This window comes from Panthera uncia, assembly GCF_023721935.1.
Source record: "Panthera uncia isolate 11264 chromosome C1 unlocalized genomic scaffold, Puncia_PCG_1.0 HiC_scaffold_3, whole genome shotgun sequence".
Taxonomy (NCBI): Eukaryota; Metazoa; Chordata; class Mammalia; order Carnivora; family Felidae; genus Panthera; species Panthera uncia.
Window position 1 is genome coordinate 76,452,841 of NW_026057584.1, and position 72,089 is coordinate 76,524,929.

General features: G+C 37.6%; 1 protein-coding gene across 1 annotated transcript; it reads left to right on the forward strand.

Annotated features, from left to right (window-relative positions):
• Window positions 1-30,792: 30,792 nt before the first annotated feature.
• Window positions 30,793-32,069, forward strand: RPRM (reprimo, TP53 dependent G2 arrest mediator homolog). The gene has a single exon (XM_049614463.1). It carries the CDS (start codon window positions 31,028-31,030, stop codon window positions 31,355-31,357), a length of 330 nt encoding a protein of 109 aa, XP_049470420.1. The 5' UTR covers window positions 30,793-31,027; the 3' UTR covers window positions 31,358-32,069.
• The last annotated feature ends 40,020 nt before the right edge of the window (window positions 32,070-72,089 follow it).

Sequence of the window (72,089 nt, forward strand, 5' to 3'; positions counted from 1 at the left end):
AGCATGATATTCTATATGGAAAACCCAAAAGAATTGATTCATGAATTCAGCAAAGTTGTAGGATATAAAAATCAATGCACAGAAATCGGGTGCATTCCTATACACCAACAATGAAGCGACAGAAAGAGAAATCAAGGGATCATTCCCTTTTACAGTTGCACCAAAAACCATAAAATACCTAGGAATAAATCTAACCAAAGAGGTGAAAAAGTCTATACACTGAAAACTATAGAAAGCTTATGAAAGAAATTGAAGAAGACACACAGAAATGGAAAAAGATTCCATGCTCCTGGATAGGAAGAACAAATATTGTTAAAATGTCAGTACTACCCAAAGCAATCTACATATTCAATTCAATCCCTATCAAAGTAACCCCAGCATTCTTCACAGAGCTAGAACAAACAATCCTAAAATTTTTATGGAACCAGAAAAGACCCCGAATAGCCAAAGCAATCTTGAAAAAGAAACCCAAAGCTGGAGGCATCAAAATTTCAGACTTCAAGCTGTATTACAAAGCTGTAATCATCAAGACAATATGGTACTGGCACAAGAACAGACACTCAGATCAATGGAACAGAATAGAGAACCCAGAAACGGACCCACAAACATATGGCCAACTAATCTTTGACAAAGCAGGAAAGAACATCCAATGGAATAAAGACAGTCTTCAGCAAGTGGTGCTGGGAAAACTGGACAGCAACATGCAGAAGAATGAACCTGGACCACTTTCTTACACGATACACAAAAATAAACTCAAAATGGATGAAAGACCTCAATGTAAGACAGGAAGCCATCAAAATCCTCGAGGAGAAAGCAGGAAAAAAACTCTTTGTTCTTGGCCGCAGCAACTTCTTATTCAACACGTCTACAGAGGCAAGGGAAACAAAAGCAAAAATGAACTACTGGGACCTCCTCAAAATAAAAAGCTTCTGCACAGTGAAAGAAACAATCAGCAAAACTAAAAGGCAACCGACAGAATGGGAGAAGATATTTGCAAATGACATATCAGATAAAGGGTTGGTGTCCAAAATCTATAAAGAACTTATCAAACTCAACACCCAAAAAACAAATAATCCAGTGAAGAAATGGGCAAAAGACATGAAGAGATGCTTCTCCAAAGAAGACATCCAGATGGCCAACCGACACTGAAAAGATGCTCTACATCACTCATCATCAGGGAAATACAAATCAAAACCACAATGAGACACCACCTTACACCTGTCAGAATGGCTAACATTAACAACTCAGGCAGCAACAGATGTTGGTGAGGATGCGGAGAAACAGGATTTCTTTTGCATTCTTGGTGGAAATGCAAACTGGTACAGCCTCTCTAGAAAACAGTATGGAGGTTCCTCAAAAAACTAAAAATAGAACTACCCTACGACCCAGCAATTGCACTACTAGACATTTATCCAAGGGATACAGGTGTGCTGTTTCGAAGGGAGACATGCACCCCCATGTTTATAGCAGCACTATCAACAATAGACAAAGTATAGAAAGAGCCCAAATGTCCATCGATGGATTAATGGACAAAGAAGAAGTGGTGTATATATATATATATATATATATATATATATATATATGTGTGTGTGTGTGTATATATATACACACACATGTGTATATATATATATATACGTATATATACGTATGTATGTGTGTGTATATATATATATATATATACACACACACACACACACAATGGAGCATTACTCAGCAATCAAAAAGAATGAAATCTTGCCATTTGCAACTACGTGGATGGAACTGGAGGGTATTATGCTAAGTGAAATTAGTCAGAGAAAGACAAAAATCATATGACTTCACTCATATGAGGACTTTAAGAAACAAAACAGATGAACATAAGGGAAGGGAAACAAAAATAATATAAAAATAGGGAGGGGGACAAAACAGAAGAGACTCATAAATATGGAGAACAAACTGAGGGTTGTGGGAGGGGAAAGGGCTAAATGGGTAAGGGACACTAAGGAATCTACTCCTGAAATCATTGTTGCACTATATGCTAACTCATTTGGATGTAAGTTTAAAAAAATAAAAATAAATAAATAAAAATTTAAAAAATTACTTTGATAAAACAAAAATAAATAAAAAGTAATAATAAATGTTAAATAAATATATTCTCTGGTGCATGAAGGTTTGGGTAATTTACAAAGTATATTGTGAAAACAAAACATATGATGGCTGCACTCTAGCAAAAAGGAGAGTGTTCATAAGGAAGAAACAGATCCAAACAGTAAAAGAGTAACTGAATCAGGTATTTTGTTGTCTGGGTAAATGACCAATGGAAAAATAAATAAATCCAAAACTTAGGTACTAACATGACAAAGAAAGAGGGTAAGAAATAGAGAGGATGGGAGGAAACATGGGGAAGTAATAGATACATTCATGGTCTTGATTGTGGTGATAAGATCATGGGCGTATCATCATTAAACTCCTGGAGTTGTGTACATTAAACAGTACAACTTTTTACATGTCAACCATACCTTAATGAAGTGTTTTGTTTTTTTAAGAGGAGGGTAAGAGCAAGTGACCTAAGGGACATGAAAATTTGCTCAGATTATTTTCTTTTTCACTAGACAGATATTGATAAATTTAGACATTAACAAAGATAAAGTTTTGATCTGAGTAACTTAGGGATAACCACAGATGATACATTTGAAAGTGTGCTCCCAAACAGAAGAATTTGATTTGTTCAAGATAATGAGGAAGGCAAAAAAATAGAAAAGAGGAATTATGGAAAATAAAATTCCCTGAATAGGAAGACAAAATTAAGTTCTAGGAGGGAAGCAATTTCAATAAATATCTATAAAAGTAAATAAGATTCAGAAACTCTCAAATTGGAAGAAGGACCAGGAAGATGTTGTCTGTGAGAAATATATTTAACCCAAAAGAATTCAGAGACTAAAAACAAAACGGAAATGTATTTATTCAATTATTTATCTTGATCACTATGAACTGAATGGATATTTTATCCTATAGATTGAAATTCAATACCATGTCTGGGGCTCTGGATTCTATTTTGGATTTTCTCAGAAGATTATAGAATTTTTTTTTAGGTTCGCAAATAACATATGTTGAGAATTATTAATTAATATTACAGAGGCTGCTGCTGAAGAAACCTAATATAAATCATATGGAGACCAAATGTTCAAACAACACTGAAGTCAACTCAGCTGGGCAGAAACCAGTTTTACTCATTCTCTGCCAGGCATCTGTTTTTCTCTACCCAAAGGCAAATTAAAAATGAGTAATAGTCGTAATAATAATAATAATCTTTGCTCCTCAAAGGCAAATTAAAAATGAGTAATCATCATCAATCATCACAGCTAACATTTGACTACATGTTCTTAATACATACCAGGTGTTATCTTAAGTCTTTTTAACATGTATTAACTCATTTACTGTGCACAGTAACCCTATGAGACAGATGCTGTTATTCTCCCAATTTTATAGATGAGGAAGTCAAAACACTAAGGCATTAATACCACAGAGTTAGTAAGTAAAGGAACCGTGATTGGAATATAAACAATTAGGCTCTGGAGCTTATGCTGTTAACCATCATTACATAGTGCTGCTGTCAATAAATTTACAAATATTGCTTTTATTCTCATCTGGTGTAAAAAGTCCATAGCCCTCTCAAGTAACGGCTGGTTTTTTTCTTCCACAGATTTTGTTCATTATGCCTGAAAGTTGTGTAGGTGCTTTTCACCTCCCCACCTCCACACTGTGTCCCCCAAAACTACTGCCTTTTCTTCCCTAAAAACCCGCTTTGGAAGCTCCAACCATCAGTTTCCACCGCATGCTGCTTTGCTTTGAAGGAGTCAACTGCAAACTGCAGGGTCCTCCTCCTTTCCTTAATGACTCAGCCCCTGGATCACTGTCATTGTCTCCAATACTCACGCGTCCAAGTGGTTTCAGGATCCTTACAGATAATCTGTATGATTCCCTGGACTTTCAGTTCAATTCCTCCACCCCTCAAACACGGTCCCCACCAGATCTCACCCTCTCATATAGTAGGTCACCTAGTGATTACAAATAACTGCATCTTCTCTTATTTTTCCATGAATGAACACTACTTTATTTATTTTTAATTTAAAAATTTGGAAAAAAAAGTACTTTATTATATCAAGCAATTGATTTTGCATCTCCTTCAAAATTTCACATTCAAGCAATAACACAACCTCTGTTTCCAGCACTCTAATTATAGTACCCAGACTCCAATTACTCTTCACCACTGAGACCTGATTTATTTTATCTGACCACCTATTCCTGCACCCTCCATCTCCTTCCTGTCTTAGCTTCCCTGTTACCACTGTGACATTACATAGTTCAAATTTATGAACACATATAGTCACTCAGAAAACTTATGCTCCTACTCAGTTTTGTCGTATGCATTTGATACAAACCCAACCTTGGTAAAAATCAACTCTCTTATTCATTTCATTTACTCTGAACTTCTACTCACACAGCTGAAAGTAGCTAGTGAAAAATATACAACCGTGCTAACTGGCTTATATTTAATTTCATGACCACTGATTTCATGTGGTCCCAGTGCATTCATTTTCCTTCTCTCCTAAAATTACGATATTCTCTTGCCTCAGACATCAAACACATTCTCCTCTGACTTTCTATTTCATTGAAACAAAAGAAATACAAACGTCCCTCCTCTACACTCAAGGACATTCTTTTAGAAATTCCTCCTTTTGCCCTGCCTCATCAATTTCTTCCTTTCTGCTAGATTATCCCCAAGAGCATGCGAACACACTTTAATAGCTCTGATGAAAAGAGAAAGGGGTGGAGGGTGGGGAGGAAGGGAGATGGGGGGAGATGGGGAGACAGGGAGAGTTTTTTATCCTTACCTCTGGAATGAGTCTGCTCTTGTCTAATAGCACCCTCCATGTTGCCTGAAACTACAGTGGTCAATTCTTTCTTCTCTCCAGTATTTGACTCCTCACCCTCCCCTGCTTGAAACATTTTCTTCGGTTGAAATCTGTAACAAGCTTTCTTGTTTGCATCTTGCCTCACTGACCACACTGTTTCTGCTTCCTTTGCTGATACACTCCACTCCCTACAGCTTCTACACCAGTGCTTTTCAATTCTGGATGATATAAGAATCACCTGTTGCCATTTGCAGCAAGGTGGATGCACCTGTAGGGTATTATTCTAAGGGAAATAAGTCAGAAAAAGACCATATAAAAGACCTTATGAAATACCATATGATTTCACTTATATGTGCAATCTAAAAAAACAAACAAAAAACAAGCAAAGCAGAAACAGATCCATAAATACAGAGAAAAAATTGTTGGTCACCAGAAGGGAGGGGCTTGGAGATGGGCAAAATGGGTGAAGGGACGTGGGATGAATACATCACAGGGATAAAAGGTACAGCATGGGGAAGATAGTCAATGGTATTGTAATAGTGTTGTACAGTGACAAATGGGGCTACACTTGTGGTGAGCAGGGCATAACATGTAAACATGTTGAATCACTATGTTGTATACCTGAAACACTGTGTCAAACAAACTTCAATAAAAAAAAAGAATCATCTAGTGAGCTTTAAAAATGCATTCATGCCTAGGTCTCAGCTATACTAATTAAATCAGACTCTCTGGAGGCAAGGTGAAAGGTTTAGGTAATTTTGTTAAACGTCCCCAGGTGATTCTAATGTGCAGCCAGGATGAAAAGTACTGCTGTAAACACAGGAGGGCCCCAGGGCTTGTCTCAGACCTTGAATCTTTTCCATCTGCACTTCTGTAGGTGATCCTATCCGATCTCTCAGTTTCAGATACTCCAACACCTGGTGTCTTCTTAATGTATAGCTTTAGCGTAAACCTTTTTCCTGAACTCTGGAATTTCGTTTGTAACTTCCTGTTGTCACCTACTTTGGGATGGATAACATAGTTTCCAAAGCTAACGTGCTCTCTGCTTTCATCCCCAACTCAGTAACTACCAATTCTATCCTGCCAGCTACATGGACCCACACAGAGTAAATGTTATCTTGGAGTCATCATATATGACTCTCTCTCTTTTGTATCTCATCTTCAAACCGTCAGCCAATTCTGTTTCAAAACAAATCCAGAAGCTGATTGCTTATCTCACCACTTTCAATGTTAGGATCTGATTTGAGCCCTTATCTTTTTTCTCTGCATTATTACTATGGTTCCTAACTGGTCTTCTTGCTGCTACCCTTCACCAAGACAGCAGAGTGTTCCTTTTACAGCATTATTTAGATCATGTCACACCAGTGCTTAGAATTGTCCGATAGCAACAATCTCTTGAACTCCTGGTATGACACAACTCCGTGCTACTATGTCGACCTCATCTCCTTCCATTCTCTCTCTGTTTCTATTCTAGCACATCAGGTATTGTACTGTTCTTGGAGCATGCCAGATACACTCTTGCTTTTGTACTTGGCATTCCATCTGCCTGGATGGAAACTTCTTCTCTCAAGTATCTCCCATGACTCACTCAAATATCATCTCATCACCCAGGTCTTCCCTTGACCAACCTATGTAAAATAATACTTCCTCAACCTGCATTCAGTATTACCCATCTTTGCTTTATATATGTTTGTTTTTAGTCTCCCCAAATAAAGCACAAACTCCTTGAGGACAAGATCTTTAAGTATGGTTCTTGGCATGTTGTAGGTACTCCATAATCACTTGCTGAATAGAAGTCAAGCTGGGGAGCTAAGGCTTCTGGCCATAGCGTGTGTGGTGCTATTATAAATAATAGAACATCAAAGGACCAGATAAGATTTTTGGAAACAATATATACCTCAGAAACCTTTCCCCTGGCCCCTTTCATTAGGATTATCCCTTTGATTTGGATGGGGAAATGAAATTGGGACAAGATTAAAAAAGATATTGCAATACTGTGGCTTCAAATAAATCATTGTGAAATGTGCATTCTCTGAGTCACCTTTGGGCTGGAACATTTTCTGCTTTAAATGCTCTGTCTCTTTTCTAAATTCCCTGAGACCCTAAAGGGCCACAGCTCCTAAGGATAAATCCTAGCATGGTTACAAAAACATTCATCAGATAAGTAAAGTCAAACAACATAGCGCAAGGTGAAAATGAGATCAAGATATATTTGATAGCAAAATAAGTGTCACTAAAGTCCAAATTCAATTCTGTACCTGAACTAAACATTTTAATTTACGATCAGAACGCTATCCCCTCTACCCGTCTCCTCCCCCCACCCTAATGAAATGGAGCTGGGCTTCTTGAAAACTTTATATAATCTACAGAGCAAAAAAAAAAAAAAAAGAGAGAGAGAGAGAGAGAGAGAGAGAGAGAAAGGCCTTTTGCTGGTCTATTCTGAGAATCTCTTAGGGGCTAAAGCTTTGCATGTTGTAATCCAATCCAAGAGAGGAAGAAAATAGTTGTAACTAATTAATCAAAGTTAGCCAATCCCTTGGCTAAACAAAGATCTCTCTCTCTCTCTCTCTCTCTCTCTCTCTCTCACACACATACACACACACACACACACACACACGCACAGAGTTAAATATTGCTTGATGAAATCTGATACCTCTTATTTACGTGTTAGCAATTAAATGACCTTCCATAACAATGCTTTTAACAAATTCCATCTACTCAATTTATTTGCAAAATGTCTTTAAATAGTTTATCCTGGCTTTTTCTGTACTGCCTGTACATTAATCTAACTATTTACAACAGTTTCAAACTCTTAAATATAAGCAAAGGTTATCACTACCTTTATTTTACAACTTTAGGGCAAAATCTTTAAAGACTATAAAAAGAAGAAAAATTCTTTTGAGAGTCACGTAGATATGTGACTATAGCATACTGTCTCCTACACACACTAGATGTCACTGCATGACCTGAAATATTGGCTGTAATTTGATCTGTTTCTTTGCAATCCTTATAGGCAAGATTAACAAAGGTACAAAATAATCTCAAGGTATGGTTCCCAAAAAGCAGGCCCCTTTGCTTGTATTTGGTCAATTGCATCCATAAAAATAAAATATTTTTCACAGGCAGAATTGCTCTGCCAGCAATTCTATGCATTAAAGTACATACAAAACATTGTAAGTTTTCTTTTCATCATCAATTCCCCCCTCCCCAAATCCTAATATCAAATAGAAATGTTTGCAATTGATGAGTAAATAATGGTCTCTCTTTTAAAAGATGCTGGGAGAGACTTGAAAATAAAAATTCCCTAACGGGCTTAATGTGTTTCAAATTCAGGATAGGTATAAAGTGCCCTCCATGTGTCAAACATCAGTAGGCACCAGGAGATCTACACATGAAGGGGATATAAACAAAGACTGTGGGAATATAGAGGAAGAGGCTCATAAAGGGTTTAGGTAATGGACATCAGCCCCAAAAGAAACATAGCTGATCTTCATCTGAAAAAACTCATGTATAAATACACACATTTGAGGTGCTTTATTACTTGTTCTTCTTTAGCCTAGAGTGACATTTATCAATTATATTCAGTGCTCTCTGAGATGTGAATAGGTGTTCAGCAGAAAAGAATTCCATGGTCGAATGAATTTGAAAAACGTTTGGCTATTTAAAAAATCAACAGGCTTGTTGTTAATTGCAGAATTCCTCAGTTTCTAATATTTGAATGTGGATTGTAAGTCCCTAAAAGGGGAATGCAGTACCTTTCCTGTCTTATTTAACAAGTGATACCATCTTAAGGAATACCAGTATCTCACTGAGCAGAGTTCTACTGAAAAGTAGTAGGAAATATGGCAGTGGATGGTAAGAATGTGAAGATTTAATATTTATGGCTTCTAATATTATATAGATTCAAGAAAAAAAAAAACATGCTCTTAATTTTACATAATTATTGGAAATTGATAGATCTGAAAAGACTATCTAAAAAAGCTAAGATCGTTTTTTGGTTTTGATTTTTCCTTTTTGTAATTAATTCAATATGAGAACAAACAAGTGTTTTATGCAGTACAATTCAAAACTCACATCAATTATTTAGCTGAAACAAACCAGAAGAAACATGGAAGAAATTTCATATGCACAGTAAATTTCAAGCTACGCTCCCAGATTTCCTGTCAGTTAAATATTGATTCCCCTCTGTCACTAGGGTGTCCTTCAAAAAGCATTCTCTTAGCCGAAACCATGGTTTATGTGAACTTGTTGAGCTAAAGAAAATGGGACAATGCTGTGAAGAATATATTGCAATAGAGGCTGTTAATGAAGCTTGGGGAGAGTCAAACTCTAAAATCTCGTTTGAACACTGGCAGATGATCAGTGCTGGGTATCTTCCATTTGCCCCTTTCACCTCTACTCCAAGCCCTTCTCCACCCTGCTTTCTTCTGCTGCAGACTGGGTAGTACATCAATAGGGCTGCCATAACCTCTGATTTCCAGTCATTTGAGTCAATGGGAACTTTATCTGGCAAAAGACCAAGAGAAAAAGCAAAGTGAGGTCAGGATATTTGTTTTCCTGGCACTTTCCCTGCAATGTTACTTCACACTAACTTTTCCCTCAGTGAAAGTTCATTGCTTCTCTCAAGTCAGCCTTGATGTTTCTCTGATATTTCCTTTTGGAAACATTTTGATTTTATTTTTTTACATTTAGTTCAATAATCTATTTCTTGTTAGTTTTTTGGTATATTATAAAGTAAGGTTCAATATTTGTTTTCCTTGATACATTTACCCAGTTGCCCAGCAACTTCTTGAAAACTTTTCTTTTTCCACTGTGTTGTTCTGGAGCATTCGTTGAAAATCAATTAGCTATATATATATATAGGTCTATTTCTAGACTCTCTATTCTGTTCTACTGTTCTTTATGTCTATCCTTTTGCCAATTTCACATATAATATAGTGTATTTCTACTAAATTTGTTCTCCTTTTAAATTGTTTTGAGTATTCTAGGTTGTTTTGATTTCTACATAATGTTTAGAAGCAGCTGATCAATTTATATTTTATAAGTGTGAGAAATTCTTGTTGGAATTGTGTTGAAACATGTGTGTGTGTGTGTGTGTGTGTGTGTGTGTGTGTATAAAGTTAGATAAAGTGCCATTTTAATAATACTGAGAATTCAAATGCATGAATGTGGCATATCTATCTGTTCATTTACTTAGGCCTTTTTAAAGTCTCTCAGTGATATTCATTGCTTTTAAGTAAAGGGATCTTGTTTATCTTTTGTTAAATTATCCCTACATATGGATTGCTGCTAGTACACAAAAATTTGTTTGCTTGCTTTTTATATTAACCCTGGATCCTCTGAAAATGCACTCACTGGTTCTAGTGCTTGTTTTTCAAATTCTCTAGTCCCGTAAAACTGAATAATTCATCAGCCAAGAAATAGTTTTAGTCTTTCTTTGTGAACTTTATAACTTTTATTATTTTTCTTGTTCTATTGCAATAGCCAAAAATGCTAGTACAGTATTGAAGTCATGAGCATACATGTTTGTCTTGTTCCTAATCATAGGGAAAATGTTCACAAGAGTGTTGACTAAGTTTTTTTGTAGATGTTGTGTGTTAGTTAGAGAAAATACCAATTTAATTTGAGTTTCTGAGAGTTTTTATTAGAAATTGGTGATTTAACACATTATATCAAATACTTTTAATGCATCCCTCAAAATAATATGTTGGTCTCACTTAGTGTATTATCCTGGTGAACCACATTGACATTTTTTAATGCTAAAACAAAGTTTTCGTTCCTGAGATAAATTTTACTTGATCCTTTTCATATATTGTTGACTTTGATTTACTAACATTTTATTAAAGATTTTTTCCATCTGTGTTTATAAGGAATATTAGTCTGCAATGGTTTTATTTTTGTAATGCCTTGTCACGTTTCAGCATTTGGATTATGCTGGCTTCATAAAATGAGTTAGGAAACATTCCCTCTTTACTATCCTTCTATTTGCTGAAAGATTTTGTTTAGGATTGGTTTTATTTCCTCCTTAAATTGTGATAAAATTCACCAGTGAAATCATCTGAAATTTTCCGGGCAAGGTCTTTTGATTTCAAAAATTCACTTTTTGTAGACATAGGCCTAGGAAGATTTTGTGTTTCACATTGTATAAATTTTGGACAAGTTATATTTGTCAAAGAATTTGTCCATTTAAGTTATAGAAATTTTGGAATAAAACTTATTGACAATATTTTATATTTTTCTTTTAATATTTGTAGGATTTTTTATTTCTAATATTGGCGATTTTTTTCCCCTCTCTGTCACTAAAGTAGTAATTATTTTTGCTTGGGGTTTAATTTTGTTGATATCTTCAAAGACCAGATTCTGCATTAAATATTCCTTCTGCTTTCCATTTCATTGATTTCTGCTCTTAGCTTTATTATCTCCTGACTTCTACTTATTTGGGGCCTATTTTCTCTTATTTTTCTAACTTCTGGTAGAACTGTAGATCATTCATTTGGAGCCCTTCTTTTCTAATAACATTTAATGATTAAAGTGTCCCCCTAAACAGTGCTTTGCTACAATCCCACATATTTTGCTATATGGTTTTCTCATTATCATTCAGTTTGAAATTTTCATTTTCTTTGTGTTTTTCCATTTACTCCTGATTATTTAAAAGTTGGTTGTCAAATTTCCAAATATGTGGAGTTTCCCTAGATGTTTCATTATAACTGAATACTAAGCTATTTTACAGTCAGAAAATGTGTTTTATAATAATTGAGTACTTTCTAAATTTAATGAGACTAGTTTTGGATCCAAACATATGGTCTATCTTAATGAATGTATCACATGCCCTAAAAAATTATATTCTATACTTATTTATGGGTAGAATTCTATAAATATAAATTGGGTTAAGATGGCTGCAGCTTAATTTTTTTAAGTTTATTTATTTATTTATTTATTTATTTATTTATTTTGAGGGAAAGAGAGCATTAGCAGGGGAGAGCAGAGAGAGAGAAACCCAGACTCCATGCTGTCAGCATGACTCGAACTCACAAACTGAGTAATCATGACCTGAGCCAAAACCCAGACTCAGAGTCTTCATTGAGTCACCCAGGCACTTCAACTGTAGCTTAATTTTTGAGTATTCTAGCTCTGCCACTTGCTCCGCATGTACATGAACATTGTTCTCTTTGTTTCTTTGTTGTTCTGCTCAATTTGTTTTCTATTCCATTCTGGGAAGGGAGATTTGGCTGATTCATCTGCGTTCATGGTCTCAGGCTCTCCTGCCAGTTCCTTTAGTTTTATCTGTGGACCATTTGGACTTACCCATAATTGGATTGTGCAAACCAATCCATAAAGTTTGGGTTTATCTTCTCCAGTTGCTAGACTGAGTTTTTGGATAGGTACCAGCTAGTTGTTTTGATCTTCTCATGTCCTTCAGTCATCCTGTTGCTTTCTTTTACTACTTCCTGCACATGCTAATGCTACATTGGTCTCTAGCTATCAGCGGTTTGTCCTGTATTTTAGGGTTAATGTGGATATTTTGTCACCTTGTTTCATTGTAGATGCTGCCTTTGGGTTAGATTTTCATATTTTAATTGCTTTCTGTTTTCATAGGGGAATTTGATAAAATACATAAACTATTCCACCACCAGCATCATCCTCCCAGAGTTCTTTAAACTCTTAATATTTTTACTTATGTTTTCTCCTTTATATGTAGTATACCATTTGAGTCACTTTTTATGATTAATTTTTAAATTAGAATTGGAACTTAATTTTTCTCCAACCTGTTTTCCTAGCTCCATATATTATAAAACTTATCTTTTGATTTGAAATTCTTAATAATATAGAAATAAACATAGTATAGTTTGGATTTGTTTCTGAGTTCTCTGACATGCTTGTCTGGCTTTTTCTTTCATTAGTACTGCACTGTTTTAGTTCTTACAGGGAAAGTCGGTGCTCATTAGGATCCCCTTCAAAACTATTTCAGATATGTTCACAAGAATTAAAGCAAATCAAATCCCTTTGGGATTTTGACTCATATAACACTGTACCTTACAAATGAATTTAAATAGAATTAAGATGTTTACATATTAATTACCTCATCCAGGAATGTGATATATTATTTGTTTATTCAAAACTTCCTTTATGTTTTCTAGCAAAGTTTTAAAATTTGCCTTTATAAAGATCCACATTTCTTATGTTTATTTTATGCATGCTTCATGTTTCATTGCTATTGTGAAGTGACTTATTTCTAACATATAATCTATTATTGCTGGGTTAAAGAAAAATTATTATTGCATATTGACCATTCAGCTTTTTTCATTTAAACTCCCAACTAGATAGATTATGATCATATATTATATGACAAATTAATATATAGTATATTAATATATTGTTATATTTTTATATTAATAAATACAACATATAATATTCATAATATATGTTAATATATGTTAAGATGTATTAATATATATTACAATATATATATATCGTTGGTGTATTGTTGGTATTGTCATTCTAAAGTTGGAGTATCAGGGTGAAGACACATCTTCAAAATGCAAAATGTATAAGGAGGCTCTCCACCTTTATTTATGATCTAGCACAATTTATGTAACATGAGATCATTGTTTCTTCAAAGTGTGATTTAGTTCATGAGTAGGATGATTTGGGACCAGTATTTCTCTTGAATAATATTTTGAATTATTTTTGTAATATAGTACCTGATTTCTAACTTGCCAGGCTTTCTTATTCTTGAGTCAATTTTGATGATTTACATTTATCTAACAAATCAACTACCCTTTAAAATGTATTTGCATAGAATTACACACAATATTTTCTTGTAATTTTGAAAACTACTCTAGATCATAGTTTTCTATGGCTGCTATAATAAATTGTAACAAACATGGTGGCTTAAAACAATACAAATTTATTATCTTATAGTTTTAAAGTCCAAAATAGGCCTCACTAGGCTAAAACCAGGGTATTGACAAGATTGTTCTCCTTTCTAGAAGCTTTAATGGAGAATCCATTTCCTTGCCCTTTTCAGCTTCTAGAGGCCATCCACATTCCTTGGCTCCTCCTCTTCCTCCATTTTCAAAGCCAGGAACAGTGATTAGGGTTCTTCTCCTATCACTCTGACCTCTTCTGCCTCCCTCTTCCCCATTTAAAGACACTTGTGATTATATTTTTCTACCCAGATAAGTCAGGATAATCTCCCTTTCCTAAATTCAACTGGTTAGCAAGTTTAGTTCTTATTTGTAACCTGCCCCTTTGCCATGTAAGTTAACATAGTCACGGGTTCCAGGGATCAGGACACAAACATATTTTTGAGGAACATTATTCTGCTTTCCCCACTGATCATAAAATTATTCTTTTAAGTTAATTTTTACAGTAATTACATTGCATTGTGGTAAAAAAAAAAGGGGGGGGGCTAACGACTTTTTTAATGGTAATGTCAAATGCTATTTATTCCGTTTCTGTTTCTTTTATTATGAGAAATCAATTTATATTTTAGTCTAGATATCTTGACTTATTTATGGAATGGAATTTATTTTGATATATGACATGTAATACAAATCTTAATGAATTTAATTTAATCCAAACAATTTTCCCAGAACCATTTATTCTATAACTCACTCTTTCTCCTATTGATTTGTACTAGTTCTTCTATCTTCTCAAATTCCTAAGCATGCCAGGGTATTTTCTAGGTCATGTGTTCTCTTTTGAATACAAATTGGCCGGTCTTACACCACACATAAAAATCACCTCCAACTAGATTGGATACTTAAATGTAAAGCCTGAATTGATTAAACTTTTAGAAAAAAACAGAGTCAGTGAGCTCCCTGCCATGGGATCAGAGCAATGATTTTTTTGCAGTTGATACCAAAAGCAAAGGCAGCAAAACCAAAAACAAGTGTAACTGCATTAAATTAAAAGTCTTTTGCACAACAAAGGAACTAATCAACAAATGAAAAGACAACTTATGGAATGGGAGAAAACATTTGTAAACAATATATCTGATTAAGGTTTAATACCTAAAATATACAAAGAACTCCTATAACTTAACAGCAAATAAAGAAATGGGCAAAGGACCTGAATAGAGAATTTTCAAAGAAGATATACAAATGACTGACAGGTATTTGACAATGTACTCCATATCACTAATCACCAGGGAAATGCAAATCAAAACCACAATGAGATATCACCTCATACCTGTTAGGATGGTTATTATCAAAAAGTCAAAAGATAACAAGTGTTGGAAGGATCTGGAGAAAAGGGAATCATTGTACACTGTTGGTAGGAATATAAATTGGTGTAGCCATTATGGAAAACAGTGTGGAATTTCCTGAAAAAATTAAAAATAGAACTACCATATGATCTAGTGACCTCACTTTAGGATATGTGTATCCAAAGGAAGTAAATTCACTGCCTGGAAGAAATATCTGCATTCTTATGTTTATTGAAGCATCAAGCACATCATTAAGGACATCATTAGTTAATAGGACATTGAGCTGGTTGGTGACTATGGAAGTGAAAGTAGGTCACGTAGTAGCCTAAAAAAAAAAAAAATTATTTACGAAGCATCACAAAATCTCCACCTGAAGCAGAGTATTATAGCTCTGGGGTGCTGAGAGACAAGTAGTGCCTAAAAGAACATCCTAGCAAGAAGGACTCAGAGTCTCTGCTTAGTATGATTGAGTGTGACGTGCTGAATGCAGAAACACTGCACAAAGAAGAGTGGTCATCCCAGAAAAAGAACTCAAGTTCACTGGGTGGAAATGTCTCCTGTGGTCATTTCAGTCAGGTTCACTGTGGGGACAATGGCCTCTATCACAGAAGTGTCCAGCATAACTGAAGAAATGAAAACCAAAATGTGTGTGTTTATGTTCTAGATCCTGTCTTGAGTGAATTACAAAACGAAGTTCAAGAAATGAGGAGCAATCTCTGTCAGTGGGCCCCAGGCATCTGTGATATGATTTATTCAATAGCTAAGACACAGGATTCTATACTCTTTAAGGAGTTTTCATTTAACTTAATAACCTTTAGCGCTGCTGTAGAGATTCTTTCTAAAACACAAATCTGGCTGTTTCAGTCTGTTGCTTAATCCTCTTTCATTTCTCCCCATGACTTTCAAGTGGAAATCTAAATTCCGTAAGACAATATAAGCAACTTTTCATGGTCTGGCCTCTATAAACTCTATAATTATTCTCCATCTTGTAGTCAGTACTCTAAAAATACAAGAAGTACTTGCAGATGAAGAAAATAAAATATACCTTTTCTCACACCTTGGTCCATTCAACATGCTTCACCCAGCTAAATCCCCTTCTATTGATCCTTCAAATTAAGTTTAGTATCATGTGCTCATCACCACCCTTCCAATGCCCCAATCTGGATTAGATGTTCTTTACATATCTCCCATAGATTTATCATAATCTACAACAAATGTCTCTGTCAGTTGGCCTTCCCAATTACTGGAGGGCACAGACTGCATCTCTTGGTTCTTATGTTAGTCCTTTCAAGTCGCTATAACAAAAAATACCATAGACTGGGTGACTGAAGCAACATTTATTTCTCCTGGTATGTGAGAGGCTGAGAAGACCAAGATCAAGTTGTCAACATATTTAGTGCCTGGTGAGGGTCTGTCCCTGGTTCATAGACAGCCATTTCTTGACATAATCTCAAAGAATGGAAGGAGTGAAAGAGCTCTCTGAGGTCTCTTTCATAGGGGCACTAATCTCATCCATAAGAATAGACCTCTTATGACTTAATCACCTCCCAAGGATCCCACCTCCTAATACCATCACATGAGGGGTTAGGATTTCAACACATGGATTTGGAAGGGGGACACAAACATTCAGTCTACAGCAGCTTTATACCCCTAAATGGTATAATGTACACAAAATGGTCCATAAATGGGAGGGGGCCAAGATGGCAGAACAGCATGGAGTTTTCTTTGCATCTAGCATCTGTGAAATACAGCCAGATCAACACTAAACCATCCTGCACACTGAGAAAATTGATTTCAGGATTAACACAACAATCTGCACAACCTGAACCACAGAACTCAGCAGGTGCATGGTGCAGAGAGGTGAACTGGGGGAGAGAGAAGCCGCAGAGGTCAGGGAGCCACTTTTGCATGTGGAGAGAGGACAGAGATGGGGTGGTAGCAGGGAGAATATGGGAAAAGCACCCCCCAAAGTGTTAACAGCTGTAGGGACTGGACTAAAAAGGGAAAAAGGAGAAAGAAGAGGGTTTAAATTTCATTAATACTCTATAAACAGGAGGAGTGCAGTGTCTGAAACTCCACAGCTCAATACCTGTTAGTGCTCTGGTGGGAAGGGTGAATCCCCAGGAGCAGAGTGGGTTCTGGGAAGTTCTCAGGTTACACAGGGAGAAGCAGTTCCACTGCTGGAAAGACATTTGGTAGAGGCTGTGTGGCCACCTGGGCCCAGCAGACCCCAGAGAACAACCACATTCAGTGGTGCTGGAACAAGGTCATTAAGGGTGAAGCCTGGTGCCAGATGTGTGTTGTGATTTTCCATAATCCCTGAAACACTTCTGCTACACAATCACGTGAACTTTTTTGGGGCAGGCTGGTACCCAGCTGCAGTCTCAGGGCATCTGCAGCAGCAGGGTCCTGTGAACATTCCTGGGTGTGGCTGGCACCCGGCCATTGCTTGGTGAGACTCACCAGCAGGGGGTCAGGACAGGTCAAAGCGGCAGTCCCTCAGAAGTGAGGGGTCGGGAAACACAGCCATATTTGAGATAAAACTCAGGAGGGAGGTGCTACCTGGCAACCTAACGCAACCTAATGGCTTGGTCACAGACAGTGTAAAAGTGAGGAATGGACAGAAGCCAGAGACAAAGGACAGGTGCACGACTGCTGGTCGGAGAAGGCATAGTTCCAATACTAGAGACTGGGTAGCTGGGTGACGTCATTTTCACCCCTCCCGTACAACACGTGCCCACATGCGTTACACTAAGACCCACCCAACTGGGCCAACCTCGCTTTTGAGGAACACCGCAAATCTCTCCCCCTGCTTAGTTTACAGACTATAAAGTGTTTCATAGTTTGACTTCTAGGGGAAACTGATGTAATTTCAATCATATTTCAGTCTATTCACTGGTTCATCTATTCAATTTTCTTTTTTTTTCTTCTTTTTTGTTTCTTTTCTTTTTCTTGAATAAAGAGAAAAAATTTATTTTTATTTTCAATTCTTATTAAAATATTTTTCTTTATTTTTTTCTATTATATTTTTTATTTTGTAAATTTTTCATTTTATATTTTACTTCCATGATTTCATTTTATTCTATTTCGTTGTATTTATTTTCTCCAATTTTCAAAGTTTTCCTTTCCCACCCCACCCCCCTTTTTTCTCTAATCCTTTCAACAACCAGACCAAAACACACCTAGGATCTAGCATCATTTATTTGATTTGTGGGTGTGTGTGTTGTTTTTAATGTTTTAATTTTATTTTTTTTTTGCCTCATTAATTCCTTTTCTTCTGCCAAAATGATGAAACAAAGGAATTCACTCCAAAACAGCAGAAAGAAATGACAGCCAGGGACTTAATCAACACAGATACAAACAAGATGTCTGAACCAGAATTTACATCACAATAATAAGAATACTAGCTGGGGTTGAAAATAGATTAGAATCCCTTTCTGTGGAGATAAAAGAAGTAAAAGCTAGTCAGGATGAAATAAAAAATGCTATAACTGAGCTGCAATCTTAAATGGATGCCATGGTGGCAAGGAAGGATGAGGCACAGCAGCAAATCAGCAGTGTAGAGGGCGAACTTATGGCAAATAATTAAGCATAAAAAAAGAGGGGGACTAAGGCAAAAGAGCATGATTCAAGAATTATAAAATCAGTGACTCATTAAAAAGGAACAACATCAGAATCATAGGGGTCCCAGAAGAGCAAGAGAGAAAAATAGGGGTGAAGGGTTATGTGAGCAAATCATAGCAGAATACTTTCCTAACCTGAAGAAGACACAGACATCAAAATCCAGGAAGCACAGAGGACTCCCATTAGATCCAACAAAAACTGACCATCTACAAGGCATATCATAGTCAAATTCACAAAATACTCAGGCAAGGAAAGAATCATGAAAGCAGCAGGGGAAAAAAAGTCCCTAACCTACAAGGGAAGACAGATCAAGTTTGCAGCAGACCTATCCACAGAAACTTAGCAGGCCAGAAAGGAGTGGCAGGATATAGTCAATGTGCTGAATCAGAAAAATATGCAACCAAGAATTATTTATCCAACAAGGTTGTCATTCAAAATAGGGAGAGAGAAAAATTTCCCAAACAAAAATTACAGGAGTTCGTGACCACTAAATTAGCCCTGAAAGAAATTTTAAGGGGGACTCTCTGAGGGGAGAAAAGATGAAAGAAAGAAAAAAAAGCCCAAAAGCAACAAAGACTAGAAAGGACCAGAGAACAGCATCAGAAACTAGAAGCATCATAATGGCAATAAATTCATATCTTTCAGTACTCACTCTAAACGTCAATGGACTCAATGCTCCAATCAAAAGATATAGGGTAACAGAATGGATAAGAAAACAAGATCCATCTATATGCTGTTTACAAGGGACCCACTTTAGACCTAAAGACACCTTCAGATTGAAAACAAAGAGATGGAGAACCATCTATCATGCTAATGGTCAACAAAAGAAAGCAGGAGTAGCCACACTTATATTGGACAATCTAGACTTTAAAATAAAATAAACACTGTATCAAGAGATGCAGAAGGGCATTATATGATAATTAACAGGTCTATCCACCAATAAGACCCAACAATTGTAAACATTTATGCGCCACATGTGAGAGCACACAAATATATAAATCAATTAATCACAAACATAAACAAACTCATCGATAGTAATACCATAATAGTAGGGGACTTCAACACCCCACTCACAGCAATGGAAGATCATCTAATCAAAAAATCAACAAGGAAACAATGGCTTTGAATGACACACTGGACCACATGGACTTAACAGATATATTCAGAACACTTCATCCTAAAGCAGGGGAATATACATTGTTGTCAAGTGCACATGGAACATTCTCCAGAATAGATCACATACTGGGACACAAATCAGGCCTCAACAAGTACAAAAGATTGAGATTATACTGTGTATATTTTCAGACCACAATGCTATGAAACTTGAAATCAACCACAATAAAAAATTTAGAGTGAAGACAAATACTTGGAGACTAAATAACATCCTACTAAAGAATGAATGGGCTAACCAAGAAGTTAAAGAGGAAATTAAAACGTACATGGAAGCCAATGAAAATGATAACACCACAGCCTAAAACCTCTGGGATGTTGCAAAGGCGGTCATAATAAGGATGTATATAGCAATCCAGGCCTTCCTAAAGGAGGAAGAAAGGTCTCAGATACACAACCTAACCTTATACCTTAAAGAGCTGGAAAAAGAACAGTAAATGAAACCTAAAACCAGCAGAAGACAGGAAATAATAGATTAGTATAGAAAGCAATGCTATTGAAACCAAAAAACAAACAAACAAACAGTAAGAAGTAAAACATATCAATGAAACTAGATGCTGGTTCCTTGAAAGAATTAAAATTGATAAACCACTAGCCAGTTTGATCAAAAAGAGAAAGGAAAGGACCCAAATAAATAAAATCAAGAATGAAAGAGGAGAGATCACAACCAACACAACAGAAATAAAAACAAAAATAAGAGAATATTACGAACAATTATATGCCAATAAAATAGGCAATCTGGAAGAAATGGATAAATTGCTAGAAACATATACACTACCAAAACTGAAACAGGAAGAAAGAGAAAATTTGAACAGACCCATAACCAGTAAAGAAATTGAATTAGTAATCAAAAATCTCCCCAAAAATAAGAGCCCAGGGCCAGATGGCTTTCCAGGGGAATTCTACCAAACTTTTAAAGAAGAGTTAACACCTATTCACTTGAAGCTATTCCAAAAATGTAAATGGAAGGACAACTTCCAAACTCATTCCATGAAGCCAGCATTACCTTGATTCCAAAACCAGACAGAGACCCCACTAAAAAGGAGAACTATAGACCAATTTCCCTGATGAACATCGATGCAAAAATCCTCAACAAGATATTAGTCAACCGGATCCAACAATATATTAAAAAAATTATTCACCATGACCAAGTGGGATTTATACCTGGGATGCAGGGCTGGTTCCATATCTGCAAACAATCAGTGTGATTCATCACATCAATAAAAGAAAGGACAAGAATCACATGATCCTGGACAAAAAAGCCAGCATCCTTTCTTGATAAAAGAAAGTAGGGATAGAAAGCTCATACCTCGAGATCAGAAAAGCCATATATGAAAGACACACCACTAGCATCATCCTCAATGTGGAAAAACTTAGATCTTTCCCCCTAAGGTCAGGAACAAGACAGGGATGTCCACTCTTACCACTGTTATTCAACATAGTATTGGAAGTCTTAGCCTCAGCAATCAGACAACACAAAGAAATAAATGGCATCCAAATTGGCCAGGAGGAGGTCAAACTCTCCCTCTTCACAGATGACAGGATACCCTATATGGAAAACCCAAAAGATTCCACCAAAAAACTAGCAGAACTGATTCATGAATTCAGCAAAGTGGCAGGATATAAAATCAATGCACAGAAATTGGTTTCATTCCTATACACCAACAATGAAGCGACAGAAAGAGAAATCAAGGAGTTGATCCCATTTACAGTTGCACCAAAAACCATAAAATACCTAGGAAGTAATCTAACCAAAGAGGTGAAAAATCTATATACTGAAAACTACAGAAAGTTTATGAAGATAATTGAAGAAGACACAAAAAAATGGAAAAAGATTCCATGCTCCTGGATAGGAAGAACAAATATTGTTAAAATGTCAATACTACACAAAGCAATCTACATATTCAATGCAATCCCTATCAAAATAACACCAGCACTCTTCACAGAGCTAGAACAAACAATCCTAAAATTTTTATGGAACCAGAAAAGACCCCGAATAGCCAAGGCGATCTTGAAAAAGAAACCCAAAGCTGGAGGCATCACAATTCCAGACATCAAGCAGTATTACAAAGTTGTAATCATCAAGACAGTATGGTACTGGCATAAAAACAGACACTCAGATCAATGGAACAGAATAGAGAACCCAGAAATGGACCCCACAAACATATGGCCAACTAATATTTGACAAAGCAGGAAAGAATATCCAATGGAATAAAGACAGTCTCTTCAGCAAGTGGTGCTGGGAAAACTGGACAGTGACATGCAGAAAAATGAACCTGGACCACTTTCTTACACCATACACAAAAATAAACTCAAAATGGATGAAAGACCTCAATGTAAGATAGGAAGCTGTCAAAATCCTGGAGAAGAAAGCAGGAAAAAACTTCTTTTACCTTGGCCACAGCAATTTCTTACTCAACATATCTCCAGAGGCAAGGGAAACAAAAGCAAAAATGAACTACTGGGACCTCCTCAAAATAAAAAGCTTCTGCACAGTGAAGGACACAATCAGCAAAACTAAAAGGCAACCGACAGAATGGGAGAAGATATTTGCAAATGACATATCAGATAAAGGGTTGGTGTCCAAAATCTATAAAGAACTTATCAAACTCAACACCCAAAAAACAAAAAAATCCAGTGAAGAAATGGGCAAAAGACATGAAGAGACACTTCTCCAAAGAAGACATCCAGATGGCCAACCGATACTGAAAAAATGCTCAACATCACTCATCATCAGGGAAATACAAATCAAAACCACAATGAGACACCACCTTACACCTGTCAGAATGGCTAACATTAACAACTTGGGCAACAACAGATGTTGGTGAGGATGCGGAGAAAGAGGATCTCTTTTGCACTGCTGACGAGAATGCAAGCTGGTGCAGCCACTCTGGAAAACAGTATAGAGTTTCCTCAAAAGATTAAAAATAGAACTACCCTATGTCCCAGCAATTATACTACTAGGTATTTATCCAAGGGACACAGGTATGCTGTCTCGAAGGGGCACATGCACCCCAATGTTTAGAGCAGCACTATCAACAATAGCCAAAGTATGGAAAGAGCCCAAATGTCCATCGATGGATGAATGGATGAAGGAGATGTGGCATATATATATATATATATATAATGGAGTATTACTCAGCAATCAAAAAGAATGAAATCTTGCCATTTGCAACTACGTGGATGGAACTAGAGGGTATTATGCTAAGTGAAATTTGCCAGTCCGAGAAAGACAAATATCATATGACTTCACTCATATGAGGACTTTAAGATACAAAACAGATGAACATAAAGGAAGGGAAGCAAAAATGATATAAAAACAGGGAGGGGGACAAAACAGAAGAGACTTCAATATGGAGAACAAATGGAGGGTTACTAAAGGGGCTGTGGGAGGGGGGATGGGCTAAATGGTTAAAGCCCTTAAGGAGTCTACTCCTGAAATCATTGTTGCACTACATGCTAACTAACTTAGATGTAAATTTTTAAAAAATAAATTAATTTTAAAAAGGTCCATAAATGTTTCCTGAATAAATTTACTAATTACTTGTCATAAAAATCTTGGAGGAGGAGAAACGGTTGGTGGATAATGGATTTGAGCAGTGATGTTAGTAGGTAACTTGCCCAATTACATCATCACACTGACTTTTAAAAACATCTTTAAAGATAGATTTGTCAACTGCAGAATCACAGATATGCATATAGTAAACATTGGACTATTTGTTGCCACTCTTATCAGTGTACAAATATAAAAACACTACCACTCCTGCTTGTTATCTGAAAATAAGTGACCTTCATTGTTTCCCTCCATAGTGTCTACGAATTTGCCAGAGACACATCTCTTCGTGAGTTTAAATACACAAGTCTAAATTCAACATGCTATGGACAAGACTTCTTTTCCTCCTTTGCTTCCAGAATGATTTCTCCTTCATATTTTTATATAAATATTTGAGGGAAACAGCACACACTTGTCCTATAGAAACAGAAGATATAATCATGACTTGGAGTCACTGAGCTGAAGCTGAGAAATTGGAGAAATTGCATCTTTCATGCGTCTTTGCAGCCACCTGCTTCTCCCCATTTTCAGGCTGGTGCAAGTCCTGTTTCTTTAATGTGGGAAGGGATGCACCAGTGACACTAAAGGCTTTATGCAGCTCGGTGCTTTTTTCACTTTAAAATCTAAATCACACAGGCTTTAAAGAGTGGGCAGAAAAATCAGGATGAAATAATGACAAAAATTTCATGGAGGCAAAAATTGTCTATGCTGCACATCTAAAAATAGGATGCTATAGGTCTATAATGTATCATTCTGAAAACTTCTCGGCAAGTTCAGTGGTCAGGGCTTTTTAATCAAACTTGGGGGTGAGTTATTACACGCTTTTCCTGGACCTTTATTTCAACAACAGTAAAAAGGTATTAACAGATGAGAACATAGTGGCTGCTACTCATTGTGTTCTTCCACGTGCCTGTGCACTGACAGAAAGCTCTGACTCAAAGAGGTCACTTATGTGACACAAGGACAGTGTTCACTCTCCTCCTACAGAAAGAAGTCAACACTCACCAGATGGCATCAGGTCAGAAATCCAGGGAGTCCATTTAAATAAAAGAGGAAGACGCAAGCACTTGGTTTAATTTTTATTGTTTACTGCTGGCTGTTTTTCCTCTGAACTATAACAAAATCGATGCAAAAATCAAAAGATAAATTAGACAGATGCAGTCTTTATACTTTAGAAACTTAAAGTTTAAATGTTTTACTAAGTATGAACGTTTACATATCTGTTGTAAAGAAATCGATACCTGAAATCTCTTATTTCAGTTCTAAACTCTAAAACTTGGTCAGTATTATTATTTACCTATTAGTGAACTACTTAAGGTAGGGGCAAACTTACCTTGTGCCAAAATAACTTCCAGATAGAGCATTGTGTTAGAGGTAAAGCAATGCAAATATTTTTAAAATGTTTAAAAAATAAAAAATAATATGCAAGTATAATTCTGAATGAGGATGAACCTTCTAAGTTTAGAAGCAAAGAAAAAATCCCTCCTTAGTCCATAGCTTTCTGAATACATAGCACATACTAGCTTTACTGATGGGAGTGATAACCCAGATAATTTTTTTGGATAGGGTAAGGGGCTAATATGCAAAGCACTTCAGTCTACTTTTCCTTCTGCAGTGAATTCTGGAAGACACTCTTCTTTCTATCTCTCAGACGACTAATTCATTCTTTAAAAAAACTTCATTGAAGTGCAATTGCTATAGAAAGAACTGCACATGTTTAATGTGTACAATTTGATGAGTTTGGACATATAAAAACACCCATGATACCATCACCACAATCAAAGTAATAGACATATCCACCCCCCTCCACAGTTTTCTTGTGTCCCTTTGTTTTGGTTTTTGGTTTTTGTTTTGTGGTAAGAACACTCAATATGGGATCTATCCTCTTAGCAAATTCCCAAGTGCACATTACCATATTGCTAACTATAGGCACTATGCCTTACCACAGATACCTAAAAATTTACTCATCTCACATAACTGAAATTTTGTAACTATCGAACCACTCATTTTCACCATGCCCGGGTACCAGGCAGCTACTATTGTATTTGCTGCTTCCATAGGTTTAACTACTTTAGATACCTTGTATACATATCGTATGTGTCCTCTGTGACTAGCTTATTTCACTCAGTCCAGGTGGGTTTTATGTATTGATAAGGTTGGCTTAACTTTGTATTTCACAGAAATTTATTTTATCTCATTTTGCTTCCTTCTTTATGCTAGGGTTTTATGGCTGACCAAAAGAATGAGAGTTAGATGTGTTTGCCAGTGTGAATGGATGATCAGCCTCTACCGACCGCTGCTCACCATTCTTTTGCAGAATTGACCAGGCAATTTACAAGGTGGATGTGAAAGGTCTCCTGTGGGGGGCGGGGGGGGTGCGGGGGTGTTTTTTTCTAAATGTCTTCTGGTAGATGGGTGTATAATCTATATAATGAGACTCAGAACAGCTTTCCTGTAGCTGGCACCTAGTGAGGAAGAGAAAGCAATCCTGTCTGATGTTGCATGTAAAATGTAGATGTTGTATTTTATTAGGGAAACGGTTAATTTTATGATAGCAACTCAAGACTGTTTATTAGACGAAAAACTTATGGAAGAGTTTGCAACAATTTCATACCCTGGTTCAATGCCCTGACAGATGTTATGGGAGCATTCTACAAGATTAAGGCAGAGTCAGGTTGGAGTGTACATCCCCAGTGAGCAACCCGCCAAAAGCAGCTGTGTTGGAGACATGTCCGAACCTGTGTCCCTAAGGTGGGTCTTATGTGAAAGAACTTTCTCTGGTAAGGTAATAAATATGTGCTTTCCCCTTTAAAAAAATTAAATAAATAAAGCAATGAAAAAAATCACAGAATAAAATGTGGATGCATGAAAATTCCACATACCCAAGAAGACTACAGCTCAATTTAAAAGGCAAATCAACTGGAAAAATATTTACAAATATTTCATATAGGCAGTTAATATATTTGATACAGAAGACTTACTATAAATCAGTAAAGCAATACAAATGATAAAATGTCAAATGAGAAATAGACAAAGCACCTGAATCTGAACCTTGAAGATTACAAAGTAGGACATACAGTTCCATAACACATAAGTGAAAATATTATCCGTCCACAATGAGAACATGCAATTTCAAACTTGCAATGGTAATTTAATTTTTTCAATCATAATATTTAGTGCTCAAGAACAGCATTTCCTGGGGGACTTGCTAAAAATACAAATTTATAGGATCCATCCCAGACCTACCAGAGCAAAGTCCCAGTGGAAGGATGCAGGAAGCAAGTTAAAAAAATTCTGATTCAATTGACTTGCAGTAGGACCTGGGAGTCAGAAAGTTCCCATCTCTGTCCTAGGTGATCTCAAGGCAAGCTTGAAAATATTACTCTGAGCAGTGGTTCTGAACCATGGGTGGACTATTGAATCACCTAGGGAAATTTAAGAAATACATATGCTTGGGCCCTGCCCTCAGAAATTATGAATTAATCTTTATGGGTTCCATTTGGATATTAAACATTTTTAACACCTAGTATAGAGGACATGATAAATTGGTATTCATATGCTTTTCAAATGCGAGTGAAGATTGGTTACAACCATTTTTACAAACAATTTGGTTGTGTGTTGCTTTTTAAAAAATAACATAATTTTCAGTAAAAATGGCAATTTTGTAAATTTCCTATCCTTGTAATCTAAATATAGAAGACATTTGTGAACGAAAAATGTTCCTCGTATGTAATTGGTTCAGTAACAGTATTTGAGAGTAACGCAACTGCCCAGCTATAGGGTAATTGTTTAATAAACAAGGGTATGTTCACATAATGAAGTGCTATATACTCATTAAAAAATGTGCAAGTAATAATTTTTTAATGCCATGGGAAAATATAGGATTAAAGGGGAAAAGTAAAGTCTAAATTGTATTACCGTACGGTCAAGACAAAGTCAAAATACGCATAGTAAAAACACAGGAAGAAAAGTTGGCTTTCTAAATACCTAAATGCATATATTTATTCTGGTGGTTTGATGACATATTTTGCTTATTTCTGGCTTGTTTCTTATGTTCCAGGTGCTGAGTCCACTGTTATGAATGAACATGAATGCTTACTCTTACTTTTCATATAATGTAATTTATTTTTTAAAAAAGCTTGCCCCCAAAAAGCAAATATCCTTTCTATGTCTGATATGCTTTTTTGAAAAATGTCTACTTAATATTTCTATAATATGCACAAATAGAGAACCAAGGAAAAGGCTTTTGATATTAAAATTGTCTGGTCCTACATCAAGACAATTCAACCTGTAGATCCAATGATTACTGATTACAGATGCCTATCAATATTAGCCTAGAATAGTTTTGTAGAACTTATTACATGCCATAGATATGTCTTCTGGAAAGAATAAACAAGTAAATATATTGTGAAATGCTGAGCATTTAACTTTCTGAAAGTCAAAACTCTTTCCAATGAAGTAGAAGTCACTAGTTAAATAAATGTAACGGTGAGTCCTTCTATGTATCAATTTTTTTTTTAATTTAAAGTGTTCCACATCACTATTTTTCTAGAAATTAGTTTTTTCTATACCCACATTTTTAAAGGATTTTTCCCAAATCTGTAAGATTTTCCTAGGAAATAGGTGAATAACAGAAGTAAAGCTGAGAGAAAAATGTTCATGCAAAATGCAAAATGGAAAGATAAATAAAAGATTTCTGCAGAAAAGCTCTAGCAGCCTAGTTCCCCTTAATTCTAATAACGATTAATATAATTTTTACCATAGCAGGTTTGTAGTTAATTTTGATCTAAATACTGCAAGCAATTTTATTCAACAAAATCTGAGTGGCACAGGGTGGTGTGGAGGTGAAAAAACAACCAAGTTCCCAGAGATCTGAACTAATTGGTAGGAATAGCTATTTTCCTCTTACAATTTTGTGGCTGGTTAGTAGATAACACCAAAAGAAAATAAAGTTATTTCTTTTAAGAATGTGATCTTGAAATCTAAAGGTTTGATAAGATCAAACCTCCCCTGAGCTCCAAGGTTTGATCACTTTTATACTAGCTTCTAACTAAGTAGTCTCAACAAACATACTCAAATTCTGAAAATGTTTCAATTAACATTTTAAGGAATTTTTTTTGTAACTCAAGTCCTACTATGTGGGACCTTACAAATGTGCTATGTAACTCTATTCAGTTTTGTCACATAGAGAAGGAAGTATCCATCTCTACTCATTCATGCTCAACTTCTCCTAAACATACAATTGTGTGCAAGTTAATATCCCTGGAAGTTGACCTCTGTTCAATTTTGCTCTTCTAAATTCCTACTACTTGCCTTTACTATTCATTTTAGTATCGCTTTATATTTTCTTAAATTCTTCTGTAACTTTTTCACATATGTGGTATGTTTTATTGTTAAGTACCATCCATATTAACTAAGATAGACTGTACAATGAGATTTAAATAATTTTTTCAATCAATTAATAATACATTTGTCTAAAGAAGGAATTGTTGGGGCACCTGGGTGGCTCAGTTGTTTAAGTGTCTGACTTCAGGTCAGACTTCAGGTCATGATTTCACAGTTCGTGGGTTCGAGCCCTGCTTCCGGCTCTGTGCTGACAGCTCAGAACCTGGAGCCTGCTTCAGATTCTGCGTCTCCCTCTCTCTATCTGCCCTTCCCCCACTCACGCTCTGCCTCTCTCTGTTCTCAAAAATAAATAAATGTTTAAAACATTTAATAAAAAAAACAAAGGAGAAATTGTTGGGAGTATTCTTCAAGGCTAATGTAATCATGAGCACTAGAGCAATAAACCAGGTGAATTACAGATAAGGCCCGGAAGTCTGGATCTTTAGCTAGTAAACTATCCTTAATATAAAAGTAGCTATTTAGAAAGATCTAAGTTTACTGAAAAGGATATATAATCAAGATCCCAAAATTGAAAACTCTTTAACTAAAAAGGGAGTTCACTCTGCAAAGTGGTCATAAATTAGTAAAAAAACATTAAGGAAATCTCTGAACATGGAATAAATGATGTTTGGGGAGAGAAACATAAGTGGGTTTAACTGGCAATTAGAACAGAATTGATAATGGAGTTGAAAATGGCAAGACAGCTACTATGTTTTAATAGAAATGTAGTAAATGTATTCTATCAAAAGTTTGGGCTGGGCTTCCCATTACTGGTTTCCACCTGTTAATAGTTGAAAGAAAAAATAGGAAGTAAGGAAGAGAGAGGGGGAGGAGGGGAGTGAGGGAGAAAAAAAAAGTAGAAGAGAGAAAGAAAAAAAACCTCAAGTATTCTTCTAGAGCTTAAGAAACAACTGACAGGTTTATAACATTGCACTGAAACTACCAGCAAAATCACAATGGGCTGAAGCCTCAGTCAGGCCCCTAAAACATCTGTAGCTTTGTTTAAAATGACTAAGATGAAACACATCAGTTTATGGAAAATGAGGAAGGCTTCCAGCAGTTGGCCAGTGTTCTAGGTGATTGATATTGATGAGCAATAAAACAACTGATCTACTGCCAACGGAGAAAAACATTGCAAGCACATCCAAAAACTCATCTGCAATGAAGATTATAAGGGTGCCCACTCTGACCACCTTCCCACCCTCACCAGAGAGGTGACCCTGCTCCTGGCAACCACTTCCACACAAAGGCCACAGAAGAGCACCTCCTCCCCCTAACCCCTCAAAAATCTCTACAAATATCTTACAAAACCTTTACTCTTTATTCTTCCAATAGTTTCCTTCCTCCTTTTCTTTCCTTCCACTCTCCTTTTTCCTCCTTCTTTCTTTCCCTCCTACCTGCTTTTCTTTCTTCCTAAAATCCACACACACACACACACACACACACACCCCTCCCAGATCATCCCTACTCCACCAGAACTCTGTCGCAGGCAAGACGGAATCAAGCACAGGCGGCTGGCCCGCGCTTTAGCAAGCACCATCTGGCACCTGCGATTCATCGCCACTTTCCATCCGCCCAGAGGTGAGAGGGGCAGAAGGCAAAGGACGCGCGCGCAGAGATGGTGTGACCCAGTTCTTCGGCAACTTTCAGCTGATCGCAACCCCTCCCCCAACCGAAACTCTTTAATCATCCATCAAGCCAGAAAAGTACAGTCACTTCTGCCTCGTCTTTGGAGTTGGAAAAGAGGCGAAGCAAGGAAAGCAAGGAAAGGAGGTTCGCCCCTTTGCTTCCCCCATTGCCAAACGGCCGCGGCGCAGAGCCGCGGTGCGGCCGGAAGGGGCCGCTGTTCGCTCAGAGCAGCCACGCAGCTGCTGCCGCCGCCGCCGCACCTCCCACGGCCCCACTGGCCCAGCCCCGCCAAGTTCCAACAGCCCCCAGTCGAGCGAGCGCCGGGAACCAGCACCGCGCCGGCAGGAGCAGACGGCGCTCAGACCAGCCGAGCTGCGGCGTGCGTCGGAAAGGCTCCTGGGAAAGTCCCACGAACCGGGGACTTTGGAAAGGAGAGAGCGAGCAGCCCCGGCGCGCGCAAATCTGCAAGTGAGCGCTCCGCTCCCTACCATTCCTCTCGCATCCCTAGCGCCTTCCCACCCCTCGGACCCGCGCCTCCCCGGGCGCTCGCCGGCTCCCGCGATGAATCCAGCGCTGGACAACCAGACCGATGTGGCGGGCCTGCTCCTGGCCAACAGCAGCGAGGCGCTGGAGCGCGCCGTGCGCTGCTGCACCCAGGCGTCGGTGGTGACCGACGACGGCTTCGCCGAGGGCGGCCCGGACGAGCGCAGCCTGTACATCATGCGCGTGGTACAGATCGCCGTCATGTGTGTGCTCTCGCTCACCGTGGTCTTTGGCATCTTCTTCCTTGGCTGCAACCTCCTCATCAAGTCCGAGGGCATGATCAACTTCCTGGTGAAAGACCGGAGACCGTCTAAGGAGGTGGAGGCGGTGGTCGTGGGGCCCTACTGACCGGCCCTCCCACCTCCGCGACAGCCGCCCCAACGCCTCCCCACCTAGCCAGCCCGGCCGCGCCCCTCACCATCCGAGACTGGGCGAAGCAAACCTGTCGGAGTCAATTATTTCTCTCGACTTTCGCCTTTCGGGATGAAGCGACCCGTTTCTCACTGGCCCTCTGAAAGCCCCTATTCCTGGCAGTAGGAGGAGAGCGCCCTGACTGGACTCAGCAGCAAGTGGCAAGAAGAGGGCAATTAGGGCGCAGAACTTTGGAAGCTGCCGGTAGCGTGGGATGCGGGGAGACCGACCGGGTCGACGGCCCTCCTCCACCGCAGGTGGGCCAAGCTCTCGGGGCAGGTGGAGAGGGCGGGCAGGGGAGAGACCCAGCGGCACCGATTGCCTGGTGGCCCGAAAAGTGACCGGTGTATACGCCACGCAACAGAACTAATGGGGACACACAAATCAGTGTCAGGATACGCGCCCATTCTCTCCTGCTCCTCTCAGCCCCTGGCGGGAGAGACTATAAATACCTTTGATTGATTGTAACGTGCCGTTTTAAGGGATTTTGTGTTTGTTTGCTTGAATACAAATATTTGATAAGTCCTTTGTTGCCCTAGTGGCCTGTTTGCCTGCCTGGGGTTAGAGTTTTGTTGTCGTGGGAGAAGGGGTAGAGGGAGGGGGAGCCTGCGAATGTGAACTGGGTGATTTGTTTCTTTTATTGAATTTTCAAGGGGGGGGGGGGGGCGTGGGAGGTTAGGGTGCGGGGGTGGGGAGGTGGTTAACGCCCTAGCTAGTGCCGGGGCGAAGACTTGGAATAGAACTTGTAGCTCGTGACTGCACGGTTTACGCCACAAAAGTGCTCTTGACATTCATGACACAGTTTTGAGTTTTTTCTTTCTTTCTTTCTTTTTTTTTTTTTTTTTTCGTATTTAACATTTCCTTAATAAACGCAACATATAAGTGTTTTGTTCCTGGCTTCCTGGTGGTCATTCTGGGCTCTGGGCAGAAGGGAATGCGTGGTGGTGAGGAGTCAGGTTACAGGCCCAGGGAATTCGCTTTGGAGAGCTGCAATTCAACTCGTGGATCCCGAGGAGGGACGAGGGTGTGGGCAAGACGGAGAGGCCTAGGGACTAGTCAGACGTGGCCAAGCCTCAGGCACAGGAGCCATGGTGGAGGCAGCATCCTTTGTTTTCTCTAACAGTTAATATTTTATGTTTCATTTAGGCTCAGCTCTCTGAGCCAGGACAGACAACAGGAGGCCCCCGCGGGGAAGATGACACTTCCGTGCAGGGCTCCAGTGAGAACACAGGGTTACACCGCTAATGAAGGGAAGAGATGGTTTGGCCAGCCTTCAGGGAGGGCATCTTGCCCCTGACCAACGTCAGCAAGAGGGCGTCGGGATGCTGCCGAAGAATCAATAAATAATTAATGAATAAATGTGAGGAAAAGTAGCTGCTAAAGTATATAATGAGGCTAAGTCTCCCTGAGGTAAAACACTGTTACTAAAACATGGCATGCATTGTCTTTGCCATATTACATTTTCTAGGGAAAAGGCCTGGTTAAAAGGGGAACTCGATCTGCTTTTTTAAATTTGGAGTTCCCAACCCCAGGCCAGATAAAAAGGTTCAGAGGAGTTAGCCAAGGTCCTGAAGTCCTGTGGGGGGTGAGTATTACAACCCAAACTGGGAAGGATGGGCTGGAGTGGAACTACAGATGGTGGGAGGCACATTTAGGACTTAGAAATTGAACAGTGATGGAAAGAAGAGCCTAGAAAACGGTGAATGTGAAAGTAACCCACACAATACAAGAACTTCAAGCCCAAACTTGATAAGAGGGTTAGAGCAGCTTGCATTCACGCTTGGGGGTTAGGATCCTAAATATTTTCAAAAATATAAAGGATCCTCTACTATACTATAGCAATGCAAGACTTCACAACAGCAGATACAAGACTGACTAAAATTCAATAAAAATAATATGTCCCATTTACTCAGGAAGAAGCACAACTGGTGGAAACATGTCCATTGAGTCAAAGATGGGGATCTAAAGGCTTGAGTGTCCTTTAACATCCTATCCCTATTAAGTGTGGATTTCACTCTCAAATCTTGCCAGGAATTATGACTTCAAATGGTTTTTTGAATGCTGGTAGGTTGCAGGCTTGCAAAAAAGGATTGGGAAGTTTTGCCTGCTGTTCCTGTCTTTGCAGCTGGTAAGAGTTTGCTTATTTGTTTTGTTTTTGTTTTTGTTTTTTGTATCTGGGGAGGGGAGCAGAGTCAACACATAGTTAAGGGTGAGTCATGGAAGACAGTTTACTTTTGCTAATGGATAGGACAGGAAATGGAGGCTTTTTATTTTAGTAGACAGTTTCTGTGGCACCAAGTTAATCTGCTGCCTCCATGTTTCAAAGAGAGAAACAAAACACAGCAACCCATTCACGCTGGGACAAACCAGACGTTTAAAATTAAACTCGGGTTTCTTTCGTGGCTGCCACATCTGCTGAGGGTTCCGTATTCCTACAAATTTATTAGCCCATCAGTGAATTCAGTGCTCTGGTGGAAATCGATTTGGAATCAAAAACTAATCAGCCAGAGTTTTTAGGAATCCTGCTACGTGTTCTGCTGTGCAAGGAGCATGCTTCTAGCGAGTTTCAGACAGAAAGGTTTCACACCTACGGGTCCATTTTCGCTTGTTTGTATAGAACAGACATTTCCATTGAAAGCCCAAGTCCCGAAAATTGAAAAAGGGGCCTGCCCAAGCTATTATGTTCCTACCATCTCCCCTAGCAATACAATTCCCTTCATACTTGTTCCTCTTAATACTGCTTTACACCTCTTTCCTCCTCCCTGCAAAAGAAAATTTAGTTTCTCCTTACCTCAACTATCCAAATTTATTCTCTTGCTCCCAGAAATTGTGATTGTCAGACAAACCAGAACGTGCAACATTTAGTCCTTAGGTAAAAAAAGATATGTGAACAGAGCTATGTAATCCATGATCTATGCATTTATAGGGAAATGCACATAGTCTGAAAATATCATAGCCCTGGGGACCATTTCCTGCCAACAACTCTTCTCCACAGCCCTTAGATCCATTTGTTACTTCGAGAGATGCCAAGTGGTTCTGGTTTTTATAGATGAGGTGATGTGTGCAAGAAGCTTTTTACACTCCCTATTCCCTGATGGCCACACGGCAACCACTTTCTTTTGTCCCACACCACTCCCTGTCTCACCCTGCCTTTGGCTCCGTCTCTCTCTGATTCTACAAATACATTAAACGAAACTTTTTAATCCTGCCCAGAGTGTATGGAGCATCTATCCTCTCCCACAGGCATGCTGTAAAGGCAAGTGAGTTTTAAAAGTCACTATCTGTTTTGCCTGAGAAAACAGTTTCTGCTTTAAGAGATTGGGAATTGAGACAGAAAGATGCAAACAGGCAGATTATATCATCCCACACTTAGGTCCACCATTTGGTCGGTAATTAGTGGGAAGTCCTGAGAGAGAGAGACGGCTTTCTGTAAAAGCTTGCTGCTTCGGACACAGTCCATGGGGAGGTATCTTATATTTCCTGAAACCCTTCTGGAAATACAGCAGGAGCAGAGAGAGGTTTTTGTGAGACTCAGCAAGTAGATTAGCAGGGTGGTAACCCCTCTCAGGCTGTGAAGACAACCACTGATGCCACTGAGGCTGAGTGCCCTCCACCTAAGGGGCTTAGCCAATTGTTGATACATGTTATTTTTCTTAGGATTTTAATATAGACCTTGCCACTCTCTCTGAAAATGTATTAAGAACTTGAGTTCTGGACACCTTAAGGGTGTTTGAGGGAAGTCAAAATATAAAGGTCATCCACCTGTCTTAGGTCTTGTGCTTGATTATTGATTTCTGAGCCATCCTAACTTCTCCTTGGATCCAGAGTCAGTCCTGTGACTGTGTCTTCCTGCACTAATTTTGAGTGGAAAGGGAAAGACACACTGGACTATGATGCAGGAAAGCTTTGTTCCAGTCTCTGAGTAGCTGAGTATCCTCATCCCTGAAATGAAAAAGATGAATTCTAAAAGGACATTCCAATTCTATGGTTCTATTGAATTAGCTTGTTTAACATTTCCTTGTCCATTAAGATGTTCCATACATCTCTTTATGAGGTACCTTAGAAATGTATTTTATCTTTGCAATCTTGGTCCTTTGCATAGAAATGTTATTGCCCAGAGTCAAGTACTCTTTGACTCATAATGTGTTACTTGCAATAATCAAAGCAAAATTTCAGACACCCAACCAGGCCTGGGTAGACAGCAGTTTATAAACTGACAGAGCACACGTCATCTCACCAGTGCCTTAAATATTCGGGATCTCTATATTCTCACTGGATGGCACAATGAAAGCAAGCCCATCGAACAAAAACAGGAAACAACTGGCAAGCGATTTGTCTAGATTGTGCACATTCAGGATAATACGTGCTGTTGTTTACAGAAACTTCTTGGGTGTTTGAAGACAAATCAACAGCCAATTTTTCTCCCCCAAAGCATTTTTCCCCTCTGAGCCTCCGTGACAGCACACAGCAGCTGTTCCACATGCAGTTTAGAGCCTTCGTTAGCCTTGGCTTATTATAATTGTCATGGGGGGGGGGTGCAATGCCAGGAAAGGATTCCAGGGTTCAGTTTGTTCTGTAAGACTCAAACCTAGTTTGAAAGCCTGTTGAAGCTGCAAGTCTACAGCAATCCCCAAAACAGGAATCAACAAATCTTTTATCCACCTGCCAAATCCCATTTAGATATGTGCACAATAGCTCAAATGGGATATGTTTTAAAGTCAGTTCCAACAAGAGTAATTGTTTCCTAATCTCTGAATTTAAATGCTCAATGGTTAATTGCTTCCATGGCCAATCTCACAGTCTTCCTTTCCAAATATTTTTGTATTGCTTTAGGTGCTTAAAATGTTTCAAAGTCTAGGATCAAATTTATAGCATCAGCTTAGGTTTAAAAATTCTTGGAAAGTACAGTTTAGGAAAAACTAAAGTAGGTAATATTATTAGCAAGTCATGTATCATTTATGGTGATCATAATAGAATAGTCTAAATTTACTACTTATATTTGAAGAAGTCAAAAGATTTCAGAGGGAGCTTCTACAAGGACTGTTACAAAGATAACTAGATGCACTTTTAAATACTTCTCAGTAAGCTTACCAACAGTGGCTTGCTTCTAACCTAAATAATATATACTCAATGAGAATAAAAAAAAGCATATACTCATTGATCTATTTATTATTTTTTGAAGGGCGTTTCCATCCCTAGATATACGTAGGAGTTGGCTTGCTGAAATATTTTTTGAGTGGGTAAATGCAGGCACAAAGTGATCAATACATTAAAGGTCAAGCTATCTGTGATAATGCTGGAACAAAACTCTGCCCTGCTCCCATTGTAAAACTAGTTTCCATTATACGGTAATATTTTCCAAACTCACCAGTCAAACAGATAGTGTTTGTCAAGCACTCATGTATACATGGTACATTACAAGTTATTACTGAGACAATGAGATGATTCCTACTCATTTGAGCCATAAAACACAGGCACAGATAAACACACAGGAGGGAAGGCATGTGAACTACCCCAAAGAGTCAAATAATAAAGAAATTGCTCCTATTTACTATTTCTGGAATTCAGAGTGATATGAATATACATACATAATTACACTATAGCCTCCATGTTGGCAGTTTATTACAAGGAGAAAATGTTAGTTTTTCTCATCAGATTTTTTTTCATATTTGCCTTCTGCCCTCACCAATTCCTCTTTCATTATATACTCCATCCCTCACCCACATCTAAAGATATACTGCCCTGAAAGAGTCATTGATTTTTATCAGACCAAGACTCCACATGTCTGATTACTTTGGGAAAAGAATCCCTCTGGGATACAGAGTGTCTCTTTTGCTGTATTTATTTTCCTATAAATTGAGCAGGATCATGTAGTTCATATTCTAAATAGTATTGATTAAGGCAGGTGCACGTGCACTTACTCACATACTCCGTCTCCCATATTTTGTACTGATGAAACATAGCCATTCTACTGCAGACTATGAGTAAGCATCACATATTCTCCAGCTGTTTTATACTATCTGTTTGCAATAAAATGACGCATAGAAAAGTTGCAATAGTCCCAAAATGTTGAGTGAATAAGATTTATGCAAGGTGCCTAGAGTCTTACAATACATCTCTATCTTGACATATATGTTTCAATCTTCATCTAAGAACTGGAAAGAAAAAAAGAAAACTAAAACCCCAAGGGACAGAAAAGTCAAAGATTATATATTGCACAAGCTTAAAAATCTTTAAATGCTAAGTTAAGAGAAATGAGAAAGGACCCTAAATTTGAAGAAGATCAATGAAAACAAGAAGAACCTATTAAGTCTCTAGAAATTTACAGGCGATTCTGAATTCTCAAAATGGCAACTAGGAAATTGTACATTTAGAAGACTTAAGAAAGGATCAAAGACTACCAGGTGAAAGAGCTAGGCAATGAAAGAGGAATGTGAAAAATTGTTAATTCCTCCTCCATTTCTCTCTCCTCTGCAGAGTCTCGCACTATTGCAAGCATCCTGTTATATATAGCTAGCTCAATTTTCTTATATCCAAAGGTCAAAGAGGCCTTGCCTGATCTTCTTATCTTTATCATCAATAAATATTTATTATTTAGTATCTAGTATAGGCATGACTCTGCACTAGCTACTAACTTAGACCTTGGAAGGTGAGTGCAAAGTATCATGGAATTTAAAGAGGCCTTCTGTGATCCCATCCTGTCTTCTGCTTGATTTGTGTCTATGGAGATCCAGTTACATATGAGATACACATACTTGTGACTTTTCCCCTTACAGATGAAGTACTCTCTATTCTCTATAATTAATGTGAAGGCCTGGACTACTCAAACAACTTAATTTGACTTTTTCCCATGCCTTCAGGTAGCATACATAAGGTTCACTGTACATTATATATTCAAGCTCAAGATAAGCATGAATATGGAAGGCCTAAAGAAAGAGCTCCAAATGAATTTCTTGAGGCTACCTATATTTTTCTACAAATTCAGCTTGGGAATACATGTTTTATTCATTTCCCCCACCATGAATTTTCAAGGCCTGAATAATTAACAAAAAGGATCAAGTGTGAAATTCCCTGCCTGACATTTCATAAATGAGCTAAGAAAAGAATGTATCCTTGTTCTGAGTAACATAAATATCTTCTAAATTTACAAAACGTTCAACCCAGAATGCACTACGTTAATTGAGACTCTTTGAGTTGCCATCATCATAAACCCTATTCAAGCGAAGGTTAAGTTAAGATGCTGAACTTCCTGACTCAGGGGACTTGCAAGACCAAGGGTACAGCTACTTCAGCTGCACAAGAAGCTGATGTATCATGCCATTCTGATTCTTCCACAATCTCCTTCTTTCAGCAAAGCTCTTCCACCTAGAGAGAGAAGGGGAATAAAAAAAGACCCCCCCCCTCCAAGCCCACACTCACATCTTACCTGTCTAATGACTGTAGCAGAAAGAAACTGTCTTCCTGGGCGAACTCTAGCCCAGTTTGGACCATGTGTTTATCCCTGAACAAATCTCTGTGACTGGGGTGGTTGGAGGAAGCAGGGTGTCCTTGGTCACTGCCATTCCTGTGGTGAGAGGGAGAGAACACAGGGAAGAAGGGTCAGTTCTATTCAACCACAAGCCCATGAGTCCTCACAGAAGAGATTCTGTCTGTTATCAGAAGAAGCAACAGGGCTGCTGGACATCCTAAAATGATTCTCACCTAGTTCAAAGGAACAACACCAGCTAGACACTGGTAGAGTCAAGTAATTAGACCTACAGCTCCTGACTCTTAACTTAGTATTCTTTTAAAAACCATTTATTCTATCAACTGTCTTTCAGCAAGACTCAGAAGCCTTTTTACATTTCTTTCATGATTCTGTGTCTGTGCTGATGTTCCACAAGCCCTGGGTAGTAGCCTGGATTTCTGGGGCAGGCATTGCCACCACCTGGTACCCAGTGATAGGAATTTCAGCCAGTCGTCAGACATCTCCATTTGTCTATGAAAATAAAATCATTTGCCCACCCTAGGTCTGGCCGGGCAGAAAAATGTCCTTGAGATGGTAAATTTTATGTTAAGAAAATCTTTAATATGATCAATTATTAAGCAAAATGAACCAGATTTATTTGCTGCAGGACTTCTCTTCTAAACTTTCTCGCTCTCTATGGGATAGATAAAATATTTAGCGTTTCCAAGTTGATCTGACAAACTCACTTTGATGGACTCTCTCTCATGACCCATCTTCCTTGGAAATGCTGTTTCTCTGTAAGTACATGTGATATTTTTATTGCCTTTCTTTGAATCCTTCTTTATTCTGTTTCTAAATTGTCCCTTATCTGAAATCATCCTAACCCAGAGAGCTGGCCCAGCTTTCTGATCCCACTTTGGGTTATAATTTCTGGGAGTTGGTATTTGGTGTGTAATCTTTTTACACCTTAACATTTGACCATTGGGGGCATACTTCATTACACAGTGGTCTACAAAATCTTGTTCTCACTCTGACACAGTAAAACATGTACTACCCTGATTTACTTGAATTGAGATCTATATCAAGGCCTGCTTGGATTTTATTTTAAAAGAATGAAATATCTAAGTTTTTTATATCCTCTCAGTGAATAATAATTTTTTTAATGTTCTTTTATTAAAGTTCTCTAACATTAAGAAGATTTATAAGTAGAAACTTTTAGGGATGTCAAGGCAATTAACCGTGGTAAATATAAGATACATCATTTTAAAATAATAATATATAAAGAACCAAATAGCAATATTGAAAATTTGAAAATTTACAATTGAAATGTATTCTTCATTTTATTTTATTTTTATTTTTACTTATTTTTGAGAGAGATAAGGAGAGAAGTAGGGGAGTGAGGAGAGGAATAGGGAGAGGGAGAAGGAGAGAGAGAATCCCAAGAAGTCTCCATGCCCAGTGTGGAGCCCTATGCAGGGCTTGATTTCATGACCATGAGATCATGACCTGAGCTGAAATCAAGAGTCAGTCCCTTAACCTACTGAGCCACCCAGGGCCTCTGTATTCTCCATTTTAAAGGAGAATTTACTAAAATATTCCTTTGGCTTTGGGATAAACATCTACTTCAAAATTAAACCCATATTTACCTTTGTATGAGATTGCACACCTCAAATATTATAATACAGAGATTAAATTTTGCTGAATTCTTTGCATTTGTTAAATGTATTCTAATTCCCCATTCTACAAAGCAAAGACTTTACTGACTATTGAGATAAGGAAAAGCTATTCAAAGGTGGAAACTTCACTCTTTGATATGGAGTTTCATTTCATGCTTAATGTGTTGTGTAGACAAAGAAAATATTAATAATGTTCCACGATTTGATGATTTTTGAGATAAAAATATTTTCAATTATAATTCAAGGGATTCAGAAAGAGTGCTTAGACATTGGAGAAGTACTATAAGAAAGGTTTTATGACCACCAAGGGCACTGTCTTTTTAGAGCGTGGGTTACCTGTCAGGTATCAGTAGCTTAGGAAAAGTTGAATGAGGGATGCCTAGGTGGCTCAGTTGAGCATCTGACTTTGGCTCAGGTCATGATCTCACAGTTTGTGAGTTTGAGCCCCACATCAGGCTCCATGCTGTCAGCTCAGAGCCTGCTTGGAATTCTCTCTCTCCCTCTCTCTCTGCCCCTCCCCACTTGCATTTCTCCCTCTCTCAAAAATGAATAAACATTAAAAAGAGAGAGAGAGAGAGAGGTAAAAAAAGAAAGGTTGAATGAAGTTATAAATTTTTTATATTTCCATGTTTCAATGAAATTTTATGCCATAATATTAGGCCATTCTATAAGACTATCTGACTTTCTTCTATCCTATGTTTTCAATTGAGAAATGAAAAGTTATTATTTTAAGAGAATTTTGTTTCCATACTGATTCCAAAGCACTTAATCACAGTATAATATAGTCCTATTTTCTCTCTTCTCTTCTTCCTATTGTCTTCTAGTTGTATCGTATTATTGACATAGCGGATTTTCAAGTTCTGTTCATAGAAACTTGGTAGGCATCAAAAAGGTTCTTGTTGATTACTGTCGTCATCATCATCCATTCATAGCAATGACTAATAGCTGCTAATGTTAACCATAGTTGGCACTGTACACGTTACTTCAAACTCCTTACATCTTTAGAAGTAATGTCCCACTCCCACAAATGTGAAAATGGAGGGACTGAGGGTTGGTAGCTATTCCAAGGTCACATAGCTGAAATGTTCTCGCGCTAAGAGGTGAACCCGGATCTGAGACATCACAAACCAAGAGCACCTCCTGAACGTTATCCTGCTAATTCTTCTGGTGTCAGATTGACAGTGGGGCAAGTTTCAACTTTTTCACACACGGTGCTGTGTCATTGAAAACTTGTATCCACCCCTACAGCTTTGAGTAATGATTTCACATAGAGGAGATGCAAAGCAATTTATCATTCTGGTAGATTTAGAGTTTGCTAGTAGCAGATGGTTCTAGGAGGTGGGAATGTGGGTTTAGGAGGCAATTCAAATGAGCCTCAACTTGTCCAATTATATAGCCCTCTGACTTGGAAATGAATAGAGATTTTAAAAAACGATTTTCTCCCTGAATTCTATAACCACCAAGGCCTCTAGTGTTCATTTATGTTGCTTAAACAATTTTTTGTTGAAACTCTGCTTACAATATAGTTGTGACTAAATTATTTTATTCTAAAACAGGGCTCATTTGCTTGATGTCAACAAATGTCATTTAAAGTTATGAGACACTTTTGTACACTAGACTAGCTTACAAAATTATAATTTACTTTATGGAGTCCTTATTACTATTTGTCCCCCTTCTAAGCACTTTTCATGTATTGGATCACACAGTCTTTACAACCATCTTATGAGGTAGTTTCTCTTCTCATTTGTGAGAAAACTGAAGAGCAGAGGGAACATATATTGACTGACTAAACCTGGAAACTAAAGGATTCTGAGAGACTTGAGCAATGATCTGACTTTAACAAGATAAAATTTAACCTGGGAAAATACAACGTCCTGTCTTGGGTCTAAAACAGCTGTGCACGCATAGAATGGGGAAAATACAGATCACAAATACAAAAGATGTAAGCTGTTTTTCAAAAAGAAGTGCTAGACAAGTCAATGGAATATTGAGATAACCAAAAAAGAAAAGAAAAAAAATTGAACTTAGCCTGCATTGATGGAAGTAGGGGCAGGTATGAGGCCAGCTCTATTCTGTTTCTTGATTATTCCAATCTTACAGTGGTTCTGTCTTAATATCATTTTTTTTAAGTTGTAAACAAACTAAATGTATTCAAAGAAAGCAACTATACTGGCAAGGGTTCTAAAACCATGTTAAATGAAAAACGGCCAAAGGAGTAGGTAGCAGTGTTTACCATTGAAGAAAAGGAGGGGGGAGCCTCAGGAATAACAGAATAGCTGTGCTCCAATATCTGAGTAACTGACATAAACAGGAGGAATTATATGTGTTTAGTATATGCCCAAGTAGGAAAATTGGCAACAGTGAGCAGAGGAAGCCACACACAGAGAGAGGTCAACTCTTAACCAGCAAGATTTTTCTAATAGCTGGAGCCTTGCAAATGTAAAGTGAACTGCCTTTGGAGAGAATAAATTCCATTTTTGGATGCCCATTCAGGAGGGATGTTACAAAGGAGATTCAAGAAATAGACTAGATGTTTGAGGTGCCTCCTAGTCCTGTGCTTTCATTATTCTTGACTCTTCTCTTTTGGATAGAAGACTGCAGGCACCTGGCGGGAGGCTTTGCTGTCTGGCCAGAAAGAGCAGCAGCCTGATCAGGGACTTTGGAGTTACAGGGTTTTGGCAGAAGTAGCAAGACCTGGAGTACAAATCAGAAGGCTGAGTCCTCTTTTCTCACTCGGATGCCTGCCTTTTCTTACAACTTGCCCGTTGTGCTAAAATCATCTTCTATTACATCTTGGCCATAAATATTGTTAAGTTTCTGATCTCACTCTTTAAGGCACCACTCTTAATTGGTTTGTCCAGAAGTTACACTCAAAATGACTTTGAAATTATTTTACTGAGGGAGGTGCAGACATAGCCTGTCAGCTTTCTCCAAGTTTAAAAGCTAGTTCTTACATTAAGCTCCCTGCCTCTAAAGGAAAATTAAGCTAGCTTGGGGCACATATTTATCCAAAACAAAAGGATCCCTGAGGTATGGACTCACGGATTTAACAGGATTTTGTTTCCTTACTATATAGCTAAAAAGGTGTTAATGGATAAATCATTCTTTCTAATGCAGCATAAGATGTGGTCTCTGTCACACTAAATAATCAGATATAAGAAACATTGCATTTATTCTGGGAAAGAAAACTTAATACCTTGATGTCTCAAGGCTTGAGAACACACACAGAATCCAGGCCTGTAATTATAGCATTGTGTTTCCGAATCTGCATAGCCCTGCAAAGAACACAGTCCCTGATGTGAAGGGTAGGAAGTTTTTGCCAGTGTGCTGTCAAAATTTCAAAGTACCTTTCCACGATACCACAGTCTACCTCCTAAGAAAAAAAAAATTTAATTAGTTTTCCAACAAGAGTAATGTTTTAGGCTAGATCTTTCCAGATGGGAGAGACATTCCTAGTAGACACACACACACTGGAGACACGAAGACAACCTTTCTGAAAGCAGATTGATTCTGTTCATCCCATTGGAAAGAGAGGATGTAGTAAGTTTCACTGAGAAGGAGACCACTCATACATCCTGAATCAGAATGAGCCCTGTTGGGGGTGCCTGGGTGGCTCAGTCGGTTAAGCATCCGACTTTGGCTCAGGTCATGATCTTGCGGTCTGTGAGTTTGAGTCCCGCATCAGGCTTTGTGCCATCAGCTCAGAACCTGGAGCCTGCTTTGGATTCTGTGTTTCCCTTTCTCTCTGCCCCTCCCTCACTTGCACTCTGTCTCTCTTTCTCAAAAATAAACATTTAAAAAAATTAAAAATTAAAAAAAAAAAAAATCAGTCTCTTGGGGACGGGGGGCCCCTGCATGGTTCAGTGGGTTAAGTATTTGACTTCACTTCAGGTCATGATCTCACGGCTTCTGAGTTCAAGCCCCTAGTTGGGCTCTGTGCTGACAGGTCAAAGCCTGTAGCCTGCTTCGGATTCTGTGTCTCCTTCTCTCTCTGCCCCTCCTCTGCTTGCTCTCTGTCTGTCTCTATCTCTCTCTCTCAAAAATAATAAACATTAAAAAAATTTTTTTTAAAGAAAATGTTATTCACTTAAAGTTGGTAAAATGTCTTCTTAATGGTTTAATGTTTTAAAATAAAAGGAGAAAATTTGTGAAATCATAAGACGCAAGTTGTCTATTTCCCAGGTGACACCACTCTTAAACTAAACACAACTTACTGTTAAAAATATCCTGACCTAATTTCATACAGTCATGTGACCTCACAGTCCTGTATTCCAAAGTCACTGTATTTGGCATTCTCATCTTAGGATCTTGCTTAAATACCCCTTGCTATAATATAATTACATGCTCTGTCCTCAGAGTGGCCTTTATTTTGAAAATCTGCCAGGAATGCCATCATCTGGGTGTTAGAGTTTGATTAAACATAGCCCCAGAGAATGTCTTTCAAAGGATACATTTCACCTGGTTTCCATTTATAAAACACAAAATAGCATATGCTTTGAAATGACAATAAATCATCTTTAAACTTAGACTTAAAAATAACATATTATTTTGTCTTAAACTCTGATCAGAGAGAAAAATGCTTCCTAGAAGGAATCTTGTGGTTTATCTATGTCATATATCTCTGGGGCACCTGGTAGCACAGTAGTTTGGTGGGAGAGGGTCCCAAATGTCTAACTAACATAGACAACTGGTGCTCATGACTTCCTCAGCTCTGCTGAATCTTCAGACCTTAACCAGACTCATTTCTGCCCAGTTTCTGAGCTGATTAGAGAATATGATAGGGGCTTCCTGGGGACCAGCTGATGGAATCTTATTGATCTTACAATATCTGGCATGCTCAACACATGAGAATCTTTGTCCAAAGAACCACAGCCTTTCCTCTGAAGCCCACTTATTTGTCTAATCTACACAGATGGCTTCTGTCTAAATGTCTTGGCATGTGTGGTAGAGTTGGACTGATCGTTTTACACTGCCACACCTTTCCTCTCTCAGGGAACTGGAACTCTGTCCGGATATGCTCCTAGTAGTTGCTAGGACCATCTAGAATTGTGATGCCACCACCTCATTCCATAAAGCATAATGCTGCTTCAAAACTACTACTATTTTGTCCCAACATTTACAGTACATGCTTTGTGTACTCACGACAGCCAAGCTCAAACTCAAGTTAACCATACTCCTAACCTATTTGGAGGAGTCCTGGATCCCCTCATTTTGGAGTCCACATTGCCATGGAGTTAGCTCCTCAACTCTGGCCCCTTGTTTCCTATTCCTTTCCCATTCCCCTGATGTGCTATGAAGACCCCCGTATGCTTTCAGCCCAGGTTTTATACCTGGCTGAGAGCCATGTCTGTTCAAGTGAAATGTACATTTCTGCTGCTTACTCTACCTGCGTACTCAGTGAGACTGTAGGCAACTGACAAAGTGTTCAATGAGAGGGTAAACGTTCAAACACAGAGGCCAGGAAGATGATTTAAGATGCCGTTTTGGTCCTGAACTTGAGAAGCACTGGATGTGGCCACTCCTTTGACACACACTTGAATTTGGGGTGGGTCAGCTAATAAAAGCTCTTAAAAACATTACTCAGATAACATTACATTGTTCTTCACTATGTAATGCTCCCACAATACTTCAGGACAAGGTTAAATTACTTTTAAGTTATTTATCATTCTGGACTCACTGGTTCACTCATCTTTCTTATTATGTAGATTAAATCAAGAGTTGATTTTTATGTGGAAGAAATTCCTATAAGTAAAGAAGGTGAGGTTATAAATGATATTTTTAAAGAAACTTCTTTCCTCAAGATATTTAAGAATAAAAAAGAATCTTCTGTGTAGAAATATTTTATTAAATTTTATATTTAATAAAATGAGTCAGGAGAGTGAATCATAAGATTTCTGCAAAACCTTTCTAGTATCCTATGAAAAGATGTAGCTACTGTTTACATGCCAGTGATTGGGGATTATGGTTTCATGCAACAATATTCTGACTTAGCCTATTTATGAGCCAGGACCATAAGGGATGCTCCATCACTTTCATATTTACAGATAAATATGCCAGCCTCCATTGTTTTTTGTTTGTTTGTTTTTTACTGCAAGACAAGTCTTCTGAACAGTGACAAATATTAAAACCCTTTGGGAGTGGAGGCTCAGTAGTGTGGCTCAGTGAGTCTAATTTGGATTCTATTTCCCTTGATTCTAGGGAATTGGGAAGGTGAGTGTGAAATGACTTTGGTTCCCGACACCAGTTGCATAGATTTATTTCAGTGATTGATTAAAAGATCACATGGTTTTGCTAAGCACTGCAACCCTGTATCAATCTTCAAGAGAGCTGAAACTGCCATTGATTCTGCCCTGCTGTCTTAGGAAGGAAATTCTGAAAGACTGCATCCAGCCGTTAATAGGCATAAGCCGAGTTAATAGTTGCTTCAATTGCTGAGCAGTGGTAGGGCATGAAAAGAAGCAGGTCCAACACATTTCACTGTCATCTTTAAACAAAAAGTCTTCATCTATTTTATTTGGTCAATTAAATTTAGATGCAGACAATATGAATGATTTTTGCAGCCAAAAATTAAAGGGATGCTTACTTTGGAAACATTTAACCTTGAATAACCAATTTGATATTTCTTTTAGGCTACTATTTGATGCATGGGAGTGTATGTCAATTATTATTTTCTTTGTTATTTTTAATTACAGAAGAAGTGTGTGCCATTGTAAAAAAATTCATCATAACAGAGATTTATAAGGAAAAGAGTGAAAATCTCCACCTGCTCCATAAAAATTCTCAGGGGGGTGGGGTAACAATAAGGGTTTTGGATTTAAAGAAAGTGAGAGAAGAGAAAGACAAATACCATATGATTTCACTCATATGTGGAATGTAAGCAACAAAAGAAATGAATAAAGGATAAAGAGACATATCAAGAAACAGATTCTTAACTATAGAAAACACACTGATGGTTCTCAGAAGGGAGGTGGGTGGGGGATGGGTGAAATAGATGATGGGGATTAAGTCGTGCCATTGTTGTGGGGCACTCAGTGGTTCAGTGGGTTAAGTATCGGACTTTGGCTGTGGCTCAGGTCATGATCTCACAGCTCCTGTGCTGACAGCTGAGCCCAGAGCCTGCTTTGGGTTTTGTGTCTCTGTCTCTCTCTGTCTCTTCTCTGCTCATGCTCTCTCTCTTTATCTCTCTCTCTCTCTCAAATAAATAAACATCAGAAAAATTGTTTTAAAAAGGAGCGCACTTGTTGTGATGAACACTGGGTGTTGTATGGAAGTGTTGAATCACTATATTGTATGCTTGAAACTAATATTACACAACAGGTTAATTATACTGGAATTAAAATAAAAACCTAATAAATAAAAGAAAATGAGACAAGACAGAGATCCAGGTAAGGGCAGGTACAAATTTCGCTCTACAAATGCAAGTATACAGAAAATGTAATTTTTCTTTTTCTACAACCACTTAGCATGTTTTTTTTTATTATTTTTTTTAATTTTTTAACGTTTATTTATTACTGAGAGACAGAGAGACACAGAGCATGAGCTGTGTGGGGGGAGGGGTAGAGAGAAGGCGAGACACAGAATCTGAAGTAGGCTCCAAGCTGTCAGCACAGAGCCCCACTCGGGGCTCTAACTCACAAACTGTGAGATCATGACCTGAGCCAAAGGCGGTCACCTAACCAACTGAGCCACCCAGGTGCCCCAACCACTTAGCATGTTGTAGGAGCTCCCATGCTGTTGAATCAGTTCTTCTCCTTGATGAACACCTCACCTCCCTCCTCAGAGTTGGGCACATGGTTGTGACATTACACAGTGCCAAGGTTTCTTGACTCTTGTCCAACAGGTTCCTGGGTGGTAGACTCATCGAGGTCCCTCCCTGCAGAGCCTCTGAAGGTTAGGTAACTTCTGGTATTAAGTTTGTGCTGTCCTTGGACTAATAATGATAAGGGAGCGTAGGGCAAACTGAGGGCAAAATACAGGCTGGCACACCACACCCCACCCCACCCCAGGTGGAATATGTGTGATATTCCTGGGACATTCCTAGCTATCCAAGAACAAAGGCAAGGGGTTTAAGTGCTTGCCATGGTAATGTGGGAAACTAAGGCAAATGAAGAATTAAATTCCCTTACTGCCTATAGCCCAATGACAAGTCTTTGAGACCAGCAGAGTGAACTCCTTCTAGGAGCTCAGCTGCCTCAAGGATGACACTATGCTGGGGGCAAAAGGGAATCTTAGCTTAACATTATCCCAACTTCGAGGATCCTGTAAATCTACTTCTTTTATCTCATCTGCCCCAAGATATATGTTGGCAATCATACTCCAAGCCTATGGCCCCCGATATGCATCTGAAGGGTCTCATGACTGAGGTTTTATTGAATGGTAACAACTGGCATTTTCCCTAGCAACAGCCAGCCCCTCAGGGTCCTGGAAATCTTGTTTCCAAAATTCCTTAGAGACTTACTCAATCCCTGACTCCCTCCTGATCTGAGGGTATGTAATGAGTTACCTGTCACAACCCCAGGGCAGCTCTTCCTGCCAACGGGTCCTGTCCCCATGCTTTAACAAAATCACCTTTTTGCACGAAAAACGTCATCAAGAATTGTTTCTTGGCCGTCAGCTCTGGACCCCACGAACCTCCTATCACCCCAAAACTTCATCAATAACAATTGTGAATGTCCCAGGATGTACAAGAATCCTACCATGGTTCCTGCACCACCCTGGAAGTCCTGACTTTGTGAAGCTGACTCAAACCCGTCTACCCAGACACACCACACAGCCACCTCTCTGGAGAGGGACCCTCCTTTCAGTTCTTCAAATCCCCCCACAGGCTGTCACTGCCCTGCCCTACTCTTATGCTGGCTTTGCCCCAGGATGGCTGAAGGATGGGATTAGGAGTCTCCTCCTCACAAACCCCCTTCTATCAACATCTCATTGTTTACCCCCAGCTGTCTTCCTCCTTTCTCTTTGATGACGGAAGTGATGAAGGTGGCATCTTCTAACCTTACTGTACCTTCCTCCAAATCTCTTCTCCATGCCTGCGTCATTTCCATTTTTTCTGACAAAGTAAACATGTGAAATTCAAACTCAACTACTTCTTTTTTCCTCTTCTGTCCACTATGTCATCCCTTTTGAGAGGCAAGAAGGAAAAGAGAGCAGCTGGTTAGAGGAAGGGTTAAAGCATATAGAAAAATACAGTGAAGGGTAAATAACTGATAAGTAACAAATATTAATATGTGATGAATTAAATATTATTAAATATTTCAAAATATTTTGAAAATTATATGCAGCACATTCTGCCACATAAACAGTGGATTTTCTGTTTCTTTTAATTTTTTGTAAAAAATAAAATCGTGTTAAGTATCTGGAGACAATTCTGCAACTTCCTATTTCCCTTAAGTAGTATATTATGGGTGCCCTTCAAGTGTAATTCCTACAAATATGTCCCAATTTTAAAAGCAGCTGCCTAAAATGATGTACTCATGGCTGAAATCAAGCCAGTATGCAGCAGTGTTCTTGTGCTAATTGTTTATGGCCCATGTCCATTCTGACTAATTCATTCTATGTGGTCAGCACCAGTGTTGTACTAGGATTTAGTTTTGTGTTTCCTCTTCCTACTATCACCTTTGGATGCACCTTATTAACTGTATAGACACTCAGGTTGTTTCTAATTTTTTTGTGACTTAAACGACATTGCAGTGGACATCTTTGCACGTATTTCCACATGCATCGTTATAGTATTTCTAGTGCATAGATAGCTAAAAGTGGAATAATTGGGCTGAAATGTATGAACATTTAAAATCTTCCAAAGGTTTTTTTTTTGTTTTTGTTTTTTGTTTTGTTTTGTTTTGTTTACCTATTACACACCTACCATAAGTATAGGCATGTCCTGTTATCTACACCCTTGCTAGTACTGAATATTATAGATGTTTTAAATTTTCATCAACTTTTTGGTAAAGAATATTAGCTCACTATTTTAATTTTTATTACTTGTATTTCTAGTATGGCAGAGATTGTGTTTTCAGGACACTTGTACACTTCTTTCTCAAATTTACCTCTCTTCTATTTGTTTGACCTTTTGTTACTGATTTATAGATGCTTTGTTAGTAGTAATGATTTTTTGTTATTTTATATATGTGTTAAATATTTTCTCTCAGTATATCACTTACTTATGTGTCTTGCCCCATATAAAAATTTTATATTTCTGAAAAGTCATACCTATTTATCTTTCCTTTTTAACTGTGTTAGTTAGAAAGCCTTCCATTTTGAAATTATTTTATATTTCGTTCTTACATTTAGATCTTTCATCGTTACAGAATTTCTTTGGGCATGATGTAAAGTAGAATGTTAACATGCTCTCCCCAAATTATTCCAATATCTTTTCTTTTTTTTCTTTTTTTTATTTCAAGTTTTTATTTAAATTTTAATTAGAAATTAACACATATGGTAAAATTGGTTTCAGGTGTAGAATTTAGTGATTCATCACCTACATATGACACCCAGTGCTCATCACAAGTGCCTCCTTAATACCATCACCCATTTAGCCCATTCCCCCACCCCGCTCCCTTCCAGCAATCCTCTTTCTTCTCTATAGTTAAGAGTCTCTTATGGCCCAATATCTTTTCAAAGATATTCAAATCTTATACTATTTCCACAGTGGATTTGAAATGATAATTAGAATATATTCTTCCAAATGAATCCATTTGCCTATTTAAAAAAAGAAAAATACCAAACTGCTTAAATTACTATAACTATTTCTTATACTCTGATATGTGTTAGGGCAAGTCAGAATTCATTTTTCCCCAAATATTCTTGGCAATTCTAGAATATTTTCTCTTAGATTTGAACGTTAGAATTAGTTTTTTAGGATTATACTAAAGTCATAGAACAACTTTTGGGAGTGTCTATATTTTTTTAATGTTTGAAAGCAGCATAAATAAGTTTTCTGGTGCTTGAAGACTGGGACAAAATTCACCATAAAACCATCGGCATCAAGTGCCTTTGGAGATAGAGGTTACCTATGTTTTATTTATTTTCTCTTATGTTCTTTTCATCTTATATATTTAAATGTATTTATTTTAATTTTAAAATTGTTATATGTACAATAAATTTTCTTCTGAATATCATGTTTTTGTGATTAGTAGAGTATCATCACATATTCCATATATTCAGTTTTGTGATTTCATCTATAACTTAAGATTTATTCAGAAATTAATTCATGCATTTTTCAAATGATTTGATAACCTTTCACTATGCTATCTAGTTATTTTACTTTATTTCCACACAATGCAGCTTTAATAATATGTACTTTTAGGAAGTTATTGAAACTTCTGTTGATCTTAGCACACGAAGAACTTCTATAAATACCGCAAAGTCATTAGCAAATGATGTGAAATCTCCCTTACTGGTTAATTTCTACTTACTTTGAATATCTTTGAATGTTGTATGTGAGTGTATGTTCCTATGTGTGTGTGTGTATAACCAGTTCTAGGACTTTTAGGTTAAAGTCTCCTGAAATTATTATTATTTAATTTCTCCTTGTATTTCTGTCAGTTTGTACTATATTTTGTTGATCTTTTATTATTCAGTATATGCAAATTCACAGCTGCAAGAAGTATTTGGTGGATTGGATCTTAGTCAATATAAACTATTCCTTTTTATTTACAAATAATTTTTCCTTAAGTTCCATTCCATACAACTTTCATATTTCCGTCTTTAATTCATCTGGTGGCATTTGCCTGTTACATTTTTTCTGCCTTTTTGTCTTTTCAATGTATCTTTGTGTTTTGCCATAGTCTTTCTAAACTTCCAAAGTCAGGTTCCTACAAAATTCCAAAGAGATTGATATTAATCTACCACAGTTGTTTTTTCAAACTTTTTTTTTCTACCAATTTTCTAATGAGTTTTAAAAAACCCTGACATAATATTTATTTAATACCAAATCTAAACTAGCAGTATTTTATTTGTGGTACAAGATGTAGCATAAGATGGAGGAAGGCAGTAAAGTAGGTAAATCAACAGATATGTACAGTATGACCCTTGATTTTAAGGGGCATATCTCCTTTACAAATAGAAAGAACAAGGAAATGCCAATAGTATGGAACTTACAATTTGTGTGATATTCAAAGAAGGATGATAATGCTTACTAAAATAGTTGGAGCAAACTTCATGGATCTTTTTAGTAGTGTAATAAAGGAATACCATTTTAGTAATTTATAGGAGAATAGCATAAAGAAAAAAAACATTCATTGAATTATCCACTTGATTCAACAAACATTTAACAAGCAACTACTTTTCCCAAGAACTGAAATGGGTGTTGGGAATACAATAGCGTACAAGAATGGCTCCATGAGGGGCACCTGGGTGGCTCAGTTGGTTGAGCAACTGACTTCGGCTCAGGTCATGATCTCACAGTCTGTGAGTTTGAGTCCCTGTGTGGGGCTCTGTGCTGACAGCTCAGGGCCTGGAGCCTGCTTCAGATTCTGTGTCTCCCTCTCTCTCTCTCTGCACCTCCCCTGCTTGTGCTCTGTCTCTCTCTCTCTCTGAAAAATAAATAGACATTAAAAAAATTTTTAAGGGCTCCATGAAATGAAGCTTAGTGTTTACCAGGAGATTATATCATCTGAGTAGGTAGAAAATTACTTTCTGTAACTTTTCTGTAACTTTCTGTATTTTTCTGCGAAAATTACTTTCGGCAGCAGGAAAATCAGGTTAAGGGGGCTAGGAAAGGCTTTCCCAAAGTATAAAAATGAAACTGAGGTCAAAAGAAAGAGTAGGATATAACCATGCAAGTGGGTGGGAGAGAGTTTATTAGGAAGAAGTGTGTGCAAAGGCCCTGTAGCAGGGGAAATTTAACTTGTTTTGCCTCTCTTTGAAGCAAGAGAAAGGGGTCACATGGCATGGGAAGCAGTGGGAGGTACACTAGAGCTGGTTGAGGTAGGACTTTTAAGTCAGGTTAAAGATTTTGTTCATTGTCTTCAAAGTGATGGGAAATTGCCTGCCCTCAGCCAGCACTAATGCTGTGTCTTCCAGGGCCAGTGTGAATGTCCTGCAGCACCTGAAGGAGCAGCTCAAGCTGGAGGCCAAGGAGAGGATCAAGGCTGAGGGAGCTTCAGCAGTACCACCTGCAGAATGCCTGCAAGGATGCCCATCTGGTAGGTGTTCCAGTTAGACGCAACCTCTTCCCAGAGCCCAGATCCTGGGCTTTTTTCTAAAGGCTGTAGGAAAGAAGTTCATGGAGGAATTCTTTTAAGTGCAAAGTGATAAATAACTGCCTCCAAGTCTCAAGAAAACACTTTTCTACAACCAAACAGCTTTTAGATATTTCAGACGTTTCCTGTGGCCTGGTCCTATAGCCAAAATTCTATAGAAATTGATGAGTTTCTACTGAGATAAGGAAACCGGGGGAAGGAGTAGACTTTAAAGAACAATGGCCTGATTCTTTTGGTACAGTGCTTTTATACTTAAGACAAAAATGTTACCACCAAGTACACCCTTTCATAAGCAAATTACTAGTGTTTCTATACCTGGAATATTATGTTTATTTTATTAAGTGGATATTTACATACTGGGAAGGAAAACGTTTTTTTTTTTTTTAAAACTGAATATTTGTAATTTGTTGTTCCTAAGATTTTTATACCATAACACAATTTGTTATTTTCTTTTTCTCATGAATTTACAGTTTCTATATGAGGACAAATGTGAAACTGGGGGAATAATAGGCTTTATTAACCAAATGATGTCTTGATTTTTGTAAGTGAGAAGATTGTTTTATTTGTGGCATGAAACACGAGGGCAGTTTCTTAGCAAACTTGTTTGGATAGATTCACATTGCGTTGTGTATTAGATTGCCCCATCCTATGTAAGAAGCAGATTTTTTCCTTATCTTCTCAACCTCCTCTACTTTATAGTTGTGGTTGTATGTAAAAAAACAAAACAACAACTACGTTATTTCATGTCTTTAAAAAATGTTAAAAAATTGTTTTAATGTTTATTTATTTTTGAGTGAGAGAGAGAGAGAGAGAGGGAGGGAGGGAGGGAGAATGCGAGCGGGGGAGGGGCAGAGAGAGAGGGAGACACAGAATCTGAAGCAGACTCCAGGCTCTGATCTGTCAGCACGGAGCCCAACGCGGGGCTCAAACTCACGGACGGCGAGATCATGACCTGAGCCTGTCACACACTTAACCAACTGAACCCCTCAAGTGCCCCTTTAAAAAATGTTTAAATGTGATCTTCAGAACATTGCAAATGATTAAAAACAAAATAATGTGAGATAAAAATAAAAAATAAAGTGATGGGAAACCACTGCCAAAATGTTTAAATAGAGTAAGGATTTGAGTTTACCATGCAGTGGATTGGTTTGATCAGTGTTAGCAGTTTAGGAATATCTCTCTAGCTGGAAGGCAACTCCACGACTCTCCCTCTGTGAAGAATGGATTGGAGGCATTGAGAGAAGCCATGGGGAAAGGAGGTTAGTGCAGGGGTGCAAGTGAGATTTGATAGGTTTGTCTAGAATGGTAGCCATTGAAATGGAAAGAACTATTTGTAGTTGAACAATATTTAGGAGGCAGAATCAATAGTGCTTTAAGATGGATTAGACATATGATGAGGAAAGAAATGGATGTGTCAAGCAATGACTCCAGGGTTTCTGTCTCCTCTACTGGGTGTAGAACAGGGGGAAATCATAAACTTTGCCCTGGTCATGATCACAGTCATTGAGAATGGGTGTACATGCGTGCAAGTAATGACAGTGATACCATTGTGGCAAACAGCTGAAAATACATCAGGGAGCTGGTGCAATACAAATGAAAATTAAATCAGTTAGGAGGCAGAAAAAGGGTAACTAAAATTCAGGCAGTGATATTTAGAGTCACACAGAACTAGTTTTTGTATGACCCCTTGGTGATTTTAAAAAAACACATAATTACCATTCAGGCTCTTGGCTTTGTCATTTTAACAGTGTAAAATCGTATGCACTCACAGGGTTCTTGTGAGAGTTAAATGGGATAATGTGGTTGAAGTGTCTAGTTCAATAAGCGCTTAATAACTTTTTTTATTTTTTAAGAGTGAAGGGAGAGAGCATGTCCCATTGTCAGCCTGAGCTGCAACCTTGTAATATTGCTCATCATAGTCGCTGTTTCAGACGTTTGGGAAAAGATAGAAGGAGATGAGATTATTTGTCTCCGAAGACCTTTATTAGGGAAGTCTGTTCTCTGAGCACTAGTCCAGCAGGCAAGCAGGCATTTTCCTCACATACTCTATAGTAACATAAATTTTAGACTGCGATTAAAAAATTATTGACCTGCTTTATGGAAGTTGTCCAAATTGTCTCTTCACAAAACACAGGTGAATTGCCATTCAGTCTGACAACCAAATATATGGTGCTCAGGAGGCATGAAAATTCCCAGGCTGTAGCCATTTGTTTACGCCTAGGAAAGAGCCAGCTACTTGGCTATCCTGTGTCAAAATACCCAAGAAAGCAAGCCCTAACCCAAAGTAGGGCAGTAAGACCGGAACATGTAAACTCTATAAAGTGACCATTCTGGGTTCTGACTTCCCATAGAAAATTAGGAGATCTGACAACACCGGATCTGCCCTCAGCTCTCTGGTTCACACAGTTCCTACTACTTTCTATTTGGTACCTTACACCTGGTCCTTTGTGTTCACTTATATTAGCTTCCTGGACCCTGCATTCATCCAAGTGCATAACCCAGACATTTCTTTCACTGACATTAGTTGTTAAGCTGTCAGGAGCGAAACCACCTGGGTTCAAATCCTGGCTCTGATACTTATTATCTAACCACGGAGAGTTATGTAACTTCCCTAACCTTTAGATTTTTTTAATCTGTAAAATAGGAATATTAATATTTAATTTAAAAGTTGTCATGCAGATTAAAAACATAACATATATAAAGCCCATAGGACAGTACCTAGCAACAGATCAGTGTTCACGGCAAGGTACGAAGGAAGTGGATAGATACTTCTCTTAGGAGTTCTTCTGAAGGCTTTAGTACATACAAATAAATATCTTCAGGGGTCTGACTACTCTCAGAAAGCCACTCCAAGTAATCACCACACATTCCCTTGAGATTTCCTTAACCAGTGTTTATGAATTACTCAGCCACACATTATCAACACAAAACTTGAGCATTTCTAACCTGTGTTTTCTGTTTTTTTCTCCAGAGGATGGCTCAAATCTAGACTCTGGAAAAGCCTAGATAGGGCCCACTCTAGGACTCCAGAGAAGAGGCCAGCACTTTCATGCAATTTCAGTACTTTTAAGAAGATGTTGGTACTTGCCAGCCACCGTCCTATCTCGTTCATTTCATTTAAAGTGTTTTACTCCTATAGTTATGTTCCTTGAGTTAAAACTTTGTCCCTTGCTTGTTAATCCTTCTAAGTTATCATAATATAAATGAGTTAATTGGAATTTTAGAAGTTAAGGAAGAACTACATGTAAGAAGAAAATTCGAGCATCATATAAAACAAAGAAAAGAAACAAAAATTTTTCTTCACCCAACTCTTCATTCCTCTCCCCAATATAACCATATTGTCAGCTTTAGGTTATATTCTTCCAAAGAGGAAAAAAAAATAGGTTTACTCAAACATACATGTGTATGTGTTTTTTAATTATAAATGGAATCATACTAAACATGTTTTTCTATAAAACTTTACATGTAAATATATACATATTAATATTTGAATGGCTGCAGTGTATTCCATTGCATGGGATATTACGCACACATAAATCTTTGTAACAAATCCTCTATTGCTGGGCATTACAAATAATGTTACAATGTGAACACACACACATATCTGTGTATCTTGGCATACTTTTCTTTCAAGACATGTTGAAGACCTAAGCTAAGCCAATAGCCTCTGAGATGGCAAAATGGAACATATGGGGAAATAAGAAAGTCTGGAGCAATTTCCAGATTTCTTTTTTGGACAAATGGGTATGTAGGATGATATTCACAGAACTAAGGAATACCACAGAGTAGAAAGTGGTTTTGGGGAAAGTGGGGTTTGGGGAAATGATGGCTTCAGTTTTTCACAGGTTAAGTTTCAGTTGTCCATGGAGCATCCAACCCAAGCCTTCTTGTAAGTACTTCGATATAATTGCCTGAAATTCAAGAAACAAGTCTTGGCTGCCAAGTTTGTTCTGCAGCAGACTGTGAAAAAGGACAGTGTCGGAAATTAGCAGCCTGGTCAAGGAATCACTTAAAGTAGGATTCTGGATGAGTTAGAAAGAAAGAATACAGTTCCATTATGGCTTGAATGATAATACTTACAAGAGAAAAGGAGACTATATCCACCTCAAAATGACTTACTGCTGTGTAATAGCGATGTATTTCACTTATTAAGGCTAAAATAAACACATTCATATGCTATATATGTTTTTTTGTCTGATCCACAGCACAGTTGGAGGGGAACTCTGCCGAAAAGAACAGCAAGGGCTGAAATTGCAAACCTAAAGTTATAAAATCCTCACAAAAACTTGTCAGCCAGAGATGGAAACAGTGTCTGTTATAGAAGCTTTACCAGAGATGTTGGCCTTCAGGAAATTGTCTCTCAGGTGCTCTCCAACTCTAAGTCTGATTCTGACTAATATAAAGAAGAATTCAAGTGTTTGTTTAGTCGGGAGGCAAGGGCTTATTCTAAAACCAGCCCTGAAAGGCAAAGGAATCCACAACTTAGTCTCAGGAACCCTCCATCCAGCTGGCTTCATGGGTTTGTCAATCAAAAACAAGTCACATGTTTCTGCACCTACCCAGTCACCTGGGGCCAGAACTCTAATTGGAATAAGAAGGGAAAGCAGCATTCTAACACTGCCTGGGGACATTCTTTCCCATTTCTTGCACAGCAGACTTATAATGTAGAAAATGAAATTTTCTCCCAAGCTTGGTTTTAGCTCAGAACAAAAACATACAGTACACTTGAATTACAGAAAAATGCTGGTGTGGTAGAACACATCAGAACGCATGGTTTGGATCTGACACTTAACTCTCACCTTCTCTTTCTATACTAGTTAACAGTTGGGAAAATTTCTCTTACTAAAAAGGGACAGAGGCAGTTGAATACACCTTAGTAGTCTCCAACCCAGTGTCATGCACTTGAGGACAGCAGTTCTTTAAGAATTATTCGATAATGATAATAGAGATGAAAGGCACAATAAAGCTGAAGAAGAAAAGGGTTCTATACATTTATAAATTTGAGCAGATAATTGAACTAAGTGGGTCTTTGTGACAATAGTATAGGTTGGTTGAGAGAGGTTACTGAGGCCAAGCCATTGCTAACTCAAGTATAAGGTAAGAAAATAATCTTATCTGTTTAGATGAAAATGTGAAAGGAGAGGGAAGGAACACTGCATTTGTTAATTAATGCTGATAATTTTAGGTCAAACCATATTTTCTCTGGTTATAGATTATTTTTACAGTTTCAATTAAATTATTGGTAGAGTAATATTAATCACACAATACTTGTTTTAGTAGAATAAGGCTGAAAATACAGAGCAATTGAGAAGAAAGTGCATCACATCACATCTCTGTATTTAGAGGTTTTTGATAAATATTGAAGTATGAAATTGAATTGTATGCAATAAACACTTTATACTTATTATTGAAATCTATAGAAAATCTTCTCTATGAGACACCTGTCAGGTCTTAATTAAAATATTATATCATGTTTCCTGTAGCCCTTACTTGAAATATGCTATAGAAAACTCAAGGTCCTGTGGAAAGAAATCATAAGTGAAGACCATATTCATACAAGTTTCCAGTGGATGTCCATCAAAGCTGCTCCTAGTCAGTTGTGACTGGCTACTATCACACAAGAGAGACATTTCAGTGGCATGTATGATACTATATTACAAGGTCAGCTTCACTCTAATAGAAAATGCTTTGGAAGACTGAACTGATATGAGTTCATCAAAATATAATAGACATCTGCAATCAAATTCTATCCAGGGAATATTCTGGGCACAATTTAAATTGTGGGGGAAAAAAATTTAACCTAGGGATAGAGGACTCAATTATCTGTGGGAATCAGAACTCATCACCTAATATATCATCTAAAGGACCATCAGAGATCTTAAAGAAGCAATCAGAGTGACAAAATCAGTGTCTGAGTTCATGATTTCTCTGAGTCTTTCAGTAGTCAATTTTAGCATGGATCATTTGGGTTCCATCATTTTTTAAATTTAAACTGACAGATATTTATAACAAAAAAGTAAGAAGAATCTTTAAACCTGCTGTTTTGCTTTCTTAATGTATATGAGTTATGAGGAAAAAAACAAAAGAGAGACTTTAGTAGAAAGTGGGAAAGAGATTTCGCATTGCCAACGTGTTAAGTCAGAATAGATTGCAAGGAATTTCTAACAATTGTTACCTAAAAGACTCACTCTAATTTTTGATAGAATAAGCCTTATTAAGCAAAATGTCCTTATAATAGTCAAACTCTATCCAAGAAAGTTGAAACCCTCTAGGTCTTCCCTCCAGAAAGATTTAGTGTAAAAAACTGTTTCACAGATGATTCAATCATTGAGGAACAAACAGAAGAGTAAGGTAACGGAAGGAAGCCATTTCTACCTCAAGGGTAGGAGGGACAGTGGCAGGTAATGTTGTCTCTCTGGAGGGAGCCAGAGCCATGGCAGAAACATCTCAGTCAGAACTGGCACCTCAGAGTGAGGGAACAAGTTACAGTGAAGCAGTCACTGCTAGAGACACCACAGATGCAGAAGTAAAGGGGCAGAACCAGTCAGACTTCTCTCTTCCGTCTTCTGCCCTTTAATCTTTGGCCAGTGCCTGTCTGTATAAGTCCCCTCGGGCTGCCATAACAAATCATCATAGACTGGATGGCTTACACAGCAGCCAGTTTTCTCACAGTTCTGGAGTCCAGAAGTCCAAGATCAGTATTCCTGGTGAGATACTGGTAGATGGCTGGTAGATGACCACTTTCTTGCTCTGTCCTCACATGGCCTTTCCTCTAGGCATGGAGAATGAGAGAGAAAGAGAGGGAGAGAGGGAGAAAAAACAAGAAAGAGCTCTCCAGTGCCTCCTGCTTATAAAAGACACTAATCCTATCACATCAAGGCCCCACCCTTATGACCTCACTTAACCTTGATCATCTCCTTTGAGGGTCTATCTCCAACCCTAGCTACGTTTGGGTCAGGGCTTCAATTATAAATTTTGAGGAGACACAAACATTCAGTCCATAACACTGCCTTTGACTGAAACACCAATGGGCATGGGACACTGGGGAATGTCCTGAGATACAGAAAAGGTGGATAAGGGGGAATATATCTGAGGGTATTAGCCAGTACAATATCCTGAGTATTATATTATTTTACTTTAATTTTTGATTTTACCTAGAGAAAAACAAATAATAGAATTGAACAGACTTAAATATAACTTGGTGAAATATGTATTCTTTAATTATTATAATGGCAGATTACTATATGCCATTTAATTTAATGGCATTTAATAGTTGTGATCAAATTCTTGGCTATGAAAAATGGCTAATTTATCATCAAAAATACTTCCCTCTAAACCTGAAGGTTTATGATCACTGAAGCATTACAGAAATTTTATTTCTAGGTAACAAAAATTTGCCTGCTGAAAAAAAAACTGTTATAAGAATAAAATGAAAATAGAATGATATTCTATAAACTGGAAAACACATAAAAATAGGTTGGCTTCAAGATTTCCTTATTAATCCCTCATCCCACTCACTCATATAGTTGCACATGCTGTTGACAAACATAAAACACTAAAATTCCTCACTTAAATAGCACCAAAAAAAACAAAAAAGCCTACTATCATTTACGAAAGGGGTCTTTTATCCCAATCAGTATCCTAAATCTGAGAAGTCACACACAATCCAAGCATGAATGCACAAGTCTCATTTCCAGTGAATATACTGGTTTTACAAACCTTCACTGGAGAAACTATAATTGCTCTGTCGATCAATCAAGACACTTTTAGGTAAAACTCAACAGATACTGTTTTAGGTAACAAAGGAGGAATGCAAATGGCTCATCAAAATTAATAATAGTTCATATAAGGAGCACAATGGCCTTTAAGTGTGGTTTCCTAGAATACAGCGCCTTCCCATTTAACTTTGATCTCAGTGAATAATCCAAGACCTGGCAGTATATGTCAACAGTCTTTAAAAGTTCATATATTTTGATCCGTAATTTCATTTCTGGGAATTTAAGGAAATAAAAAGTCTGGAAAAGATTTACACATAAAAGTGCTCATTAAGTCATTATTTATAATATTACAAATTAGAAATAATCTAACATTTTGGGCAGTATAAGAATGCTTAAAGAAGCCATGCTAGAGATATAATGGACTGCTATATAACCAAAACCAAACAAACCAACAAACAAAAAAACTATGAATATAAAGAGAACTTATAACATGAAACAAATAATAAAGGGTACTATTAGAGTAATGTTATATGAAAATCTGGGGGAAAATGAAGCTAATGTTAATACGGGTTGTTTTTGAGTTTTAGGATGATGAATGTCATTTTTCCCCCTTTGTACTTCTCTCTGTAATGCTTATTTTCCACGCTGACCATCTAATACTTCAGGGCAAAAAAAACCCAAAACAACAACAAAAAAACTCTCTGAAAATAATCATTGTTAGTATCTGACACCTTCATCTTATCTGGTATCTCTCCAATCTCTTTGACTTCGAATAAGCAGTTCTGGAGGCCAAAGCTATGAGACCTCAGCTACACATTTGGCCTGCTCCCTGCTTCTTAGTGCTGTCCTAGCCTCAACTAAATCCACAGTTATTTTTTAAGAATCTGTTATCTGCTGAGCATTATGTTAATGCAACAGGAAATCCAAAGAAGTATGTCCTGAGGTTCAGGATTTGACAAGGGACACAAATCATATACTTGGAATAAAAATTAGGATACAAAATAGCATTTAATCCAATACTTTGGGCCAGAGACTCAAGCTACTATTGACAGAAGAAAAGTTATCCTATGAAAAACAAAGTTATAATTTTTTTCTTTCACTAATTCAGAAGAATTTTTTGAGTTGTTTTAAAAGGCATAAACATCACTATTTGATAAGGCCATTATTTGTGTTTTTTTCAAATGTATTTTTGGATTTGCTGTATTAAAACTCTTCTAGGAGAGCCAGAAGTTACTGCATTGTTTTTGTTTTTGTTTTTGTTTTTTAATTTTTTAAATTCTATGTTTAGAGAGAGAGAGAGAGAGAGAGAGAAAGAGTACAAGCAGGGAAGAGGGACAGAGGGAGGGGGACAGAGAGAGCGAGATAGAGAGAGGGAGAGAATCTTAAGCAGACTTCATGCTCAGCAAGGAGCCCATCAGGGACTTGATCCCATGATCCTGGGATCATGACCTCAACCCAAATCAAGACTTGGATGCTCAACCAACTAAACCACTGAGGCCCCCTTATTTTATTTATTTATTTAATTAATTAATTTTTTTTTGAGAGCCAGAAATTGTTAAAGCACATGAAAAATTGTTTTAATTCTTTTAAATTTAGAAAATTAAAGAAAAATTATTTTAGTAAACTCTAACTTGCTTGTTTAGGTATTCGCTAACTTGTTTTTGCAAAGAGTATGTTTCCCTCTATTATAAGAAACAAATTTAACTATTAAAATCTGAAAATTTTACTTATAAATTATGTAGAATGGTAACATTTACTTCAAAAACAATTACGGATTTATATAAAAAAGAAAACAAAAGGAAAGTATAGTTTATTCTATAAGAAAAATTATACAAAGATAAAAGAAAGTTTGCTAAAACCTAATTTGGTATGGGAAATTAACTATTAAAAGTATTGCATATAATTGTCCACTAAATTATGCTTGACATTAAACAAGGGGAGTCAGAAACACCTTAAATCATCCATTGTTGCTTTATGTAAACTAGAGAACATAGTAGATGAGACCCTCATAAGACCACAATTTATTACTTTATAAATGAGAGTAGCAAGTTTGAATCATACTTCAAATTCTCTTAAGTCAATGATGAGACTTTTTTTTTTTTTTTGCTATTTCCTCTCCTCTTAGAATAAACAGTGAATCTTTTTTCTCATTCTGTAAACAAAATTTCTCTAATCACTTCAGTATTTTCTTACAGTTAATACCTGACCCCCCAGTTTGCATTACTCAAAGGAGAGTCCTCTTGTGATACAGAAGGGAGTCTCCAGATGCTCACTGTGTGTGTGTGTGTGTGTGTGTGTGCGTGTGTGTGTGTGTGTGTGTGTGTGTGTGTGTTATGTATGTTTTGTCTTAAAAAACAAAAAAACATGGGGCGCCTGGGTGGCTCAGTCGGTTAAGCCTCCGACTTCAGCTCAGGTCACGATCTCACGGTCCGTGAGTTCGAGCCCCGCATCGGGCTCTGGGCTGACGGCTCAGAGCCTGGAGCCTGCTTCTGATTCTGTGTCTCCCTCTCTCTCTGCCCCTCCCCCATTCATGCTCTGTCTCTCTCTGTCTCAAAAGTAAATAAATGTTAAAAAAAAAAAATTAAAAAAACCAAAAAAACAAAAAACACATTACAGGAAAATAAACAGATCATTCTATCAAGTGGAATTTTATGAAACTGTCTGATAAATGCAATTCTGTTTGATGGTCATTTAACATTTTTCAGAAGGAAAAATTAATCTGGGTAAGGCCGTTCTTTGCCTTATTTTTAAATCATAACAGGTGATGATTCATCCTTAGATAAAAATGAAGCAATTAAAATAAACAAAGCCTTGACGGCATGCCTTACTCACCTCCCCCCAAAACAAAACAATGGAAAGTTCTCTGTAAGAAAATGTGGGTCCAGAGAATAAAGTGACAGAAAGATCAGGTAGATGACAAGCAGCAGGGGAGGGTAAGGCAGCTTTGCCAAGCAGTAGTTGAAACTGGAAACCAGTGTGCATTAATCTAAGCCACCCATCAACTTGTAGGATCATTAACCTTGAAGAAATAAATTTACTTCCTGGTCAAATCTTTTCTGAATAGATGCTCACAATTTAATCAATTTTCAGGACTTTGCTCAGGTCCAGATTAATTTGTGCAGCTCAAAAGTTAATTAAACCTTTTCTTCCAACAAAACAGATTCATTCCAAACCATTTGATGCTGGCTTATGACCATTTCTCAAAAATGCTCCTGAAAAAAATCCACTGGTGGTAATAGAAACTGAGAATCCTGTGGATCCCTCGCATCGCTGTTCACATAGGCTTCAGCTGCTGTCCTGTGGCTTTCAGATAAGAGTACTAAGAAATTTTCATGACACACAAGTGTACCATTGACCTCGGTTAGAATTCACTTGGGCAGTCTCAAAAGCAAAGTTGTTGATCTTATGGAAATTGAAAAATCACACATAAAAATTCCTCTGTGATTTTTCCCTTTCATTTCCAGTTACCTTAATGTTTCCCAAACCAGAAGACCAAAAAAGAAACAAAAGAAATAATTAATTATTTAAACATGCTATGTAAGAAGAAAAAAGTAGTTTGAAGTCTGAGTGTTCCTGGAGGTTTAAAATGTTCTTGCATATTTTTATAGCTTCCTAGCAGCTATTCCAGCTGCAGTGCTTGAGGGGGAAATAAATGAAGTCTGCAAGTGTCGTTCAGTATAATGTGATTGTCTTCTGGTTGTAAATCCAACTGTCTTCGGTGATTGTTGAGAAAGCAATAGTGTTATGTATGTAACTCATTAGTTTTTCACAGCCATTGCATAAGGAATATATTCGATATTTAAAATAAAATGGGTGATCCCTTTAAAATATCTCTCTTAAAAAGAACTGATAAAGCAAATCTTCCCTATGACTTTGGCAGAAGCTGAAAGCTGGAGAAAAACTTCCAGTCCTGTACTACTTGTCTATTCAGTAGTGCTCTTACCTGCAGCAAAAAGTGAGGGGCTAGAATCCCTAACAGAGAAGGGAGGATGACTGACATATATACTGCGTCTTCTTTAATAGGATAAACATGGTCTCGGGAACCAAGGGACAAAATAACCATCATCATCTTTACTTTTGTGTGCAATCTTACTTTGATTCAGGCAGAGAGTATACATAGACAGTCTCTGTCCCTGCCCTCATATAAACTGCTACCACTTCCAAGCTCAGTGTGAGGACTATCATTTATTGGTTGAAAGACCTCAACACATGGCGTACCTCATTGTTACCTCCGACACATTAAACCTCAAAGCCAAAATAACAGTGAGCTCAGCAGAGAAAATCTGGAGCAATGCTTAAGGCCCACGACATGAAAGGGAGGATAAAAGTAGGTTATTAAGTTAAACTAGGAAATGCTAGGGTTACCTAGTTTAAGTTAATAATATCAATAAAGACTGTCCTAGTAAAATAGAGTATTCTTAATTGTATCAAGACTACTAAATTATTGTTCCTCTTTAAAATCCTAAGTGGTTTAATTCTATATAAAAATATGATACCAACTTGTCAGGATTTAAATAAGCATATTTCATTCATAAAACTTTAAGTGGTTGAGTAAATCAATCAGGGTGACCTTGTATCAAGACAATATAACTATCTTCAGGTGACTTCTCTATGCTCAAGGTCTAAGCTGTTATTGATATATTCAAATGTTTGAAGCAAGGATCATATGATGATAATGGCTACTTAGAGACTAATGATCTGTGACTCCCCTGAAAGTATAAGCTAGATTTAATATCTATCTATCTGTCTACCTGTCTGTCTGCCTATTTACCTATTTACCTATGTCCCTAGTTTTCATGAGGATCTCAGGAGAATACAATTAGTCCAGAATTTTATGAAACACATATATAAATGGTCAATCATTACAGTATTATATGCTATTTATTTCAATGTCTAATTTTGATGTTACACCAGCAGATATTATAAAGACTAAGATACTGTTTCCTTGAAGTAACAGCTATAACTTTTCTCTATATATCATCACATCATCTGCACATACTGACAGTTTTACCTTTTCCTTTCCAGGAAATTTGGATGAGTATTTACTTATTTATTTATTTAATTTTGTTTTGCTTAATTGCTTTAGCTAGGATTTCCAATACTATGTTGAATAAAAGTGGTAAGAGTTTTATTCATGATCTTAGAGGAAAGACTTTCAGCTTCTCACCTAGTGTGATGGTAGCTATGGGCTTGTCCTATATGTCCTTTACTATTGTGGCACCTTCTCCCTTCATTGATAGTTTTCATCATAAATGAATATTGGTTTTGTTAAATGCTGTTTCTGCATCTAATGAGATGATAATATGATTTTTTATTCCTCAGATTGTTAATGTGGTACATCATCCTGACTGATTTGTAGATGTTAAACCATCCTTGCATCCGTGGAATAAGCTGATCATGATATACGGTGCTTTAATGTATTGTTAAATTTGGCTGGATAACTTTTTATGGAGGATTTTGCATCTATGTAAATTAGGGATATAAGCCCTCTTTAGAGCATATTAACAGTGACATTGGGGATAGCAGCTCCATGATAGTGACCTCAGTAAGAACATAATAAATGTTACTTAATACAATTAGGAGTAATAGCAGTCTGGTCCTGTTACTAATTAGTGGGACATCCAGCAAGTCATTTGCCTCTTGTCAACAATGAATGGAGGTTTTGGACTTAAGTGTTATTCTAACTTTATAGCATGCATACAAACCACCTAAAAAAATAACACTACAAGATAAGGAGGATAAACAGGAGAAGAAGAAATAAAGAGAAGTAAAAGTTAGTAGAAGCCAGGAAACAAATTCAGGAACTGACCTAATTTTAGTTATTTTCTTTGAAAAGCAGAGGAACATAAGATTTGTTAAGACTGGAAATCACATGATTACAAGTAAATTTGAATAATAAAAGGAATATTACTTAAGAAGTGACTTGGAAGTCCATTAGACATTCATTTGAAGGTGAATTTATACCTGTCACAAAAATCCATAAACTGCATGTGTCATTATAAATGATACATTTGGTCCCTTATATATGCCGAGGGTGTGCACAGAAGAACATCAAACCCACTGATAACTCTCCTTTTCAAGACACTGTATTCACTGTCAACCCACTATTTTTTAAAAAAACAAAACAAAATTTAAAATAAAAGAGTTTTAACAAGCTTTCACTATAATATTAAAAAATAATTTTACCCTGCAGAAAAACACAGATTAAAATTGGCTATTCATTTTGAAAATTATGTCTCTAGTTGTTTTTTGTAAGGCATGCACTCTATGATTTAAAATATGTGAAAATTTTCTCAAACCTCAATAATCCACATTAGTGTCTCTGTATATAATTACACATCTAATGGGTCCAATCCAAAACTCAAGGTCGAAACAAGACATCTTGTACTGTGAAAAATTAATGATTCACACAATTCCAGGGACTGTGGTTCCTACTAGCAGTATAAGTGCACACAAAGGAATTTCCTGTAAGTTTTCTTATAAACCTATTCTTATATCAGTGTCTTACTCTCCTGGTGAGGATACAATTTATATTTGTTGTGATGACTTACCTTGTTTTAATATATGAAATCTGCGTGAAACATTTTGACAAAAATAGACAGTTGTAGGGCAAACTGAAGTAATATATGTCAAAAACCTTGAATAAAGGAGGAAAATGTACTTTATAAGTGGAAAATTTCATTATTTTAACAATAATATGAAATAGAGAAGTTTTAAACTTCAAAGTTACTTAAACGTTTATTAAATATATTATGACATTCAAAGAGTGTTGAGTTTCAAAAAAGACAAACAGCACTTCATTTTAATGAAGTCAGTCTATGAAAAAGAAGGCACAAAAAATTATAGTTTTCTTTAGATAAGTACCAACAGTAGGTAAATAAATAAAACTGATATCTTTTTTTTTTCTGTTTTCATCTAGAAATCTTAGATTAATCTTGCTCTGGGATTTTAACTAATGCTGCTGTTTATTTTTTTTTTTAAGGTAGTTGATATTGTAGAATAGCATTGCCAAGGTGATAAAAGTATCAGCTACTAAGAGAAAATTCACCATGCTCCTTTTTAAAGTTAGTTTCCTAAATATTTAACATGATATTTTACATATGCCAATTATTTTTGTCAAATTAACATCAAACCTATAAGAAATAAACATTATATGAAGTTAATTATATGCCTTTGTAATATATAAAAATCACATTAAAAGCTCTTCAAATTCACTGAGTCCACAGTAAGTCATAGGACTTGTATTTGTTACACTTGTATGATAAACCAACTAGTAAGATGTGAGAATCATGACATTAAAAAAAAAGATATTCTCTGATTTCTTAAAACAAACTTGTGCTAACAAATCTTTGCTTGCATATTTCATATGTTTTCACAAAGAAAATATGTAGTAATGATTTAAACCTTCTGTCAGACTAAAATCTTTGCAATATAAAACGAAAAACAGGGAGATCAAAGATGGTGGCAGAATAGGAGGACCCTGGGCTCATCTCGTCCCATGACACAACTAGATAACTATCAAATCATCCTCAATATCCCAGAAATCAGCTCAAAGACTGACAGAACAAACTTCACAACCAGAGGGACAGAAGAGGCCACATCAAAGAACGTAGGAAGTGCCTAGACATTGCTTAGGGGAGAAAGAATTAGATCCTGGGTGCTGCAGAGGGAGGGAGACATGGTCAGGAAGAATGGTGATAGAGAGGGGAGCACAAAGGGCAATGCACAAGGAGAACATTTCCCCAATGTCATTGGTTTGGAAAATGACAGGGGCTGAATTTTGTGAGTTCTTGCAACCAGCAGGACGTAAAGTCTGGAGTTTTGAAGGTCAGCAGGCTTGGCTGGAATAGGCCCTAGAGAGCACCACCCTGCTCCTGAAGAGAAGGCAGACAAACAACTCAGGGGGTGGATGATGTGGAAACAGAAATCTAAGGAATCCTGGGGCACAAAGTGAAGAAAGCATCCCTAGAAGACAACTTTCTGACTCTACAGGAACAAAGGAGCTGGCCAGCACCATTTCCCTCCCCCATCCCCCAACATAAACACAGAGTCACTGGTGGGAGGCAGTGTAGCACTGACACTGGCTGCCCCACTTGCTTAGACCAGTCCTCCCCCACCCCCACCCTCCACTCTGGCAAGATGGTTCTTCTTAGTCAAGCATGCCTCAGTCTCAACACAACAGGACCTTGCCCCAGAAACTAGCACAAACCCCTGCCCACACTATATCTCTAAAGCCTGGAGTTTTAAAGGTCAGCAGACTTGGCTGGGATAGAGCCAGGAGGGCACTGGGCTACTCTGGAGAGAAGGCAGGCAACAACACAGAGGCAGACAGCATAGACAGCAATCTGAAAAATGTCTGGAGCACACACAGAGAAGATGATTTGCTACCCTAGGAATGCTTCCCTGAGAAGCAGCCTTTAAGAAGATGACTCTCCTCTCTTGCAACCAAGGAGCTTTCTGGCATCATTTCCCTCCCCCATCACTCAGCATTGACACACAGGGAAGCAATTCAGCATGGACACTGGCTGCATAACTTGCTTACATCAAGACCAACCCCCTTGTGTCATGGTAGGACTGCCCTTCTCAGCCAAGCTTGCCTCAGTCCCAGCATGTTGGGCCCTTCCTCCAGAAGACCAAGCACAAACCTCTGCCCAGACATGTCTCCTTGACCAAACAGTTCTGCAGGGCCTCAGTTCAGGTAGAGTTGGTATCAGGTCTATTTCACAAGCAGACCAGAGCACACCTAGTTAAAACTTCCCGCATTCAGGCCAGGGACCAAATACTGCTCACGGTAGGCAATGAGAGCCTCTGCAGATGACTGGCCAGAAGGACAGAGCAGCCAAAACACCATAGAAGAGCACATGCATCACACACCAGAAATAGTCCCTGAAGTGCCGGGTACTGGGCACTATATGACTTCTTCTTCATAAGTCCATTACTTTTGAGAGCCAGAGACATTAACTGGCTTTTCTAACACAGAGAAGAAGGCAGAGGCTTAAACAAAATGCCAAGATGGAGGAATTTATCCTAAATGAAAGAATAAGATAAGACCACAGCCAGAGATCTAAGTGAAACAGGCATAAATAACACAGCTGATGGAGAATTTAAAGCAACGATCATAAAGATACACAATAGGCTTGAGAAAAGAATAGAAGACATCAGGGAGACTTGTACCACGCAGATAAAAGAGTTAAAAAAATCAAAGATGAAGAATGCAATAAATGAGATTGGAAAGAGGCTTAATGCAATGAACAGAAGTCTAGAAGAAGCAGAGGAACGAATTTGTGACCTAGAAGATGAAATAATCCAAAGTAATGAAGCTGAACAAAAGGGAGAAAGAAGAATTATGTAACATGAGAATAGACTTAAAGAACATAATGACTCCATCAAATATAATAACATTCATATTACAGGAGTCCAAAAGAAGAAGAGAGAGAAAAGGGGACAGAAAATTTATTGTATTGTTTTCTCTTCTACTTCACATTTTGTTTTTTTGTTTTTTTTTTTAATGTTTATTTATTTTTGAGACAGAGACAGAGCATGAACGGGGGAGGGTCAGAGAGAGAGGGAGACACAGAATTGGAAACAGGCTCCAGGCTCTGAGCTGTCAGCAGAGAGCCCGACGCGGGGCTCAAACTCACGGACCGTGAGATCATGACCTGAGCCGAAGTCAGACGCTTAACCGACTGAGCCACCCAGGCGCCCCACATTTTGGTTTTTGAATCTTGTCTTTTTTTTTTCTTAGTTAACATAAAGCATTGCAAAATTTGTTTATCTTTTTGTAATAATTGGTCATTACTTTCAATGTCATATTATTATTTATTCTGGTCTCTATTTTGTTTATTTCTGATTTTTCTTTGTCATTTCCTTCCTCTACTAAATTTCAGCTAAGTTTCTTCTTTTTCTAGTTCCTTGTGATGTAATGTTGTTTATTTGAACTTTTTTCTTTTAAATGTTTATTGATTTTGAGAGACAAAAAATAGTCTAATATCTGCAATTTCATATGATTCAATCAATGTATAGGATGTAAACATTTTTTTTTAAGTTTCAAACATCCCAAACTTTTGCCCATCTTCTCCTTCTCATCTTAACAGGGAATAGATACATATCTTTTTTCCCAAGGCTAACCTCTAACTTTATCTGTTCATTTCCTTTCTCCTTCACCTTTACTTGACTTTGTCTTCTTAGCTAACATCTTATTAATTGTTCTTCTTTTCCCCTAGTCTCATTTCTCCTAACCAATTTAAAGCACTTCTTCAAGAGGTTCATCTTAAACCTTTTTTTCACCATAAACCTGTACAGCTCCTACAGATCTCCACATCATTACATCCCATTGTGACCTCTTCTGTCTATAATATTCCTAATGGAGGTATTCTTTATTACTCTCATGGTTAATATGGACTATTATTCTTTTACTTTTCCTGTGCATATTCTTTGTCACCTCCATTCTATCATAATTTCCATGATACCAACACAAGAGTCATTTATTGTTTAATCTCATCTTGGGACCTAAGTAACCATTCATAGAGTAGGTGCTCAAAAATCTTTAAAAATAAATGCATTTCCAAATGAATTAGAATTTTAAACTTTTCCTTGATATTCTATAAAAGTAAATTTTGATTT

Coding starts and splice junctions, on each gene's coding strand:
- RPRM (XM_049614463.1), top strand. CDS start 31,028: ATGAATCCAGCGCTGGACAACCAGACCGATGTGGCGGGCCTGCTCCTG.